Source organism: Mytilus edulis, chromosome 10 (genome assembly GCF_963676685.1).
Source record: "Mytilus edulis chromosome 10, xbMytEdul2.2, whole genome shotgun sequence".
NCBI classification, from domain to species: domain Eukaryota; kingdom Metazoa; phylum Mollusca; class Bivalvia; order Mytilida; family Mytilidae; genus Mytilus; species Mytilus edulis.
In genome coordinates, this window is record NC_092353.1 from 31382581 (window position 1) to 31454669 (window position 72089).

The 72089-nt window shown below is 31.4% G+C and overlaps 3 protein-coding genes across 5 annotated transcripts in view; 2 read left to right on the forward strand and 1 right to left on the reverse strand.

Moving 5' to 3' along the window:
* The first annotated feature begins 6226 nt into the window (after positions 1 to 6226).
* LOC139492399 (high-affinity lysophosphatidic acid receptor-like) lies at positions 6227 to 9328 on the forward strand. The gene is made up of 2 exons (XM_071280603.1): positions 6227 to 6311; positions 7983 to 9328. The coding sequence occupies exons 1-2, from the start codon at positions 6303 to 6305 to the stop codon at positions 9174 to 9176; spliced, it is 1203 nt and encodes a 400-aa protein (XP_071136704.1). The 5' UTR covers positions 6227 to 6302; the 3' UTR covers positions 9177 to 9328.
* Positions 9329 to 14680: 5352 nt separating this feature from the next.
* LOC139490892 (exportin-4-like) lies at positions 14681 to 42343 on the reverse strand. 2 transcript variants are annotated; one of them, XM_071278023.1, is made up of 26 exons: positions 42257 to 42343; positions 38612 to 38717; positions 38119 to 38260; positions 37455 to 37596; positions 36661 to 36777; positions 36163 to 36319; positions 35768 to 35877; positions 34426 to 34583; positions 33412 to 33586; positions 32706 to 32882; positions 31920 to 32059; positions 31553 to 31695; positions 30900 to 31080; positions 29295 to 29454; positions 28382 to 28432; positions 24168 to 24337; positions 23501 to 23675; positions 22526 to 22730; positions 21307 to 21395; positions 20733 to 20799; positions 19712 to 19834; positions 18816 to 18916; positions 17409 to 17539; positions 16700 to 16817; positions 16071 to 16163; positions 14681 to 15683 (listed from the first exon to the last, which is right to left on the reverse strand). In XM_071278023.1, exons 1-26 carry the CDS (start codon positions 42305 to 42307, stop codon positions 15486 to 15488), a joined length of 3480 nt encoding a protein of 1159 aa, XP_071134124.1. In that variant the 5' UTR covers positions 42308 to 42343; the 3' UTR covers positions 14681 to 15485. The 2 variants fall into 2 exon arrangements, with proteins under 2 accessions (XP_071134124.1, XP_071134126.1); XM_071278025.1 differs by lacking the exon at positions 28382 to 28432.
* A 13411-nt stretch (positions 42344 to 55754) lies between these two features.
* The window catches only part of LOC139490893 (T-box transcription factor T homolog 1-like), a 16949-nt gene continuing 614 nt past the window's right edge, over positions 55755 to 72089 (forward strand). The window contains exons 1-7 of one of the 2 annotated variants that reach the window (XM_071278026.1): positions 55755 to 56118; positions 57917 to 58181; positions 61009 to 61146; positions 62897 to 62958; positions 63523 to 63581; positions 67755 to 67916; positions 70528 to 72089. The exon at positions 70528 to 72089 is cut by the window's right edge and continues 614 nt beyond it. In XM_071278026.1, coding sequence (XP_071134127.1) covers positions 55868 to 56118; positions 57917 to 58181; positions 61009 to 61146; positions 62897 to 62958; positions 63523 to 63581; positions 67755 to 67916; positions 70528 to 70910 — 1320 coding nt within the window. In that variant the 5' untranslated portion in view covers positions 55755 to 55867 and the 3' untranslated portion in view covers positions 70911 to 72089. The remainder of the gene's footprint in view (positions 56119 to 57916; positions 58182 to 61008; positions 61147 to 62896; positions 62959 to 63522; positions 63582 to 67754; positions 67917 to 70527) is intronic. The other variant, XM_071278027.1, reaches the window with a different exon arrangement.

Genomic DNA, 72089 nt, shown 5'->3' on the forward strand with positions numbered 1-72089 from the left:
GTTCAGTAGTTTCTGATGCAAGTGTGACGAACATGTTTGTTTAAATTCAACATTCAATTTGAAGTATCGGCAAACAGGAATTAGGTGTACTAAAGATCCTTAAAGTGTTTACACATTAGTTATCCTCACTGATAAGCTGCTGACCAAATGTGAAGTCTTTGTATTGTTGTATATGGTCGGGGTTGATGTCTCTTTGACGCATTCCCCATTTCAATTCTCAGTTTTATGTACCTAAGAAGATATTTTGTTTCAAAAACTTATGAACAATTGAAGAGGAGAGACACTCCTAGGGCATGATAATTGCTTTTGTCCAGTTGGCATGTGTCTTGTGAAAATTACTAGTAGTATTGCCATTGCTTTACCAAGAATGAGAATTTTTGGCTGATTGAAACAAAATTATCCAATAGTTTCCCCTTTTGAATAGGTTTTATCTTTTTTAATGGAACACATGGTTTTCAAAAAAAAATTTCAGACTCATCTTCCCCCCTTTTAAATCCCTTTTTGGTCTCACCTTGGCAAAAAGGAAAGTTTCCAGCTGCAGTGATGTCAACAATGTATAAGTCTGTGATTAGGTCAGTTAATAGGGAACCACTAGTGGTAGATCATTGATATTTGGTATCCAGTTGTATTAGCATTGACAGATTTCATTTCCATGTTTTGGCCCCTCAGCCATGGTCTTATTGACTTTGAAACTGGGTTTCATCAAAATTGAATTCTTGGGGTTCTTTGTTATGCTGATTCTAACCATGTGTTGATATTTTGGATACTGGACCAATAAAAAGATCATATCTAATCATAAACTTTTAAGTATTAGACCACATTTATTCTGTGTCAGAAAGCTGTATGGTCGTATCAAGTTGTGTCCATCAGAACATTTTATAATGCAGTAAACTGAGTGAACATTTTTGTTTGGTATACATCTTTTAGCTTTATGATAACAATCATGTAAGGACATATTTGAGAAAACAAATGCATAAAAAACTAATTATTACACAAGTGACACAAGCAAGGTATTCAATGTGTCTAATTTGATTAAAATAGCATTTGTGACACACATGATTGAAGTACAATGTATTGTGTTTTGCAATAAAATTTCACACTTACAATGATAAGATATATATTTCACTTTTTCTCAAAGAAATGATGGGAAGTAATTACTGGTTGGATTTTTATCAATTTCCAACAGTTGCATTGTCACAGCTTTATATTTTTCTTGCAAAGAGGTTTCATTTTCTGTCGAAAACATGAAAACTTAAACTTGTTCACTAATCATGTAATGAGGTCGAGGTCAGGTGAAAACTGTCAGACAAGCATGACGACCTTGCAAGGTAGGCACATACTAAATAAAGTTTCTTTATAAGAGAAAAATAAACATTACAAAAAATCTGAACATAAGAAGACATTGCACATTGAAAATGAGGTCTGTTACAACAGTTTTCATCCAAGATCTTCTTCGCTGAAAGTCTTACACATATTGGAAGTATGCACCTCTGGTTACAGAAGTGATATAGGATTGTAGACATTGATGGGAAGTATACACCTCTGGTCACAGAAATGGTAAAGGATTGTAGACATTGATGGGAAGTATGCACCCCTGGTTACAGAAATGGTATAGGATTGTAGACATTGATGGGAAGTATACACCTCTGGTTACAGAAATGGTATAGGATTGTAGACATTGATGGGAAGTATGCACCTCTGGTTACAGAAGTGGTATAGGATTGTAGATATTGATGGGAAGTATGCACCTCTGGTTACAGAAGTGGTATAGGATTGTAGACATTGATGGGAAGTATGCACCTCTGGTTACAGAAGTGATATAGGATTGTAGACATTGATGGGAAGTATGCACCTCTGGTTACAGAAGTGGTATAGGATTGTAGACATTGATGGGAAGTATGCACCTCTGGTTACAGAAGTGGTATAGGATTGTAGACATTGATGGGAAGTATGCACCCCTGGTTACAGAAATGGTATAGGATTGTAGACATTGATGGGAAGTATACACCTCTGGTTACAGAAATGGTATAGGATTGTAGACATTGATGGGAAGTATGCACCTCTGGTTACAGAAGTGATATAGGATTGTAGACATTGATGGGAAGTATGCACCCCTGGTTACAGAAGTGGTATAGGATTGTAGACATTGATGGAAAGTATGCACCTCTGGTTACAGAAGTGATATAGGATTGTAGACATTGATGGGAAGTATGCACCCCTGGTTACAGAAATGGTATAGGATTGTAGACATTGATGGGAAGTATGCACCCCTGGTTACAGAAGTGGTATAGGATTGTAGACATTGATGGAAAGTATGCACCTCTGGTTACAGAAGTGGTATAGGATTGTAGACATTGATGGGAAGTATGCACCCCTGGTTACAGAAGAGGTATAGGATTGTAGACATTGATGGGAAGTATGCACCTCTGGTTACAGAAGTGGTATAGGATTGTAGACATTGATGGGAAGTATGCACCCCTGGTTACAGAAGTGGTATAGGATTGTAGACATTGATGGGAAGTATGCAACCCTGGTTACAGAAGTGATATAGGATTGTAGACATTGATGGGAAGTATGCACCTCTGGTTACAGAAGTGGTATGGGATTGTAGACATTGATGGAAAGTATTTACCCCTGGTTACAGAAGTGGTATAGGATTGTAGACATTGCTGGGAAGTATGCACCTCTGGTTACAAAAATGGTATAGGATTGCAGACATTGTTGGGACGTTTACACCTCTGGTTACAGAAATGGTATAGGATTGTAGACATTGATGAGAATCCTTCTACCTTCAGATTTCATTCTGACCATTAAATGACCCTCTTATATAGGTCTTTGTTTCATTGTCGAGCCTTCGACTTTAGTCGAAAAAGCGAGACATAGCGATTCTACATTCCGTCGTCGTCGGCGTCGTCGTCGGCGGCGTCCACAAATATTCACTCTGTGGTTAAAGTTTTTGAAATTTTAATAACTTTCTTAAACTATCCTAGAATTGTACGAAACTTTGACAGAAGCTTGTTTATGATCAGGAGATAGTATCCAGAAGTAAAATTTTGTAAAAATAAAATTCCATTTTTTCCGTATTTTACTTATAAATGGACTTAGTTTTTTTCTGCCAGGAAACATTACATTCACTCTGTGGTTAAAGTTTTTAAAATTTTAATAACTTTCTTAAACTGTCCTGGAATTGTAAGACACTTGGCCAGAAGCTTGTTTATGATCAGAAGATAGTATCCAGATGTAAATTTTGTAAAAATAAAATTCCATTTTTCCCGTATTTTACTTATAAATGGACTTAGTTTTTCTTCCAGTTAACATTACATACAGTCTGCAGTTAAAGTATTTAAAACATTTTTAAGATTCTTACATTAAACTAGCCTGGATTTTACCAAACTTGGACAGAAGCTTCTGACAATCAAAAGATAGTATCGAGAGGAATAATTTTATTGATTTTTTTCATCATTTTTGATGAGTGTGTGATTAACAGCAAAAGTAGGCGAGACACTGGGTTCCGCGGAACCCTTCTAATTTTTTTTGTCTTTTTCGCGTTTAATGACATTGTATATTTATAATACCATAGTAAATCATAGTACTGTTTCTACTTAAAGTGGTCATGTAGTACAATTTGAACACCAGTACTGTTTACCAAACAATAATGCAGTTCAAACTAACAAAGAGTTGCGTGCTTGTATAATAAATTGTAATAAATTGTACTCTTCGGTAAAGATTTTACTAGCTTGCAAGCTTTACGGCATCGAGTTAACAATTAACTCTTTCAATGAAAGGGTTTCATCTAAATGAATATAGATCTAAGAGTTAAATGATAATACATTATGACAATCGGATTTTACATTGACCAACAAATATGGGTAAACTTTTCTGTAAACTTTTCAACATTCAATATGATGGATGGGAATAGATCAACTACTTATTTCGTTGTCAAACCCTTACACATTTTAACTTTATGGGAAATAACTTCATAATTTCAATTGATATGTTGTTTATCGAGCCTGTAAAATTAGACATGATCCGTGCTAAATTTTTCTTAAATATAACCAATTCAACACTGTAATTAGATTTTTAAAGTAAATAATGGGTTTTAGTATCAGTTAACAAAACCTAACAAGATGGCACTGATAGATTGCTGCACATCATTCACGGTCTTGAATACTAGTGATACCGTTTGTTTTGGCATTTGCGGAATATCTTGTTCTTCTCTGACTGCAAATTGGTTCGACCTTAAGTCCATTGGATGTTGGATATATAGATTGCTATGTTTGTCTTAGAGACGTGATTTTTGTTAGATTTTATTGACTTTGAACTAGTTCCCAGTAACTGAAGTATTTTCTTAAGTGTTTTTGCTAGGTGTTTTTGTGGTTTGTATTGAACTGACGAGTTTAAACCCTTGTGAACACATTTTATAGCATGTTCGTATGTTGTGCTGTTACACCACTGTCCCGTGTGTGTGTGTGTGTGTGTGTGTGTGTGTGTGTGTGTGTGTGTGTGTGTTGGTGTGTGTGTGTGTGTGTGTGTGTAGGTAGGTGTGTAGGTGTGTGTTTGTGTGTGTGAGTCTTTAGTCAATAGCATGTAATTCAGAGATTGATGTGTGTCGCTGCATATTAATACATAATCAAGAAGATAAGAAGAAATTAGTTTATGAAGTAATTAAACCATTTTTGAAACGTTTCTGATCTGCATAGTAGACAAGTCAGTTTTTACAATGTATTGATATAATCATTTCAACAGGCTTAAAATATAGTTGACCTATTGCTTAAGTATCAAGACACAAACTTAACCAGGAAAACTCAAGATTGTCCAATGAACAAGAAAAATGAGGTCATGGTCAGATGATAATTCTAGATAAACATATATATACCTTAAAACCATTCCATACACCAAATATAGTTGCCTATATTATTAGAATACCAGACCATGCTACCTGCCAGTCGGACATGAACACCTTGGAATTATTCTGAACACCAAATGTAGTAGGCATCTTGCTTACAGCATCTGAGGTAAGGACTTGACGACGAACATTTAACCTTGTTCACTGATTCATGAATGAGGACGAGTTCAAGTGAAATCTGTCTGACGGGCACTGAAGGTTTGAACATACCAAACACAGTTATCCTATTACTCAAAATAAGAGAGACATTGAGAATACTAAAAATCTTTACCGTTTTTTTTCAAGTAGTCACTGAACCATGAAAATGAGGACAAGGACAATGGTCATATGACAGACGGAAGATTGATACCATTAGGCATCTGTAAATAAAGTATGAAGGATCCAGGTCGTCTACCTTCTGAAATTTTTTAAAGCTTTCGAGAGGTATGTAAAAACGCCGCTGCCGCCGAATCATTATCCTTATGTCGAGCTTTCTGATACAAATGTCGCATGCTCGACACAAACTATTCGTTGCGTTTTTCTTTTTTTTTATTATTGTGCAAAACAACAGCTATCAAAAGAGAACCAGTATAGTATTACCCTTCCGGTGCGTCCGATTCACTCCGTTACGATTGGAGTTCTTATTAGTCCAGTCATTCTAGCCAAAATATGACAAAACCTCTAACTAACATCATAATGTTCTTCTAGTTTTCCTCGCTGGTTCTGGTGATCTGTTGAACATAAAAAAAAATCGAGAATGTTTGGACGAATGGAATTTTTTATTTTGGGTAAAAACCTTGGATTTTTTGTTGAAAAATCGCTGAAAACTGGAAATTTGCTGTGACTAAAAAATAAAAATAGCAACCCACATAATTTTTAATCAAGTCAACAGATCTTATTACAACAATGATTTTTTTTTAAAACTTTGATGAACTTCAAAGTACAGGAAGTTGAAAACTTTGGGTGAAAACCTTGGATTTTGATTAAAAATTGCTGAAAACTGGAAATATGGTAAACATCGTGACGTTTGATTGTTCGCTGTTGCCTTTTCTTGTTTGCCCACGAACCTCTACTTCGTTTCGTGTTTTTATCTTGGTACCTTCCATCTATTATTATATACCTTTTAGAACAGGAATAGCAGAATCGTGACCAATGTACTAACGTCACAATCTTTATTAACACACGACTGCTTAATGAGAATTGTACAAAGGAAGCGCATCATATCACTGTCATAATCATTACGATTTATTTAATCTGGAAAATCTGTGGAGATTGTCAATCAATATCTTGTAAAGGTTATCATACAGGTGTAATCATAGTTCTAATTGCCTGAATTATAAACCATCTGTACGTTTATGGTATTTATTATTCCAGGTCGAGTTTGTATTTCTCTTATCTCGTTCGAGAACACGATGGGATGGTTAAGGTAAATACTAACATTTCTGACAAATTTTATTTCATTTCATAGAGCTTTTTTCTTTGTCTTTCATTTTACATCACAAACATAATGTTTTATTAACTTTATGGTAAATTATGAAGGTACATGAGACCAAGATGCTGACCATTGCATGAAAGAGTTTTACATTTTGATACGGTGGAGAAAAAATAAACGCTTAAAAATTAAATTAAATCTCGCGTGTTTCAAACGGTTCGACGTTGATTTTTTTTGGCGTTATTGTAATGATTATGTGGTATGTAAGATGACTTATTTCGCGTACCAAGGCTTGTGCTAGCATTTACAGAAAAGTGAAGATGTTGAGCTCTAGTAGAATTTGTCGTAGTGTGTGTTGTATACTGTAGAATAGTTAAAATTTAAATGAGGAGATACCAAGGGGCGAGCAGAAACCACAAGTCGAAGTAAATCTGACAAACCCATACACGACCAAAAGGTACAAAGACAAACCATAAATCATACAACATTAGTGACCAGGGACAGTCTATACTAACTATAAGTATCGAAAGTCCCTGATTATACCAAGCATACACGAAAGATAGAGCACGGCCACCACGAACCAATCTCATTAAAATCCGATGTTCTGATACGCTACCCTCCACTAACAGACCACGAACCAACAAAAACACGGGAGTGAACTCATGTGCTCCGGAGGGGTAATTAATTCCTACTTAAGGTGGTATGGGTGTCTTCCTCCATCTCTGATTGTAAAAAACAGAGAATCAAAGGTCCAGATTTTCCACCAAGTTAGCAAAATTTGATGCAGGAATGCAGATGTTTAATGTACATTTTCATTTAAAAGTACCAATTTATAAGAATATAACTTCTAAATATTGATATTTTTGCAAATGTTAATTATTTTTGGTTGTTTTTATCTTTTTTAAAAATTGGCATTTTAAGGGGAGGTAACTCTAAAAAAGTGCATTTTCTGAAGGATTCTGTATGGAATTTCCCTATTTTGTATTTTAGCCGGAAAAAAACGTACGGTGACCCTATCTTTTCTTTTGATATTCTCAAAGCAGTGTCTGAAAGCTATCTTTTCCTGAAGTATTTAACAATTCTATCATTTTGTTTAGTTTCTAATCACAAAATAGTGTTTTTTCCTGTATAATCCATACAAAATGTGTCATTTTGTCCCGTCCTGTAGCTTGAGAAAATGCGCAGTGACCTATCATTTTTATTATATTTTTCAACATGTATCAATAGATACAACGTTTTGGCAAAGTATGAACAAATTCTATCATTTTTATTTTAGACTCCCATACCACCTTAACTTCTTTATTTTCATGATTAACATCTGAAATTATCCCTATAAGGACACTGTCATACTTGAAACGGAGAATCTCAGATAACCGACGGGAATGTAATTAATTTGCCTACTTATCGTAGCTATAGCAATTACTGAACAGGTATCATGTTGACTTCGTTTATCAATTCTATTCTCCGGCTTAGAGATAATAATTTCTGCGTCTTATGTCAGATCATGTTTTTATTATTCCAATTTGCTGCTTCTGTAATATCAAACAAAATATTTTTTTGTTACAGGATTTAGAAATGATTTCATATTTTTACAATAGAATTCAATGCAAGTATTAAATTTTTTTTTCAAACAATAACTATTTTATTTTGTGTTTTTTTCTTCAGTTGATTACTTTTGCACATTTCTTGGATTACCAAAAATATACTACTCAAATGCAAGAATGTATTAACACTACATATGGAAACCAGACGACTGCTTCGTTATCACTCTGCTTATCACCCGACAGTCATCACACATCTGGAATACCAATACTGTCGACATTCAGCAAAATATCAATTGGAACAATATCCTCCTTTTTAGTATTAACAGGATTTTTGGGGAATGCTGTTGTGTGCTTCATTGTTTACAGAAAACCCCAGATGCGTTCTGCTATTAATCTGTTGCTTGCGAGCATGGCTCTTAGTGATATTGTTATGTCGGTAGTATGCGTTCCATTGCCTCTAATCACAATAATCCATGGAAGGTGGATTTTTGGTGATGTCGTTTGTAAAATACAAGCTTTCCTAGTGGAGTATTTGACTTCAGTTGCCATCTTGATTTTATTTATTATGAGCGGAGACAGATATATGATAATTGTTAAACGACGAGACAAGCTGACAGCAAAATTTGCCAAAATATTAATACTATTGGTTTGGACTATACCGTTGGTTACGTCACTACCACCTGCTGTTGGTTTAAGTGACTACAAGCTATTCAGTGACCACACTCAATGTTCACTTGCAGTAACGAACAAAACATATGATATCAGCTTTCTAGCTATTAAATTTACACTAAGCTTTGTTTTTCCCATCTTGTTAACCGGATATGCTTTTAGTGCTATAACAAATACTGTTAGAACAAATTCATTTCGTATTGACAATCATCCCGATACGGAGGTATCTCTAAACATAGCTCAAATGAGTGCTACCTTGGGATTTATACTTATTCCGATGAAAACAAAACTTGATGTTGACGTCAAATTCAAAACTCGGACTTTTAAAACAATCATGTTGTTATATGTTTTAGTGATTCTATGTATTTCGCCTTATTCTATCAATCAAATTGTGTCCAACACTACCGGTCTGTTCCAGATGAATCGAGACACAATATTTCTGTGGATAGCTTTTAGTAAAAGTTCCATAAACCCCGTGATATACTTCTTCCGGGTTAAGAAGTTTAAAGAAACATGTGAAGAATTCGTGCCAATATGTTGTCGGAGTGTAAACATCAATGTTTTATCCAGAAGACGTGTCAATCCAAGCTCCCTTTACCAGGTTAATGGTGATCAATCCATTGCATCTATCAGTTCTACGATATAGTTTATCAAGCATAGATGCGGGAGATATGCGGAAAACCAATGTCGGCTTTATACAATATAATAGAACGTTGTGGTATTACATTGTAATTTTGTGCCTTAAGTAAATTGTCTATTTATAAGAAGAAGCAAATGGCCACTAATGACTATCTATGACATAATAACTAATAAAGTGTAAAAAAAAACATCCAGTCATACTATCCACACTGATCTGTGTCCACACTTGTATAGTGTCAAAGTAAATTTGGGTAAAAAGTTTGATGACAATAATAATCATTTAAACAAAACTTGTCACCAATGTCACTAACAATAACAATAACAAACCAAATAGCGCAACGAGAAACTGCAGATCAGATTCTTTTTTAAGTAAATGTGCGTTATAAATGGTCAAAACATTACTTTGTATAAATGCAAATTTGTGAAAACCTCAAGAGATAAAAAGAAAACCGTGTAACACTTATAACCTTGTCTCACGTCTATGAATATCTAGGAATAAGATAAGCACTTCTCGCGTAAAGCAACCAACAATCAATCAATCAATCTCGTGTTACTGTCAGACATTTTTTTGAAAATCATTGCAACTAGATACAATAAATTGGAGCTGATATAATGAGTGAATTTGTATGATGTTTTAGACTTGCTTAGTTTAATGAAATCAGCGTTGCTTTGACATCGTCAACATGTTCATCTTCAAATGGATTTACTGTACCAACGACAGTTTGTTTAACATACAGAAACACTATTTTCTTTCGGAAAATTGAAAATCAAACGCCTCTCAAACTGAAAATTAAGAAGAAAAAAAATCATTCCAAGATATTTTTTCCATCAATATTCTGTAAACTCAATATTCATTAATACATCACACATAATACATAACATCCCTAATACAAAAAAAAAACTTTACTCTGTATATCTGCTTAGGTAATTTTTTTTTATCAATGCTCTTTAACAGCTGTCTTAATTATTAATTAAAGTCTAGTCCGTAGGTTCTTGCATACATCGATTACATCTTTTAGTGATATCAATATTTGTCATATATGTAAATTATTACAGATTAAACTAGAGGCTCATTGGAGACTAAAACGCTCACCTTCAAAAAGTAACGTTAAGATCGTTAATTGATCAAAAAATTATGGAAACTTAGAAGTCAACATACAAGATGAAGTACCTGTCATAACAATATTAAGTAAATGATATTCAGGAAATTTGAAAACTTTTACATTCCATGAATCTATACAGCACTGGCTTTCGTTGTCAATGTAATGGAATTTGATGTGGCTGTCATACAAGTCATAGGTTTAGTTAGTTATAAAACAAGGTTTCATCCACCATTTTCTATATAAAAAAATGCCTGTACCAATTCAGGAATATGAGTTGTTATCCATTCGTTTGACGTGTTTGAGTTTTTGATTTTGGCATCTGATTAGGGAATTTCCGTTTTGAATTTTTCTTAGAGTTCACTATTTTTGTGATTTTACTTTTTTTTTTTTTTAGATATTTAGGTTTGAACGTTTTTGTAAACGTGAATGCGGAATAATCCCACTTCGGACACAAGCAATTGATAAGGACACAAGCAATTGATAGTTATTTTCATTTACCATGGACACAAAGAATGGTGAAAATTGCATATTTTAAAATATCGTACAAGTTGTTGATCAATATCTTAGACTAGCTTTTGAAACAAGAATGCACACGCTGAAATGTCTCGCCTTCTTTACTAATGATTGATATTATGTTGATAGTCCTAATTATAAAGCTTTCTTACAACTGTAAACTTAATTAACCAAGAAAACAAACATTGACCAATGAACCATGAACATGAGGTCAAGGTCAGATGAACCATGCCAGGCAGGCATGTACAGCTAACAATCCTTCCATACAACATATGAAGTTGACCTATTGCATATAGTTTAAGAAAAGCAGACCTAAAACACAAAAACTTAACACTGAGCAATGAACCATGAAAATGAGGTCAAGGTAAAATAAAACCTGTGCGACTGACAAATAGATTATAAAATATTTCCATACACCAAATATAGTTGACCTATTGCTATTAGTATTAGAAAAAAGACCAAAACTCAAAAACTTTACTTTGACTGCTGAACCATGAAAATGAGGTCAAGGTCAGATAACACCTGCCAGCTAGACATGTACACCTTTCAATCATTCCATACACCAAATATAGAAGACCTATTGCATACAGTATAAGAAAAACAGACCAAACACTAAAACTTATCTATAACCACTGAACCATGAAAATGAGGTCAAGGTCAGATGACACCTGCCAGTTGGACATGTACACCTTACAGTCCTTATATACACCGAATTACTAGACCTATTGCTTAAAGTATCTGAGATATGGACTTGACCACCAAAACTTAACCATGTTCACTGATCCATGAAGTGAGGTCGAGGTCAAGAGAAAACTGTCTGACGGGCATGAGGACCTTGCAAGGTACACACATACCAAATATAGTAATTTAACATTACAAAAAAATCTTAACTTTTTTTTCAAGTAGTCACTGAACCATGAAAATGTGGTCAAGGACATTGGGCATGTGACTGACTCCAAGAACATTTAGTTGCTGTTGTCGACATTTCTGCATAACAAATAGGCAAGGAAACTGTTTCAAAATTGCCTTTCACTATATTTCCTATACGATATATACGATTGCAATAAAAAATTATGTCTTTTTATTATCATTCTTAATCCCATTTAACTCCTCTAAGTCCTTTAAATTTTGAAGATATGAACTTCAAAACCTTCATATATATTTGGACCGAAATTTGACCGTAAGGCAGCAACCATTTGATTTTCTGGGAGGGGGGGGGGGCAATCTATTTTTTTGGCGACAAGTCGAAAACAATTTATTTCTTTCAATTTTAGCATTACATATAGTGGCAGCTGAGGGTGAAACAAACAAATTTTTTTTTCTCAGTGTCAAAAACAAATTATTTTTTTCTTCAAAAACTGGAAACAAACTTTTTTTTCCAAAAAAAACCATAGCCTCCCCCTTATCCAAATCGATACCAAACAAGTAACATTTCTAAGAGGACATAACATGCTTTGTTTGTATACTTTCCCAAATCTAGATAAAGCTTATCTATTATTATTTATTATAATTAAACAGTTTTAGAAATGTGATTTGTCCAATCAGTGTCAATGGGAACTATATGCATATAATGCCACATGCGATGTTTGCCGCTATTCAACACAAAAGAAAACACATGATAGATGCAAAATGATGACGATAACTCACTATGACCTAGGAACCAGGTTAGCTCAAAATGTGTACATACCAAACAACTGTAAAATAGGGGAAAGGATACCACACAATTATACAGAGAGCAACATTTAATATGCATCAATTTGGTTTAACTTCATCCCAAGCTGCTATATATGTGAATTTACAAAGATAACATCAAAGCTAGATTCATCCTTTCAGAGAGTTTTCATTCTGAAAAACATGGTGGTCGTTGTCTTTTGAAATTGAATTTCATTTACTAGTATTTTGATGACAAGAAAGATGTCTAGTAAAGAAAGCAACTATTTGACCGATCTAGATCGTTTGAGGAGAGTTAACTGCATTCAATATTTCTGATAACAGAAAGTAAAGATATCTTTTCATTTAAAAAAAAACTTCCTAAGAAACAAATTTGGAATTAAAAATGCAGCCACTTATGGTTTTTGATAAAATATTGCAAAAACATATAATCTCAAATAATTCAAATTCATTAGTAAGTTGCAGCAATTATTCCCTTGGCTTGATATGTTTCATTAAGAAAATCAATTCTAGACTTACAAACTCTGTTTGAAGCCCAACATTCTAATGTTACTAAATAGAGAAACCATTATCAACGGGTCGGAGTTTGACACATGAAGACATATTGGACTTTAGTAATAACACTTGATACGGTAAGTGCATTCATTAGTTCTTAGGAATGATTTCTTTGAAAATCAGACCAATTAGACACCCTTTTTGGCACATCAACATATTGAAATTTAGCAATAACACTTGGTAAGTGCCTTCTAAGGAACATTTATATATGTTTTTTCCCCATTACACTTCCTCTGTTCTTCAAAAAAGGCACTAGCTGTCAAATTCATGTTCACCGAATTGACTCAAATTCTCATATTTGATTTATAACATACTCAAATATGTATTTGATTTATGTCTAAAATAATCAATTTACAATGCAAAGGTTTGATAATATTTATCAACATTCCATGTGTATTTAGTCTAGACGCCATCTAATTAACCATTGTGGTGACCTCCAAAACTGACCATCATATAACCCCATATAAACATAAACATAGATATAAATAAATAGAAAACGCATGCTATTGGCTTTTTCTAGGTCTGTTTGATTTCATATTATCGGTTACAAATTTTATGTTAATCCTTGTTTTTACTTGTATAAGAATGTGTTTTTATGAATGGAATCAGTATATAAAATGGTTTATCCTTGTTTCACTTTCAATGTTGATATTCTTTTCCTTTTAAAAACTGAACACGCCAAACTCATGCATAAGTTATGCATGAGATTGGCGTGTTCAGTTTTTAAAAGGAAAAGAATATCAACATTGAAAGTGAAAAAAAACTGAACACGCCAAACTCATGCATAAGTTATGCATGAGATTGGCGTGTTCAGTTTTTAAAAGGAAAAGAATATCAACATTGAAAGTGAAACAAGGATAAAACATCTCTAAAGGGTTAAATTGAAGTTCACATGAAAACAGATGCCATGAGGTCTAATTATTTTACTTCTAAGGGAATAATTCATCAGGGTTGTCTCTTAGCTTATTTTGACAAAATTGAACCAAACTGTCTTCTAAAAACAATTATTTTTTTACTATTTCACTTTCATCAGACATGGTAGACATTGAACAAAAAGAATCATATCTTAATTTTTTTATTTTTTGGATTCATCATAATTCATTGGATACCAACTTTTGTGGATTTTGTGGGTATAGGTGAACCAGGAATTTAAATGTTCAATGATTTACAAATTTTCTTTAGGCTTGTATACAGACTTCTGCAAAACCACAAAACTATATATCCACAAAAATGTAAGTATTCTTTAATCCAAGAAAATCGGTACCCACGAAAATAAATGAATCCATAGTATTTTGTCGCTAATGCCCCTTTAAAGTAAATGAAAGGTTATTCCAAGTGTCTCATGATAACTTTGTCCTTTCCAATTACCAATTGGCACTAACATAAAACTACACTGGAATATATCTGTCAAGTTTTGGTTCAATTGTTTCAGCTTTTCTTGAGAATGTAATTTTCACAAGATCAGCCAATCTAAAATTACAAAAGGCTTTGGAAGCCATATTTGTTGAAGAATCAAAGGGAGCATACATGCAAGATTTGGTTGCATTCTGTTCAGTAGTTCTTAAAGAGAAGATTAAATTCTGATAAGTTAACAGACAGGCAATAAATGATAAAAGAATATCAAAGCACAAATGGCCTTTGGCGAGGAGAGCTAATAGGCAAGCCAAACTGATTTTTGTAGTATCTTTTATTTCATAGTGCATAAATCAAAATATTACTACTAATTTGATAAAATTAATAGCATACAACAAATAACAATAATGTATAAAGTCAACAATTCTTTGCACATGTTATATATAAATAAAAAAGAAATGAAGACTCAAATTGCTGTACAAAATGGTTTTAAAACAAAATATAATTCCAGCATAAAAGCTTAAACTGCTTGAAAAGAATCAATACATGCCTGTTTTTCAAGCACTTCAAAAATTTAATGGCAATGAATAACTTGCAATTTAAAACGGCAATACTAGACAGCTAAGGACATATCATTCTTTTTTATTGCTAGCAATGAGTTTTATTGTATTTAATCATGAAAACAGCAGTATTTAATCTATAGTGAAAAAAACTAACATCTTCAGTGTTGGGAAGAATTATTACTTTGTGTGCATAAATGTCATATATATCTTCATTGTGACATATGAAATATGTGTGAAATTACTTTTGTATTTCTTTCTGGCAAGCAGGATCAATGATGAACCTGGTGACTTTATTTTACAGATACAAAGTCTAGAAATGCAATTATGACTTCATCAAACATTCTCCAAGACACTGACAATTGTGTTTAAGGACACATATCAGTAGAACTATTCTATCAAAGAATACAGTAAACAATCATTAAAAGCTTCTGATTTTTTATTCTGCTGTTACCATCCTCTTACATATAGTATAAGATATGTATAGTCTAATTCACCCACAGATACAGTTGTGCATTGATCATTAACTCCTAATGACTTTTGAGAAAGGGTTTGAAACCTTTACTTGACACATAAAAATCCTCGAACGTTGATCATGAATTCATTAAAACTTTCCATGAATTTGATTCTACTTTCTCTGTTAACTGTCATATTCAAAGTGGGAGGAGTCAGTTTGTTAAAGGCCTCTAACATGCGTTGTTTGTATGCTGGTTCCGTCTGACCTTCTAACAACTGATTTACATACTGTCTGTATTCATTCTGAAAAATAAAAATAAAACAATGTATACATTTAATATTACTCCTGTCTGTCTCTACGGTCGTGCGTTCAGTACATCCCAAAATTGGTTTGCCTTCTCTAATTTTAGTTTACCTCAACATAATGTTATGAAACTTATACACAATGTGTATTACCACAAAACACAGGTCAAAATTTAAATTTGGTGGCGTCACTTTAACCCTTTTAGAGTTATGCCCCTTTACAAATCGAAAAAAAAAAATGCTGAATTTTTCTTTTTCGTTCTCTAACTCAGATGAAGTACAAATTTGGGTAGCGTCAATCTTACTGTTCTTGAGTTATGACTCTTTATAATGTTAAATGCAAGCAGGGGCATCATTCTAAATGTATTTCAATTATAATATACCCACCTGATAACAACAAATTAAACAAAACAAACAAGAACTGGCAGAATCTAACAACTCCATGTTAAATGTTTCTATCAGTAACATGCTGAACACAAACTGAAAAATAATATATTAGAAATACAATAAAGATGAATGTATAAAATGTATAAAATGTATTCATAAATAAACAGGTTAATTTATAGAAGTTAGAAAACAAATCATCTCAATATACAGCCTTCACAAATCATTAATGACAGAATTAGACAATATCTTTTTTTATACATTTTTGCAATTTTTGATCGTTTCTTTTTATTTCATTGAAATCCTTTTTCAAACTCGGGACAATTAAGAGCTTGACAAATTGTTCAGGATACCTGTTTATTTTTGAAGACTATACATTAACCTCTAAATGTCTTTCGGTTGTGTTGCTGTGTTACTTTCTTAATGATGTATACCCCACATGTCCATTTATTTATATTTATAAAACTTTTTTCTTTTATAGTAAAATGTATTTTTACAAGTAAATTCTACTATTTAAAAAAAAATCAAATGATATTTCTACCAGATAGACCACATCTTGAGCAAATCTAAACATAACATTTGTTAATGAATTATATTGAAGCATTCATGTAGAACAATGATATTTTTCTTACCTTCATAAAAGGACAAATAGAATGGTACATCTTTGATCCCTGCAGATTATTTTGACATATATGCATGGTTAAAGATGACAGGATCTCCAGACATAAAGATGTGGTATCACTACCATATCTGTATAGGTTAAGGACTTATCCAAATAAAAAACAAAACAGTTTGTTAAACGATGATTTAGAGATTGCTATGTTTAGAAGGTCAGAACTCCCTTATGTAAGATGCTACCTGACGAAAGTCTGTCTGAGCAGTAAATGTTTCTTCCTACATGTATCTTGTTTACAAAATAACAGGAACTAAAGGTAGCATGGGTGTTAAAAGTTGTTATATTCTATTTGGTTATAATCTTAACATAGTATGGGTTAACAGGACTTGAAACACATACAAAGTAGTATTTTTAATACTTTGCAAAAATGAAGTTAAAACATGTCATTTCAAAGTTTCAACGAAATGTATGTTATATTGAACGTGCATTCCACCTAAATGTTATAGGGGTTAAAACAGGGTATACACATTGAGGTTGTCAGAAAAAAAGAAAAATGGATGAAGGATTTTCAAGGTAAAAAATCAAAAGATAGCTGTTATTAAAATTTCTCATAAAATAAAGAATTGAAATTATTGACATCTCAAGATGGCTTCCACAGAGTTCCATCTAAAAAGACAGAAATAATACAAGACAATATAACAAACTAATGTTTAACAAGAGGATACGATGACAATCCTAATTCTACTGATGATGTCAATGACTTGAGTAAATCGTCTGGTAAATGTACAAACTTTTCTGCATCACTCTCTGCTAGCAATGATACTAATTTAAAATACTGTGTACACAGGTTTGGAAACTGTAATGTAAGAAATACTATAGTATTAATGAATAATGAATGGGTGTTTTTATAATGGCCCTGTTATATGTCCAAGGTCTGTAATAATGGTCGAGGAAGTCTGTAATGGCCCGAGGCAACGCCGAGGGCCATTGCAGACACCCGAAGCCATTATTACTGACCAAGGCCATATAACAGGGCCATTATAAAAACACCCATTTCTTAATACATTTATTAACCAACTGAACAAAAGTGTATGTGTTGCTGCCAACTTGATGTACCCTCTTACTCTTTTAATGACAGTTTAGTTTGAAAAAAAAATATTTGTACTTCACCATGATAAAGCTTTTAAATATACCAAATATCCAAGATATTAAGTTGAAAGAAGTTATGTGTTGAAAAACAGGATGACCAGTGATCCCTTTAAAAATATATGTTTTTTTAATGTTGGTTGCTGGTTAATAGATAAAATAAAATACAAAAAGGTATTATACTCTTTACAACTTAATTTTATTAACTTTATTAAAAACCCTAACTGGGCATTAATACAGGGCCATTACAGAAAAAAACAGGGCCATTACAGAAATAAAACAGGGCCATTACAGAAAATATGTAATTTTTAATAAACAGTAATTTTTGGCTATAATGTACTTAGTTGGTTAATAAAATGTAATAAGTTTTGTTATTCTAAGTATCATACAAGAATATTCAATACAATAACATAAACATCCAAATTAAGTTTACTAGATGCAGATTTGTCTTTACTGTCTCTTCAGTGATACTTGAGGCCAAACCCAAAACATGAAAGACCTAATGAAACCAAAAGGGACCTAAAGTAAAAATCAGGACAAGGAATCAGAAATTTTACATCTTTTGAAAAACATATATTAATTCATCTGGTTGAAATTTTTATTATCTTGTTTCCAAGTCTATGTACCTGCTTTATCTAGAATGAAACAAGAATGTGTCCATAGTACATGGAATCCCCAATCACACTACAATATTTTCTATGTTCAGTGGACCGTGAAATTGGGGTCAAAACTCTAATTTAACATTAAAATTAGAAAGATCATTTCATAGGGAGCATGTTCAAGTTTCAAGTTGATAGGACTTCACCTTCATAAAAAACTACCATAACTAAAACTTTAACCTGAAGAGGGACAGATGGACATACGAATAAATGAATGGACACACAGTCCAGAAAATATAATGCCCATAAATAGGGCATAAAATAAACATTGACAACTTGTTTTATGCATTCAATATAAAATAGACTTAAACTCAATTCCTTTCTAACCTTTAAGAGATCAGCATTCATCAATGGAATGATAGTATGTAGACCATATAATGCTACATCAGCAGCTTTCACATGGCCTCCTTCTGGGTTTATGTTCTCATCTGTAAATGGAAACATACAGTGACACTTTTATAAAACAACTGTTGTAAATCATTTTTAAAATAATTTACTGTGGATTCATTTTTTTAGTGGGTACCAACTTAGATGGAATGAGGAAAACTTGCATTTTCGTGGATATCAAATTTCATGGTTTTGGCACAGTCTGTATACATTCCTATAGTAGATTTGTAATTTCGTTGAACATTTTAAATTGTGGTTCCCTTGTTCCCATGAAAATTGGTATCCAATGAATATTCATGAATCCACAGTATTCACTTTGTAAAATTGAAAAGTCCTATATCTTATTGACAATACATTTGTGTAGTCACCAATAAATTTCTTGGTGTTTTCTATATTTACAGTATTGGTATATAAAACAAGATTGTACAGTATTACTATAAATATATCACTGTTTGATTGATGATGTTTAACATCACTTTCAGCACTTTTGTGCTATACCAAAGTGATCAGTTTTTCATGTTCTTATTGGTGGGTGAAGCCAAGATGCCCCAACAGAACAACTACTTTGGTTGAAAAACTGACAATCATAGTCAATTATGATTGAGAGTTGAGAGCACCTACATCAGCATTGACAGACTAGTGATACAGTAGTTAGACTACTCAGCCACAGAGGCCCTACCATATATATATATATATTTAATAATCTGTGAATAATACAACAGATCATCCTTTTAAATGTCCTTTCTAGTAATGACTACAAATCATGAGTTATGAATGACAATTAAATAATCATGTCTACTATTCTAAATTTTTATATTGCTATAAACTATACATACTATCTTCTCCAAAATCAATAAAATCCTTGGACAAGAGATTAGTGAGTAATTCCATAACAATGAGTATATCATTATATTTATCTTCCTGGTCTTCGTCATATCTATTGCTCAGCACATGTTTACCTGGAAATAAAAACAACCATTCATTCAAATCCTTAATATATATCTTTGTTAACCCTTTAAAATTTTCCAAATTGATATTAAATTCATAAGCTTGGTTATTTTTCATAGAAAAATAACAAATTTACTTATTTAGAAATAAAAGCTACCAGACAGACATGTACATCTTACAATCATTCCACATACCGAATAGGGTAGACCTATTGCTTATAGTATTTGAAAAACAGACAAAACACAACAACATAAAATTGACCAAAGAAACACACAAATGAGGTCAAGGACAGATGAAACCTGCCAGAATGACATGAACCCATTACAATTATTCCATACACAAAAGTGATATTAGTTTTAGGTGTTATAGGTGACTTACTGCTTATAATATTTGAGAAATGAACCTAATCATGTAAGTTGAACCTTGATCTGACACTGATCCATGAAATGAGGTTTAGGTCAGATGAACTCTGTCCAACAGACTTGTAAAGGTTGCAGGCAACCAATGTAACAAATAAATTTATTCTATTACTCATTCACATGACAAAAAAATCTTCTTTTTTTTTCAAGCAGTCGCTGAACCATGGAAATGAGGTTAAGGACAATGAACATACGATTGATGAAAACTTTATATTATAAGGTATTTGCATACAAGATATGAAGCATCCAAGTCTTCTACCTTCTGAAAAATAAAGTTTTACACACATAGTTTACGCTACCACCCCAGATAGTAATTTTGTCTCGCATACTGCGACTGGTCACAGGATAGACAAAAAAATCTTAAAGTAAAATATGTTCAATCAACCATTACAAATGCTGTATAATGTATGTATATAAATAAGTAATGTTCAAGTTATAGGTGTAGGCACTTTTCACAAAATAAAATGCTTGAAGGAAGTAAGATAAATACCTTTAATATTATTGGAATAGGTTTCTATCACAGATAAACTTAGCTCATATAACTTCCTTGACTTGGCCTGAAAAAAGTTAATAGTTAAAAATCTTAAAATGACCAGAGATTTTAAGAAAGACATATTTGCTATAGGATACAAAAAAGTTAAAGGATTGTTTGGATGATTAATATTGCACTTTCAAAAAAAATTAAAAAAAAAATTTCAATAAGTTTCTATTTAAGAAATAATTCATGGAAGCCATAGATTTGTTGAACATTTACACATGGCCTGGGCTTGACATTCAAATTTTATCCTGAGTGTTTGCTGTCTCTGTGTTTTCAATTCATAGGTTTCGTTCTGAACAGGGTAAATGGAAGTTGACACATAAATTCAACCAGGGATATCGGTTACTTACAAATTTCTGGTTGAACTATAACTATAAACTATATATCAGTAAATATAAATATAAAATTTTGTGAATATCACCTAATTTCTAAAATTCTACATGCATTACAGACCATTATCACTCATGGTTTTCCGGCTGATTACAATTTAGGAGAAGGTGGTAGGTTATTGTGATATAATACTAACCTCTCCCAAGAAACATAACTGTTTCTGTATAACTTCAGAATACAGTTCTAACACTAATGGCACTACATCTTCATAATTATGATATATATCTGTAAAATAAATGTAACATAGACACCATTATTTACTCATACATATACCTTTTTAAATTTAAACATAAGTGTCATCTCTGAAAGGGAATGATAAAGAAGTTGGGATATTTTCTAATTTTTTAAATCTATTCTTACCAATGCTGAAACTGTGGAACCAATTTTCCTAGATTAAGGATAAAAAAATAATCATGGCTATTTGCTTTCATAGTCTTGCTAAAGTCTGCAAACAAGCATATAGAAATTTTGTACTTCAGTGAATTTTAAATACTCAAAAATTGATATCACGAATAATAATGAATCCACAGTTACAGATATGTCTGACAGAATGTCATGTAGCAATGAATGTCACAAATTAAAGTCATAAGAAACCTCAAATTAAAAAAAAAATGCATATGGTTTTTTTTTCTGAAGAAATTTTTAAAATTTATTCATATTTAGAAGATGTTTACTTTATTCTAATTGCTTCCTTCCAGGAAGCAATTCCCCCGTCCTATTTTCCATATGCAAAGTGACCTCAGTGTGACCCATCTTGTAAAATCCGGTGATCACAATACGCATGGATGTCCTTAAAATAAACTATTATCTGAATTTACATGTTGAACACTTGCTCAATTTCCATGCTTGTTTGTTGATTTTTTGTTGATTGTTGACAAACAGGTGACAATCGTTAAACTTTGGCTTTAAAACACGAACTTTAATTACCTGCCATATTTTAACAAGAACACTGACCGATTGAAAAAAAAATTGACGATTATACGAAATTTATGCGAAAAAAATAATAAATTCATGCACAGAAGACTAAGTTTATGATGTTTGTATGCATTGGTTCAAGAATTGGAAGAACATTATTTTTCACCAGTCACTCGTTTCTTATGACTTTAATGCAAGCCAAATAAAAAAAAATCTTCAAGACAATTGTTACAGAAACCACATTTGTCTGTTATAGGTATATATTTGAGATGAAAAACTAACCAGTTTAAAATGAATCTGAGATGTCTTTGGTTTTTTTTTAGGTGATTAGGCTTACAGCTCCCTGAAGTTGTTATGTTAAGCAAAATATTCTTAAGTAAAAAAATATTCTACATTAAATCACCATTTGCAAAATTTTTTCAGAAAAACTATAATCTTACCTAAAATTTTAACACATTCTTGTAATAATGGATGTAGGAAATCAAATATTCTATTGAGGTTATCTACCCTTGTTCCCAATGCTACACCACGTACAGATTCTAATAAGTCTATCACTTGTGTTTTGACTCCTCCTGTACAGTACAGTTTTGAAAAGTTTTCTTGACATACTATTTTATAAAATCTGTCATGTAATGATCCCAATATCTGAAATATATATATAACATAACACAAAGCATATGTTTCAAATATCAAGCAACATACTATAATTTTACTGTCAGAGTATAAGTATGCATCAGAAATTCTAACAGCATAACATCAAATACCTTTCCTGTTTTGTACTGGACTAACAAGCTGAGCCAGATTTTTTATGTGCTAGCTTAAAAAATAGTCGACAGAAGAGAGTTTACCTATCTGGATACATTTTTTTCTGACTCTGAGCCAATCAATTTTTGTTGTGCTCATGGTTGACGAAGTACTGTGACTTATAGTTGTTAACCCATGCGTCATTTGGTCTCTTGTGAAGAGTTATCCCATTGGCAATCACACCACATCTTTTTTTTTTAAATTAACAACACATCTTAGCAGAGAAGCCGCAAATAAAAGTCTTTTCAAAGACTCAAGTTGAACTCACAACCTCTGGCACACAAGGAGAGGTTGATATAACGAGAACATTGAGTTGGTTCCCTAATATATAAAATTTTATCTTGTTTTGATTAACTGTTTGATTGATTGATAGTTGGTGGGTGCACTTGGTTAACCACACTTTAAGTAGTGGGAGAAGCTAGAGCGCCCATAGAGAACCACCAAGATTCTGGAGGAAAACTGAGTTTGAACACACCTGCCACATTTAGTGTTCAAACTCACAACCTCAGTGTTGAGATGCTAGTGTAGTTGAACTACTTATACCACTTGTTCGTCATATCTTGTTTTTTACATTACTTTTAACCTTTTTTGTCATCAATTTTATAACTTACACAATTCCAATATTGTTCTTTCCATGTTTCATCTTTGACCCCAGATCCAGCCAATACTAAAGCTCTTAACAAACATCTACGGCTATGAGATGGAAGACAGTTGTAAGGAGGCTGATGATTGGCTTCTTCTTTAGCTAATGTCCATAGATGCTCACACTTTGTTACATATTCAGCTCTGTAAAATAAACAGGAGTATATAATAACAAGCATCTCTTTTCAATTCAGAACCTTTAACAAATATATCAATTATTTAACTCAACTTGACACAAATTTCACACAAACAAAAATTGAAATTAAAATACTGGTAACTGAAAATTCAATTAACATAGTTCAATTTTTATTTTTCATAACTTGATGGTTACTTTTCTTTACAGTTATTTATCTTGTTCTTAATGTGAAGTTTAAAATATTTTTTTTTGCAAATTGGAACTTTGGAGTATTAAACCAATTTTTTTGTCTTAATGTAAGAAAGTGTTTTGATATCAATACACCTTATCACTATTCCTAGTTGACGCAAGAATCTGTCCCACTTAAACTCTTGACGTCATACAACAATCACTTTTCCATTATGCATCAAAATTTTATGTGAACCTGTGTGATGTCCAGTAATGGCCGACAAATAGCGATAAGGTGTATTACCCTTCTCTGCTTTACACAATAGACTTACTTTGATTTGTTTTCCACTAGAGAAACAAGCAGGTCAAGGGAATCCTTTAAAACATTGTCTTCTGATGTCCAGGCATTTAAATTACACATAATGCAATTAAATAGAAATGATATCACCCACTGGGCACCATCAGCATCACGACCAAAGGAAGACAGCAGGGCATGACTGACCTAAAAATAGATATTTAATTTACTTATAGCAATCTTACTTTTTTGGAAAGGTTATAAAACACTCTTCTGGACACATAGCACATTAAATATGATAATGTTCTTCAATTGAACAAGCACAGATTAAACCTGGAATTAGGAATACAGATTATATCATGTGCAACAATAGTTGAACATATTTTTTATGAAAGAGAAATTCACAGGTATTGCAATAAGATCAATATTATTATTATGAATATAAGACAGCGTTTCATTATGGCAAAAGTTATTGACCATCAATATATTACAAAATTACAAAACAGCTATTATTCTAACATTGTACTAAGATGAGTACACTTGTGGTTTGATTTGATTTGTGTTGCTTTATTAGTTGCTGATGTATAAAAAGACATGAAACAGAATGTGTCTACATGCTTGTAACTTTTATTATTTTCACAGTATTAGTTTCCTTGTCTGTAATGCTATTATCTAAATTATCACCTCTTTTGTGGCTCTATTCTGTTGTTTCATTTCTTTATAATTGACATAAGTCACACATCTAATATTCATTATATATATTATCATTGTTTCATTCAAAGCAACATTAATATTTTAAGCTATAAACAACAGTCACAGAACTGGTACATTTTTACAGACATGCATGTATTCATATATCAAAACACTATCAACAGTAACAATGTTTCATATTTAAAATACATGTACTTTGAACAGTACCAATACTTGAAACTTCGCCAAAAAATCAAAAATTGATATTGTGTTCATTCTGTATAAAAATGCTCAAATTCATAGATATTAAAGTTTTATCCGCTAGATAAGAGATCACCATCAATTTTAAATTTAGAGTATCAGTTCTCTGCGTTCGGCCATTTTGTCTTCTTTCCCGATTAATAACAACGATATGTCTATAAACCACAAAGGAACAAAACTACAGTAACCGATGTAGTCGTAATTGCGTGTCAATATCTTGTCAATCGTACGGTTGTTTTATCCTGGGAACAGTAAACTAATATATATGTTCCTGTTTTATCCAACTAACTAACTTGATACGGAAAATATTCTTATTTTTTTCAAATTACCATGGTCTGTTATTTTTAAACTGTTAATATTGGAATTAGTGAAAAAGTCAAAGTTGAAATCATAAATAAGTGTTCCGTGAAAATTGTTTTTGAAAATCTAATTTGTTCATAATTCTTTAAAGTAATAAACTTTATTCAAATAAATTCTGATCTTCCCTCATCTGATCACCAGCATGGCTAAAGGTATTACTCCCAAAGGTATTGTGAGGGGTGTGAGGTGACACGTCCAGGTATTCAAGCTATTTCCTGTCGGGCTAGCAAGTTCATGCATCGTTTCACTTCTGTAGGTATTGATCAGTGCACACGGCCGATAACTTATAACTTTCCATTTTGAACTATCAGGTGTATAATATACATCTCTGTCTTGCGTGTCCGAAAGTGATATAATATACTAGTCATTACTTAACTCATACGCTTGTTTATAAATAACATTTCTGGTGTAAAGAATATTATTTATTAAAATATCAATAATACAAAAAAAAAGATTTGAAGAAATAAAAATCAACAAATTCGATAGACTATTGTATACCAAAAGAAGAAGAAAAAGAAGAAGAAGAAGAGAATCAATTTGATTTAAATACAGGTCGATATATAACTTGCTTTGGTTCATCGAAGTTATGAACATAGTAAAACCACAAATTTATATATCAATTAGATTGTTCTCGAATAAAGGAAGAAATTCGTCATCATCACAATTGTTCCGACATTCATGTAATATATATGCAACTGGACGTACACTAATAATCCCCAAGGGATGTGAATATTTTCTAGGAAAACTATTGAGTATTAAAGTTTCAAATCAATTTTGGGATTTATTTTCTTTCTTGATATTCAATGACAGCAATTTAAAGAATAAACTGCTTGTCCGCTTTAGGGGTATTCTTGCCAGTTGAACAGACTTATAATTACATTCAAAAGTAAGGAAAGATGACATTTAATTCGTTGTCTTTTGTTTTTAAACATCGTTGGTCAAATAGCTAAAGTATTATACGTTGTGAGACGAAGACTATTTTAATAAGGACGTTCCCGATTATTGGAATAAAGTTGGTTGACGTTTTTCACACTTGAAAAGAATATCTATTCGTAATTTTTCGATTCCATTCCAAGGAAGATCTTTAAATTTCCTGTCTTTTTTTGGTGAGAACATTAATTCCTAAATAGGTAAATAAAGATCGCTTTGGATGGACAGTAATTTATATAATTGCAATTGTTAATGATCTGTTTGAAATATTAAAGGTTGCGGATTCTAATTTTAAAAAGTACAATTTTTAGTTCATACACTCGTATTTAGAAGGATATTTTTATTTATAAATTTATTGAATTAAAATAATTTAGTATTTTATCGTTACAAAAGTAATCAGAAGTCATAATTCATTTAAAAGTGAGCTTATGCAAAATAAACAATAGCTATCAAGTTATTGTGCGACCTTATTACTCCTGTAAATTAATTTTAATTCTTTTTCTTACATTTCTGTGTCTAAAACTATAACTGACTCCCGTATATTATTCATACGAAATGTTGTTCACACCTGAAATGGTGAACAGTGACGCCTAGATGTCACTGAATGAAGATCAAAAGATTAGAATTACCTAATGCGAATCTTTTAATTACCTTGAGTTTAACTACGCATTCAACATTCACTAAGTGTCACAAATTAATACACATTTTATTTCCACAGTACACGCAAGTGAAAATGTTTGCTGGAATGAAGCAAAAAGTTAAGAATACAAACATGTATTTTTTAATAAACTATCGATCATGTCAGTTTCATATGTTTGTTTAAAGTATTTGTAGAAAAAAATAATAAAAATGTTCTATTGTATTATTTACTTTAATTACTAAAATTTGTATCAAAAAATCCACACATAAATCCTACACTCTAATTTTAAAAGTTGCATGGCTATCACTTACTTTTCGTTGGTTAATAGCTACACCAAAAGTCGTCGATGCGCTTTAAATAGCGTTATTAGATGGTTAACGAACAAGACTTAAATGATATTAATTTCACTCCCGGCATGCAAAAAGACTTAAACTACGTCACATAAGTCAGTAAGTTTGAAGAAATAAAATTAATAATTCCCAATTTTCTTCTTTATTACTTTTCATATCAAAATAAAACTTGGTGAATATGTTTTTTATGGTATTATGAACATAATTAGATGAAAAGTGAAAAATCGCGAATTATCCCTTTAATAAGAAGTTTGTATATATATATATATATATAATTACACATGATTACTGGATGTAGTTTGATTGTCACATGTTCACTGTGACAAATATGCATGATTCATTCATGGTGATTGCATGCTTATCATGTCTGGCACATTTACTAATGTATTTATGAAATTATACAATGTGCTAATGATACAAAAATTCCAATAGTCCATACCCTAAAATGTTCACACGTGAACACAAATTCTAAGAAATATTTAAATATTGGGTATTGAGAGTATAAGAAATGATCTTGCAAAATCATTTTTTTAATTTAATCAGGATGTAGTTGTATTCAGGAAAGTTTGGCTTCAATTTTCATATATTTATCTACTTTTATCTTTGGTTTTGATTGTTATAAAGACAGAGCAGTAATCATTCATCAAAAAAATTGTCAAAAGATAACTAGTCTTGCTATTTTTCATCCTGTCTGAGCATTTGCAGTTATTACTTGATATGTCAGGTATCATAAAGATAGTATTTATTTTGATATTATTCACTTGTCACACTATACCATACATTTTAATAGTATTCATCTCTATGTTGCATAAAATATCATCAATTTTCAGTAAAACCAACAAGAATACACTGTAGGAGAGGTACTTACAAGGCAGATAGTTAGACAACAGCTTGCTCTTCAAAATTTGCCAGCTAAGGGTATGATTCAGAACTTTTTGTGCAAGTTATAATGTGATTCACTTCAACCAACCATGTTAAGATTTGCATGCAAGGAATCCAACAAATTACATGCCGTCTTACCCACTGCTCATGACTATCTGACATTGATTTACTTGTTAAATTAGAGGGTACCTGGTATTTAATTAAAGATAAACTGTATATAATATGCTATCAAATCATTCAGATTGCTTTCCGTTCAGTTTTAAGTAGAAAAACTTCCTGTCAAACACAAAAATTACACTCTAAAAGTAAAGAGAAAATGAAAGACAAAAGTAAAGAGAAAATGAAAGACAAAGGCCCAAGTATTGACAGTAGTAGATAGATTAAAGGAAAATATAATAATACCCCCGGTAATACTTTTGAACAGCTGACTTGATAAGATTGAATAATTCTTCAACCTTAATCTTCCTATAGTAATTTAATAATTCAAATGTTGGCGTGTATTTCTTTGAGATCTTAGATGAAATAGAAAAGAAAAAAACTCTCCTTAAATAAATTCAGGGAATATTTCTGCAAGAGGCTTAACATTTTATTCTTATGTCATTTCCTCTTTTTACTTTTTTTTACCATCCATCTGAGTGATGATCTGACTAAGAACATTTAGATGCTGTGCAGGATGTTAAAACCCTTTCCTCCATTGAATTTTTTTTTTACATACTTGATTCGCATAAGGATTTTTCAATAAAATGCTAAAAATATGCTTTAAAGTATTAATGCATTGCGAAAAACAAATATTTCATCAAATAAATTAAAGTCAGATATTCCTGCGATTGTCCTTTTCATATTGGATACAAATTTTATTAAGTCTACTGCAGACATTTTGTAGTCAAAGCGTTTCAACTGAGGTACTACAAAGGCGTCAAAAGGCGTCATTTTGGAGTAAAGGGGATGGCGTCAAAAGGCGTCACTATTGAGGAAAGGGTTACAAAGCTTTTATAGTAATCTGTATGAATACTTATTACTTTTGTAGAATCTAAGTTCATATCATCCTTACATGTGCATAGTAATTTTCATCCGGCAGTAGATATGACCTTGACCATCGATGTAAGAACCACATGGTTGTACTGATTAGCTGTGGACTAATATATCCTGTCAGTTTGGCATCCACAGCTCGTCTTTCTACTTCACATAAACGGAATACACCCGACACTAACCTGGAAAGATTACGGTCAATATTTTCAAAACAATAAACATTGTTAACACAAAGAATGGCCATCTTTGATGAAATATATAAATCTGAATAAAACACCTAAATACCACTCACATACTGATCAAATGTTAGTTAAATTTACTGAAAAAACTTTATCAAACTTCAAATAAACAAATAAAAATAAAACTGTAACTAGTTTATTCAATCTTTAAAGACTATACACAACAACAAAAAATTACAACTGCTTTTGTATATATGTCAAAATCTCTAATCAACGTCTATTCCACAAATCCATGTCCAATCGGATGTAACAATTTCAAATCAAAGTCTTATTTTTTTACCATCTGATCGATGTTCAATATGATTAAATCATTGTTTCCACTTTAATAGATATAAGATACATGTGGTATGAGTGACAATGAGAAAACTCTTCATCCAAGTTACAATTTGTAAAAGTAAACCATTATAGTATGGGTCTTCAACACAGAGCTTTGTCTGACACCGGACAGCAAGCTATGTTGATTTATTTTTTATGAAGTGATTGTTAAATTTTGTATAATGCTGCCTAAATGACAAGTAGTATTTTATTCATATTTCTATACATTACAAATTCTAATGATTTCATTGACCAATGAAAAGTAGCGACAAAGAAACAAAATGTTGTCCCAAAGATTCAACTAAAACAAAATAACAAGCATGAGTAAATGACAACACAGACAAAAAATTTCATAGACATTAACATTTTGTGTGGACAACTTGGATCCACTCAATATACTTAGTCTAAATTTCTTTGATTTTTATATGAATAAGAACTACAAATAAGTCATATTGACTTATTTGTAGTTCTTACTTTGCTGTACATTATTGCAGTTTACAGTTTATCTTTATCTATAATAATATTGAAGATATTCGACAAAAAACTGCAAAATTTTCTTAAAATTACGAATTCAGGGGTTGCAACCCAACAACTGGTTGCCTGATTGGTTTGAAAATTTCAGTGCAGATAGACCTTGACCTATCATACAATTTTACATCATTAGATTTGCTCTAAATGCTTTAGTTTTAGATATATGAGGCAAAAACTGCATTTTACCCCTATGTTCTAGTCTTAGCCATGTCGGCCATCTTGGTTTGTGGGCAGGGTCATCATACACATTTTTCAAACTCGTACCCTAAAAATAATTGTGTCCATGTTTGGTGAAATTTTTCTTAGCAGTTTCAGAAGATTTTTGAATATTACAAAAATTTACAAAAAAATGTTAAAAATTGACTATAAAGAGCAATAACTCCTTCTTTTAATAAAAGTATAAAAAATTTTTTTTTTATAAATTTTGATAAATATTTTTTTTTCATTTGTTAGACATTTTTTAAAAGGCCCTTAAAATCATTTGTCAATTCAATTGTTTTTCTATTATGAAGTAAAATTGGACAATGAGTTGATAAACTTACCTAACTACACCATCTGTATGTTGTTCTGCTCCAGGTATGGAATCTATCCTTTCATTAGGAGATGACAGAACTTTGAGCGTTGTATCTATGTTCACATCTTTTGAAGTTGAGATAGTATACTCCATAATATCTGGAGGAATCATGGGAGTTTCTCCTTCAGATTCTATTGTTAGTACATTAGCTGTAAAAGAAATAATGAAACCTTGATACTATTTGAAGATGATCATCCTTGTAATGAAGATCAGACATTTTCTATGTATCTAAAGCAGAAGGTTCTATTTAGTTTTCTAGCCATAATATGTTCTAGGCTTAGTATGTGTCAGTGTATAAGATTTAACAATGATATAAACATGATGAAAAACTGGCATTCTATGCAGAAATCATTTTTTTTATGGTTTTGTTGGTATATCAATAAAATAAATTCCATAAAATGATATTAAACACAAATAGATGAAATAATTTGTAAGTGCTATAATCCAACTATATGGATGTATGACTATTTGATATATGTGAAACTTCAAAAGTGTGTTGGTTCTGGCGAGATACACGGCCCTAAGGAGGTCAAAGACTATTTTCTTAACTATTTGATATGTTGGAAAGACTATTGAATTTTCAAGAATAAACTTTCATGTAGATTGGTAAAAGAGACATACTAGCAACAAGAATAATCCAATGAAGATCTTCATATAAAACTGTAAGATAAGATGTATCCATAGATACATCATGGCCTTCAGCAGCAAATTGTTGTAATCTTTGTAATTGGCCATGTAATCGTGAAATTCTATCTTCTAAAATCCTGTAATAAAATAAGGTTTGTCATTATATATGTTAACAGGTAAACAGGAAATTTTATTTTACACAACTTATATATTCTGTTATAATGACATGTTTGTTTATTGCTGTTGCTATACAATAAAAAAATATATATTTCTGACAATATGTTAAAGTGGCTTATAAATACCATCTATTATCTTGTTAAATCGTAAGTTTTGGTATGGTACCAATTAATAAGTGACTTACTTCGATAGTAATGGTATACTGTGGTATGGTACCATTCTAGCCAAGGTACCAATACAACACAACACATCACCAAATCTTTCTCTGTCGTCCTCTTCAATCTCATCCACATCACTATCCTCCAGGGCAGCATCCATTCCATCCTGTAATCACAGATATTAAAAAGATAATTGATGATTCTTCAAACGAGCTATTATCTCATTCAAGGGGTGTTGGTGTTTGGTGTTTTAATGCCACTTTTAAGCCCCATCTTTGGGCTATTTCGTGGCGACTAGTTTTATTTGGTGGAGGAAGCCAGAGTGCCAGGAGAAAACCACTGATATTTGATAGGAAAACTGACAATCCTAGTCAATTAAGATTGGAGTCAAATACACACACACGAGAGGGGTTCAACTTCACAACCTCAGAGTTGACTGGCTAGTGATTTCAGATGAGTTGTTGCAAACAAACATCACTGAGTTTGAATGACCAATAGTAATATGTTTATTGCTATTTTCCTAGGAAATGTCAATGACATAAGTTTAGGGTATTGTACATTCTCCTTTCACTCAAATAACATGATATAAAAATCTATCACAACAAAAGTTCAAAGAAAACTTTTAGAAAACAGCAATACATAATGTTGGGTCCTCTTATACCTATCTCACAATAATTCACAAACATGGATTTTTTTATCAAAATTTGCCTTTTCTTTGTCTTGATTTTTATAATGGCATTACCCTATTAATTTTAGGTATCTTTCGCCTTTTTTAACTCTAGATTTGTCTTAAATCATGTACTGGTACGTACCTGAGTCCTAGTGCCCTCTGGACCACTGATATGACACTGTATATATGTGTTAAACACTTCTATAGCCTTGGGTTTCAGAGAATCAACACTTATATCCTTCATTTTGTTGACTAACTCCATCCAAGATTCCAGCATGTATTCATAAGCTTCCATATAAACAGTGTCATCCTTGTGTAACTAAAAAATAAAATATAATTTTGTTCCAATGATTATTTTAAATATACTGTTGTAAGTATTTCTTCGTGTAGATGGAAGAAAATTTCAAACACAATAAAATAGAAAACTTGCTGTATTTTATGTGGAATCAAAATGCTAATCAATGTTGGAGACTAAGCAAAAACTTTAAATAGAATACCATCATTAATGCCTGATTCTTTGAGTTGTGGTAAGTTTTTCAGTATTTTGTGTGTTTTGTTACATGTAATATAAACTTGTGTATCATTTCAATTTCATATACTGTGAATTTTTTTTTTTGTTGGCCACCAATTTTCATGAAGTTTATAGATATGGTGAACAAGGAATTCAACTGTTCAACTAAGTGCAAATATCTATGAAAATATATGTTTTCCACATTATACAGAACACTTTTAACCAACATATCATCTTCCTGTATTTGAAGATTAAAACAAATCTGAATTGAAAACTTCTACTTTAAATAGACATATAAAATCTATAAATGGTATCAAAAAGTGCTATTTAAACTTACTGCCTCCTCCATTGTAGCCGATCTTCCCATTGTACAGGTCTGGTGTGTAAGATTGTGTAGAAAACTTTCCATCATTTCAGATGGTATACTCATAAAGGTTGCAGCAGAGAAAGTATTGACCACATTCTTAAATGTGTTGGCTATACCTAGGTTCTCAAAATCCTGTAGTTCAATACTGAAATACAACAATACACATGAATAACAATTATTCTGTTCAATTTATTCACAACTTGAATAGACTCATGACCATTAAATCTTAACACAGTATTGTTGACAATTGTATGTTGAATTTCTAAGATGTCTTATGTTCATTGGTGTTTTTGGACTATTTTCTCATTGCTCTTTACCAAATACATGTATCTACCTCTATAACGAATATTCATTCATTTCTGTTTCATTTTGATTTAGGTAGTTATTTTTTTAAAACCTTTTATGAAAGGTAAGGACCAATTTTGGCCTCAATTTTGGCCTCAAATTTCAGGTTTATCTAAAGAAAGATTTGGAACATTTTTTAAACACTTACGTGTCTATTACAATTGATTCAATTAGTTTATGGGAAAGATTTTAACTGATTAAGTCATTAAAAACGCTATGATTCAAGCTTAAATATGAAAAATCTATCAAATATGCAAAAAATCGTCACTTTTCAGATTGTTTTTGTCAAAAATGCGTGTTCATCCTCAACCTTTATTTTTGTTTTGTATCATCATCAAATACAACTAACATTTCAATATTTTGAATGAACACAAATGCGGCCACATTCATTTAAGATGGAAACCGTCTAAAATTTAACTAAAATGCTAAAACTGTGAAGATTTCAGTTATTTAGCATGACTTAATGATGTTAGTACCTGATATATGTGCATTGTATTGTCAAACACAGCCCATATTTATGAAGCAGAAGAATTCTTCTTTCCAATAAATAGCTAAAAGATTACATTTTCACATTTTGGTAATACTGCTATTTTTTTGGGCCAAAAAGGGGTCTTACCAAAGCTACTCCTTTAATCTTACCTGGCTAACATTGGGAGAAATGCTCCAAGAAGAAAAGCCAAATACTGGCACTTAGATTTGTCATCAGGAAATACTGGTCCATTCAGTGAAGCTAACTGAGATATACATTGTAAACAATGATTGGCCATATCTGAATTGTAACGGACTCTCTTATATATCTGAAACAAAAGTTTAAATTTCATTGATAATTTGGTGAACATCAAGTCTTGAAATCAGAGTGCCTTTTAAAAATTTATCACTTAGTAGTAAACATCACTGAATTTATAATTCCAGTTCCAAACATCTGAATATACAAATTATCTTTTCATTAGACCACAATGTACTTTTGTCAAAAGTAAGAGAATTACTTTAAAATTCAGAAATATCTAAATCATTAATAGACTTAAAGTCATAAGAAACGAGTGACTGGTGAAAAATAATGTTTATCCAATTCTTGAACCAATGCATGTATATATCAAAAACTTAGTACTCTGTGCACGATTTTATCATTTTACGCAAATATATCGTATAATCGTCAATTTTTTTTTCTATCTGTCTGTTATGATTTAACAAATATGGCTACTCATTAAATGCCGTGTTTTGAAGCCGAAGTTTACCGATTGTCACCTTATAGTAAATAATCAACAAAAAGCATGGGCATTTAGCACGTGTTTAACATATACAATCAGGTGATTGTTAATTTTAATGACAGATTCATGCGTATTGCTATCACCGGATTTTCACGAGGAGGGTCACGCTTAGGTCACTATGCATACGGAAAATATGTCGGCGAATTGCTTCCTGGCAGCAAGCAATTAAAATTAAGTAAACTTCTTCTAAATGTGGACAAATTAAAGAATTTTCCTCAGAAAAAAGTATATGTACATAAGTTGTATAATGAAAACTATCCATTTAGTTTTAAAAAACATGCATATTTTTTTTCTTATTTGAGGTTTCATATGACTTTAATTAATTTTACTCCTCAGGATTTATGCAATGTAAAATCCATAGAAATTTCATAGGCATGCTAGTATTTCATTTTTTTACTAACAGAACAATGTTATCCAATTATAGAATATAATACTAAAACAAGACTATTTACCAATGTACCCAGTAAAATTTTTGGTGGTTTAATAACAAACTGTTTCATTTTTTACTAACAGAACAATGTTATCCAATTATAGAATACTAAAACAAGACTATTTACCAATGTACCCAGTAAAATTTTTGGTTGTTTAATAACAAACTGTCTTAAAAGATATTTAACCTAGACACACAATCGTTATATTTATCTAGAAAGAAATAGTTGAGAAATGTTATTATTAGCGAATCAGATTACATTTGGATATAAAAATGTACTAACCTTAAAGAACAATTCTACAACAGATTTATCCAACAGAGTATCCCTCCAATTCTCATTGGGTTTCAGAGGTACATTCTGGTTCATTTCAAAAGAACCAATATGCCTTCGGACTATTGAAATTCAGTTAAAGAAATTAAAGTTCAGACATGTCTACATCATTACATATGTAAAAATTAATTAGAAAATTCCTTCATCTATGAAAATATAGAACGCCATGGCTCTGCTAACAAAAATAATGTCACAACAATTTTGAACAGATTGAAAAATGGACATTTTCCTATTACCAGTACCCTTTAGACTTAACCATTGTAGTGTTTGGCATATTTTTGCGAAAGAATGTAAGCAATATCACAAATACACATATCTACTGTTCCTTTCATCAAATCAAAGGATACAGACTTTGGGAGTGAATTCCCAACACAATACATGTTCTGATATCGACAATAGTCTGTTTAGTACTGCAGTTGCCTCCCTTGTTATTGGTTCTGGTTGTCTCTCAAGTTCATTCATGACTTGTAAAGCAAACTGGAATACTCTTTTTAAGTCCTTCTCCTGAAATTAAGTAGAATTATTTATTTTTCACAACTAATATTCTTAAATGAAATTTTATTAACGTTACTTTGAGTAAATATGTAGATATTTCTTTAAATTGAAGTAAAAAATATACTGATGATATCCGACACAAAAAACATAATTTGGAGGCATAATGAATTAAGATCACAGGTCTGTTGTACTGTGTTGTATTTTGGTCATTTCCTGTTATCCCTTACTATGTCTTTTTTTTTTGTCATTTTAAATATTGCAAAACATAAAAATGTTGCTCATTAAAAAAATATAAACTGAAACGGAAGCATATTATTGGTAGGATTTCATATACCGGTAATTATTATTACCTCAAAGGCTCTTTTGCACTTGGCATGAAATTCCCATGTGAAACCCACACTACTGGTCCTACTGGAACTAGAGTACTCATTTAGTAGAGCTGTCAGCATAGAACAGGCAACTAGTTGCTGAAAACAAATCATATTTATTTAGAAATTGATATGTTGAAATCAAATAACTTTACAATAAAATCACAGTTATAAAAAAAAATCATACTTCAAGACAGCTTATTTACTTCAGTAGAATCATGTGCAAAATACATGTACAAATAAATGACTGATCCTGGAATTATATCAGTTTTGCTTTCCATCAGGTTTTAGTTTTTTCAAAAGAAACAACAATTTGATAAAGTTAATATTTGTTATTTTGGTTTAATTAAATGAATCATATCCACTATGTTAAAGCTTTGAACAACAAGTCACTGAATAAATTTACACATTGTCACCTGAACAATATTGGTAAATGACTCTTATAAAAGTATCATTACCATTAACCACCAGGTTAGTGACCTTAAATCATCTGGTTCATTATAGTAACATTACCCCTAGTCACCAAAGTGGTGGCCTCTAACCACAGGACTCACCATGGTAACATTACCATAGTAAAAAAAAGTGACCTCTAGTCACATGACTCACAATAGTAACATTACCACAAACTAACTGATTGGTGACCTTCAGTCACATGACTCACCATATGCATGGTTATATGACCTCTAGTGACCAGATCGGTAACCTTTAGACACATAACTCACTATGGTAACATTACCCATAACACCAGAGTGGTGACCTCAAGTCACATTACTCACCATAGTAACATTACCACTAGCCACTAGATTAGTGACATCTTGGAAGAGACTGTCGCAGCTAGCTCCTTTAATATCTATAGTTCCTCTCTTTAGTATAACAGCCACTGTCTGTAAAATCTGTTCTCTAGCATAACTTTGTAATCTGTAATCAAATGCTATTCATTAATACTTGGTTTCTACATTCTTTTGACATTCGATATAAACTTGGACACTTTATAATCAAATGAGACTGTTCTTCAATGATATATTAATTTAAAAACATTATATTATGCTCATAATGACATTGTAATGCAAAAATGCAGTTACAACAAAATATTTTAGACTTTTTGCTTTAATTTCTTACTTTGTAACGTTGTTCATAAAGATTAATTGCCTTGAGCTGCTGCTGTAATGATGCTCCTTGATTTTATACATATCATTTTTAAAGTTTATGTGTCATGATTTAGTTATAAATGTGTTAGATAAGGTTTTACAAAAAATTCTGAAATAAATATGTAGTGTAAACTTGGATGATGCTTATAATTTTCTGTTATATTGCAATTAAAACCAGTTAACATATTATTCATTTAAATGTTAGTGTCATTTTGACTATGTAACCCAGGAGTTAAATTTTGTGTATGAAAAAAACAGAACTTTCTGCAAAAAGATCTTTCATAAGACTTACAAAATATGCTGTGTAATAAAATGTAACAGAAATGAACGAAGAGCCTCAATATCAGTAGCTTCCAGTAAAGCCCATTCTCTTATCACACTCTCCTTTATTGTTGTTGCTGCTTGGAACAGGACATAGTCACATTTACTGTTTTCTATAAAACAAATTACAGAATATTAACAAAACACAACTTGAGATTCAGATATTGATTCTCCATAGCACTCTGTCTATGCAAAATAGTTGGAAGAGGACATAATCCGATTAACAAAACATTAGTGCATTCAGATATCTAAACTTTGTATTACTCTTGTTCAAAAAAATCAGAGAGAGTTTTAATAAATGCCATTGTAAAAAATGTCAGATTGAAATATGTTTGTTTGTATGTATAGACAGTCAAGTCAATAACACTTTAAGACACATGCTTTATCAGTTGTATATGCAGACAGACAGCAATTGAAACTAGAAATTTGGATTGCATCTGTACATATCTTATAACATGACTTACCTAAAATATACTTGCATATATTGTATGGCAACTTAGTTTTCCTGAATTCCAGTATTACATGCTCTGCTGCAATTCTCTGTTCTGGTGTTACAATATTTGGTGCTGCCTTAAAAATAAATCATGTCTGTAATTAATATAGATTCCATATCAAAATATCAAATTACAAATATACCAAGAAATTTGTTTTGCACGCACACATATAAATATTACAGTTTTTATCGAAAGGAATTATAGGTTTGAACGTTGTTTTCAATTTAGACTTGTTTATATTTTTTGTTAGAACTTGTATTATATTTGCCTTCAGGTTTATATGATTTGTTCATCACATTTCGACTCTTTCAAAATTCAAAAATCTATCCTAAATTGAGGTAAATTTTATGGCCTTTCAAATATTGTTTCAATTCCTAACATCACTGAAGACATTAATTATCAAAATCAGGATATGCTGTACAAATGTTGGCACCTCATGTTTGCTGTATACCATCTTTCCTGTCTTTTCTTAAAGTTTATAGTTTTCTGTTTGCCAGTAGATCAAACTTACAGGAATAAAGAGATAAATGAAAAATGATCAAATCAAGGCCAGATTTATATAGATCTAGCCCATATTCAGGGAGCAGCTCACTTCAGTTGTTCTCTGTTCTACTAACTAAAAGCATTAATTTAAATTGTACAAATTTTAATAACAAATTTGATATTTTCATTGCACTTTAATTACATTTTGTTTAAATTGGGGTAAGCATTTTGTAAATAGTCCAGGTATGTGAATAGTACATGTATGTAATCATTGGATGTCAATGGAATATTGTATACCAAAAGAAGAAGAAAAAAAGGAAGAAGAGAAGCAACAAAGCAGTGCATCCATTTTTGGATGGACAATAATCCACTTGTTCATTTGGAATGAGCTCAGACATCCCAAGGTCCCAGCTTGTCTGGCAAAAAAACCAGTTGGAAATCAGAATAGTCTAGGACTACATGTAGGTATGGGCAAATCTGCAATGCATATGTAGCGGGGTTGCTTCTCCTTCTTAGTACAGGTCAGTGTTCCAGCTAGGATTTGAAAATAGAGGGGCGCGTTTTCAAAAAGGGCACTTTAGCGCGTTCTCACTGAAAAAAAAATCAAAAACTTAATATTACCACATAAAGACATATTTCTTGATGCATGGTGGGTCTAAGATGAATTTGCAACGCGATGCGCTGCGTTGTTTTGTAGAATTATTTTTATTACACTTGTGAAATGAATTGTGCATGTCAGTTTAAAAACTTCACATAAATCTGCAATACAGTCAGGAACAATACTTAACATTTTCTCTGAAGGCCAGCCTGGATTCAAAAGTTTTTACAAGGGCCCTGTAGAATTTTTTTAGGCCTTACCAGGTTTGTTTTTACTGCAGGCACATACATATAGTCTTGAATGTTCTTATATAAAAGCCAAAAATATATGTTTGAAATACCTTATACATGTAGCTTGTTTCTTATTATGATGGAAATAATAAAGGAATTAAATAAACATGAGTTTTTCAGAATTAAAATCCATTTAACCATGTATTTTCAGACTGGTGAACTTTATATATATTTGTAATATTTATATTGAAAAAAAAACAACAAAAAAACAGCCCCCCTTTCCATACCCCTAGATGTAAATTAATTTAAAAAAAAAAGTATTATCAGTTTCACCCCAAGAAATTATTATAATTTTTCATGAATAAATCTTAGAAGTTGTAATCAAAATGATTTCCAAAATGAAATTCCTACTGTCTATAAATAACAATGAAATGTAACTGTTTCCTGTTAATAAGGGGTTTCCCGAATTTTCCCGCCAAAAAGCACATGGCTTTGAACAATTGTAAACAAAGCATTCAATTTGTGATCATGGATTACAGTTTTAATTAATTTAATTTGGATATAGATATTCAACTTAAGGTACAGTCAAGCAATGTTTTTACTTTCTTCTGGATTAAAACTAGTTTGAAAGATCAGTTTCAAAAATAAAAACATCAAAACAAAAACGATCTGAATTGTGAATATTCAGTGACCCATAAATTTTTTGAACTCTGCTACGGAGGTCAAAGTTACATCATGTTTCATGCAGTTTGCGTGTTGACCTATTGGAATGATTCTTTTTAAATGACATAATAAATAACAAATACAATAGAAATTAACACCGTTCACATTTATTTTATAAATTATATTTTGCATCGTCAGGTGTTAAAATAATCAATTTATTTAACTTCGATGTTTGGTGCTTCAGGGTAAAGGGATTAGACAGGGTCGTAAATCTCACCTGATTAAGTAATTGACTCTAATCAAATAGGTGATTATAATCAGGTAACAAGTGTCAACAATTTTAATCTGTTGTCTTAATGAAGTGTGTGTATAAAGAACTCAACAAAATGGCGACGATATGAGGAAAAAAGATCGTTTTTTAAACTTTTTTTCAAAAGGGCACAGAGGGGCGCAGGGGCGCTTAAAAAAGGCAGAGGGGCGCAAAATTTCGGGGGCGGGGCGCGGCGCCCCTCCATTTCATGCTAGCTGGAACACTGCAGGTAAAACATATAAAGCCAGTCTTAATCAACTGAGCTAGGGAATTGATCCTTTGGCTCAGTGGGTTAACGCAATGACTGTCACGCAGGTGACCGGGGTTCGAATCCCATTGGTGACGATATAAATTTGTAGAGAAGATACATGCTCTCCGGTTACATTTGGCGCCCGACTAAAAAATCCACAATGGTTATCTGGAGTATAGCCAGGGTTTGTGTTGTTAAGAGTCATATAAAGATATGATGACTCTTGTGGTTAGGGGAATAGTGTAGCAAGGTTGCTTCCCCTCCTTAGTACAGGTAGAACATATATTCATATAAAGCCAGTCTTAATCAACTGAGCTAGGGAATCGATCCTTTGGCTCAGTGGGTTAATGCACTGACTGTCACACAGGCGACTGGGGTGCGAATCCCGTTGGTGACGATATAAATTTGTTGAGAAGATACATGCTCTCCAGTTACATTTGGAGCCCTACTAAAAAATCCACGAAGGTTATCTGGAGTATAGCCAGGGTTTGTGTTGTTAAGAGTCATATATAAAGATATGATGACTCTTGTGGTTAGCGGAATAGTGTAGCAAGGTTGCTTCCCCTCCTTAGTACAGGTAGAACATATAAAGCCAGTCTTAATCAACTGAGCTAGGGTATCGATCCTTTGGCTCAGTTGGTTAACGCACTGACTGTCACGCAGGCGAGTGGGGGTCAAATCCCGGTGGTGACGATATAAATTTGTAGAGAAGATACATGCTCTCCGGTTACAAATATAATATACATGTAGCTTTTTTTTGCGGAATTAATATGATAATCATTCAAATTTAGGGGCTTTTTTTTCAATCTTCAATAAAAATAATTCAATCTTCGCAAAACCTTTAGACACTACAATCTAGAAAATAAGCCTTCCATAAAAAAAATATTTGGTTCCATATATTTGACACAATTTCATGAATTTGTCAGTTTTCTATGTTCGTGAAAGTTTACGGCCCTAAACTGGAGGCATTTTTACTGGCTTGGACCGTAGGGCTTTGCAGTAAAACGAGAAGATTGATATATGATACCATTTTGAATATATTGTTAAAATTTTAAGAGGAAATATTCCTCAGTAAGAGTACCAAAACAATTTGACTAGCATGTTCCAATTCTTGAGTGATTTTTTCCGCCATGCTGAAACGGAAACGGAATTAACAACATAATATTTTCCCCAAACGGTTTAAGATGGGATAAATTCCGGAAAATATGACATTTTTTAAGTAGGTCAAATTTACCTATTTACATAAATTGAAACTGACTATTTACTGTGTAAAGTTCGAAAAATTAAGACTGGGTAAGAAAAGGAGAAGCCTCAATTTGATTGAAAGGTAGACAGATTAAAATATTCGAATGTAAAATAAAAGAAGAAGAAGAAGAAGAAGAAGAAGAAGAAGAAGAAGAAGAAGAAGAAGAAGAAGAAGAAGAAGAAGAAGAAGAAGAAGAAGAAGAAGAAGAAGAAGAAGAAGAAGAAGAAGAAGAAGAAGAAGAAGAAGAAGAAGAAGAAGAAGAAGAAGAAGAAGAAGAAGAAGAAGAAGAAGAAGAAGAAGAAGAAGAAGAAGAAGAAGAAGAAGAAGAAGAAGAAGAAGAAGAAGAAGAAGAAGAAGAAGAAGAAGAAGAAGAAGAAGAAGAAGAAGAAGAAGAAGAAGAAGAAGAAGAAGAAGAAGAAGTGGAAGTGATATGAAAGTTTTGACCCCAATTTCACAGCTCCACTGAGCATAGATAATTATAGTGCTAGTGGGTTTTTTTTAGGGGGAGGTCAAAAGCTACGCGCAAACGTACTGATTTTTGTTCAATTGTAATGGTTAGGCAACGAACAATAGCTGAAGGCCGGTTGAATCTCAGGCCAAGGATTTTTACAGTACGACTAAGATGTTTATAGTCCTTAAATCCTTGATTCACCAAAGGAATTGCATACATGTAAATCAAGAATCTTTGATTCATTATGTGAATTTGTAGAAGAAGAACAAACAGATTATGAGATAAAATTTCAAGTTTTGGCGCTCGGTGATTCTGACATTTTTAAATTGTTTTTTCTTTTCGATTTTACAAAAAAACAACTGTTCGAATTAACTTTGGCTTTTTATTCATAATTAAATGGTTTCTTTCGCGTGATTTTCTTCTTTCATTATTGTATATGTATGGTAGTGCTAATCATGTATAGCCGGCGTCATGTTTTACTGAGAACTCTCGGTAAGTTTGGCGCTTCATGCATGCAGAAGACGCAGTTGCTCATTGAAAAAATATGCAGGACATTGTAGTCTCTCTGATTGATCAAAATATAATCTTGCAAAGTTTAATGTGAATCCTGTAGATACTTGATTTAATTGCCTATGCCATCACAGCCGGCAGAAAGTGGAAACACTCGAGTCAACAACAATTTTGCGTATGCAGAAGAATTCGCATCGAAGAAACAGAATTCAGTAAAAAGCAACCAAATTCGATATCTCAAGAGTTCGATATAAACTAAAATATTCAGCTAAAAGAATGCTTAGCACCTTTGTATTTATGGTAGAGGCGTCAGATGAATGTACTGTGGCGGAGAAAAGAAAGAGGAGGATACTACAATATCACCAAGTGAAACTTTAAATTGATATCCAAGTGTAACTTGGAACAGATAGCAGATTGGTCTTAACTGTTGATTAGTGCCGCCGATATGTCATCTGCAAGAGGCGAAACATAAGACAAAGACTATATCAAGGAAAAGACGGGTTAAATTCTAACAAAGCTGCAATTCGGACTGGAATATAAGAATGAAGATAAGCTGGTGGTTATACAACTCAAAAACGATTTCTTAATGCTTAGTCAAGACGTTTTGGAATTCCAGTAAAAAAAAATAGAAAGTTGACGAAGGGTTTTTTTCGTACTAAAGTACATGTGTCTTTTTAAGTTTTAGTTTTGAGTTAGTCAGCGTTATTCATGTGTACACAAATATATTAACACAATTGAACTATAACTCCAAAATACACCCAGTCTAGCTACCCCTTGATGACCAACGCTGAAAACGCCCAAACTTTTACGTAAACACATATGACCAATATATATGCACTTTAGTCCCTAATAAATCTGATAAAAATAGGACCTATATGAAATTGACACCCACATCACATCAGGTATTCAGTCAATCATAAAGTTTAAGCTAATCATTAATAATATATAGATAATGCTGCATCTATATTAAATATTAGTAAATTCACTATAACTACACCCGATTATACTATAGATGCATGGGGGTCGGGATGGGCTAAACAGTTTAGGGAAAAGTGGGTACAAAAGTAAGGAATAGTGAAAAATGAGGATGGGCAATGAAATGTGGAGAATATTGGGGTGCTCAAATATAAAGAATATAAAAAACAGTCTAAAAAGATAAAGAACACCCGTCCCCCACCAAAAAATATCAGATCCTCGGATATATTAATATAGATTAACATGGGCCTTCATTGCTTTAGACATCTTATCAAGAGGTGATTCCTCATAATTTGCAAGATTTTCATTTTTAAATGCAAATCTCGTCTTTTAATGTTTTGTAAAACATATAAAAAAAAATGAAAGGAAATTAAGTTCTTTTGTCCTGGCTGATAGGCCTGCAATCTTTTTCTGATCTTCATTGGCGTGCTTAATATACTTTCATACTTCAACTTTAGTTAAAGATACTTTAAAACATAGTCTCAGTGAGTTATTCAATCAAATCAAATTAAAATTTGATTCTCGACTATTATTTGAAGGGCAATAAAACAGTCGTTGAGTCGTTATCGCATATTTGACAACTTTTATGTATATAAAAACATATTCTTTCAGTTCATTTATACGTAATTGTCCATAAACTTCAACAAGATGTGCGACCACCCATATGCCGATATTCATTTCATTCCAGATTTACAATTGTGTATGGGTTGTTTTTTTACATTGCGCACTGAACTATATAAAATATATTCTTTGAAAGTCCCAAACAAAACGGTAAATAAATAGGAAAGCAAGAAATTGAAAAGAGCTCCACTGCTTTCTATCCCTCTTAGTAAATGGATTTACAGACACGTATATCTTGTTACTTTCAAAAACTAACCTATTGCAAAATGTTGTCTGTCTATATTTTTTTCTTTAATGGTATTTGTCATTATTACAGTAAACTCTTGGAACTTTCGTTTTATTGAGTGGTGTGTTGTAATTTTGGGACTGGTGTCTTTCTATTCGTCGTTCATCTTTTGGTATAATGATCGTCCTGACCATACATGAAATATTTGTCACTGGACGTTAAGCAACCAACAATCAATCAATCTTTTGGAATGGTGTTGTCTGACAGTCTCCGACTTGTTATTATTGCCTCCCTTAATATCTTCTTGATTGTTTTAAAACTGATGAATAGCTTTTTATATCAACTAGACAAATTCAAAATATTCAAGGATTTGCCAGGCATTTACTTTGTATGATTTATATTAGCCAGTTTAAACTATGTAACATCTGTCACTGCACGCTCACTATCAAGGGTATATGGAACAAACGCATGCAATTGCAATGAAGGAAAAACATAAAAAAACATAACATAACAAAACAAAACATAACAAAACATAACAAAACATAACAAAGCAAAACTAAAACAAAAAATAAAAAAAAACATATCGACATATCAAAATTCTATATTTAACTTACATATAGGGGTCCAAACACTTCTATAACACCATATACTTTATCATAAAACAGTAGATTGTATATATGTATTACTTTTCTTTGATAAAATGGCCAAATTTTTCTAAAATTCAGTCCAACGTTGTTATGTCTCGTTCATGATTCTCGTCCTGACCATGCATGAACTATTTGCCACTGGACGTTAAGCAACCAACAATCAATCAGAAAATATGTAAAACCCTACTGTGACAAAATCAATGGACTTTCTTATTTCTTCTTGTATAGTAACGGTCGTAATAAAGTAATGATGCGACTGACAGTAATTTACCATGATGGTATTTTAATAATACATTTTTTATTTGCTATTCTTTCTTTTTTTGCCATTTTTCTATAACATCATTGTATTGTTTTCATAGACTTTTGACAACCATATATACGTATTCAAAAAAAATCAAGCTTGTTGTAATGTGTGATGCCATATTTTACAGGGTGTCACACATGTAGATAGTTTTCAAAAAGAAAGTCTTCGAGTACAAATATATCACCCCTGCACGATAAGTCAATACTCACATGACTTTTGATGAAGTCGTTGACCTCTAAATTGGCTTAAATAATTTCATTAAATTTCTTGGTTCAGGAGCTGCAACGTCCGATCTTATCATTTAATATAATTGACAAGAATAAACCTATTTTAACTAAAACCACGAATGACTCGTACTGATAATCTAAAAATCATAAATATGCAAATGAAATGTTACAGAATATTCTAATTAGATATGACATTTGTAAACTGTTTTTTAAACAAATATCGAAATAAGAAACATTTTAAATTAATGCATATATATTATTTCTGACTTTAATACTTCGTTGGCGACTAACAGGGTAGTTGTTTTACCTGTCATCTGGGTATTTCAATTAAAACACGAAGACAGTGTACTATTTTTAGTATGTAAAGATATGAAATATAACTCGAAAGTACCCGTTTTACTAAATATATACTGTCATGGATCTGTCAGTGGTTGTCTGTATAATTTGTTTTCCACGGTTTTTTGTCCTTTAAGGAATTTTGAGTTGATGGCAGATCTCTGATGCTTCTGTTTTATATTCATATCTTTTTAGACATGTATCGATTTTGGATAGACAGTTGACAAATGTCTTTCTATTTTTGTTTGTGTCGTTGTATCTCATTGCGTATAACCGATCTATCCATGTTTGATATAAAAAGGTAATGTTGAAAATGGAAATAAAGAATCAAATACGTAAGAAATTAAATAAACAAGTACATATAATCATATAAAAAAAAGAGAAAAGATACAAATAATACGTAACCATATTTAATGGCACCACCTTTGACGATAACTCATTTATTACAGTTTGAGGGCAAAAAGGAGATAAAATGTTAGAAACTCTTTCTACAAAGTAGATATATAGGATAATATTTATCAAAACAAACGAAGAAAAAAGAATAATAGAATGTCGAATATCATCATCTAGATTGCAAATTTGACGCGGTCTTCTTTTTCAAAACTGAGTTTTTTATGCTTAAAAAGTAAAAGTATCGGAAGAAATTATTACAAATAAACAATGGAAAACAAACTATGCCGAACAAAGTATACATTTTTAATATTTCAATCGATACAAAATTGAAAATAACGTCAGATAAACGAAGACATATAGGTGCGATAACAAAGTAACTGTAATATCCGTTCACGAAAAGCCACTGCATAAACGGACATAGCGAACGAGTTGGGAATTACGAAAACGGAAAATCAACAATAATAACAAAAATATGTCTCTTTTGTCGTTAACTTCAATATAAGAGTTTCGCATATGAAGACTTAAATAATTATAGCCGTTCATTTTGGATTAATCATTTTAAAGTAAGTTTCTATGGAGTAAATTTTAGCCGAAAAATAATTGTTAAGCAGGAAAGATTTGTGATTATTTCAAGCGAAAACATCTTCAAGGTCTTTTTTTTTTATCCAATTGAATTTAGATTGGTATTTACTAGGTTCGCTAGTTTTAGGGGTGCAATTTGTGCCCATCTGATTACCTACAACATTTCGTACATATTGTCCATATGAAGTCTGACGTAACTGGGGTAAATTTAAAAATCTAGCTTCTGTTTTTTGTTTGTTTGTTTGTTTGTTTTAGGTTTTATATTCATATATTTAAATCCTATTAGCTTGAAAAAAATTGTTGGTCAGTCTATATTTTCAACAATAGGCAAACAGTATTTGACCGCATGGAAACATTAGACATACAAGATACGTTGACAAAATCAAGACTTATTTTGACATTCTTAAAGAGGTAAAATCAAACACGTTCATATCAAAGCAAATGACAACTGATTATCACACAAAAGGAGTGGACTACGGAAAAAAGGGATGGACTACGGAAAAATACAATTGAGAAAAGAAACATTAACAACAGGAAAGAAAAAGTCGTGCAATTAAAAAAGAAGATGTGACATGATTGCCAATGAGACAACCCTCCACAAGAGACCAAAATGACACAGAAATGAACAACAATATGTCACCGAGCAAAGTAAATACCGCATAGCCAGCTATAAAAGGCCCCGGGTTAAGTAAGAATTATTTTTGGTGAATCATATTACATGTGTTTATATGTATGGTACAGAAGACATCAACAGGACAGATAAGAATCACGTCGGAGAAAAATCAGCAATATCATGACAAAAATAGAATGCAAAAGAAAAGACCAACAACAGTTCACAAAATGCTTCATTAAAAACACGGACAGAGCAACACGCAACCCACCAAAATTAGGATGATCTTAAGTGCTCCGGAAGGGTGAGAAAATCCTATTTACTCGTGGCACCCGTCGCATTGCACATAGCATATACAAATTCGGTTGAAATATCTGTGTATTTTTACAGATACTAGTTTATCGTCAATATTTTCCCGGTCAATATTAATATATATCAAGAGTTGTATTTCGTTTGGTCTTCATGAAGTTTCGTCCTATATTGTAATCCACTACATGGCCACATATAAATTAAATTGGTCCTCATATGTCCAAATTTATATGTACACCTTTTCTTTCAGAGAAGCGTCCAAAAACTATCTTGATATCGAAGCTGTTGTGTTGATAGTCTTCGAGCCCGGAAAGCATCAGCTCATTGGTTAGTGATTCGACATTGAATTAGAGAAAACATTTATTTTTTTATTTTTTTTTATGAAGAAAACTAAGCTTCTAGCTGCCACAGGCTATATGTTTTTGTGTTTGTTAGATCTTATATCTTTATGTATCTTGCCCGACAAGGGCCCATGATTGGCAAAATGAAATAATGTCCAATGTCTGTACATAACGGGAACCTAGTGCTGTTAGTAGAAGCATGTTCTTCTTTCTACGATCTTTTCTTCGGTAGCTGTTGTACATGCTCAGCTATGTTATCTGAGTTAAGGGAATTCCAGTCAAACAACGACCAAATTTAAAAATTATATAGTATAATACAACATAATGCCTTGTAGCTTATTTTCATTAAGAGGGTTTTCAGTATATCAATGTATTAACTCTTTTTTTATCATGATGTGTCATTTTGTTTTTATATCCCACAGAAGTAAGTATTGTGGAAAGAAGTTTAAAAAATAACTTAATACTATCAAAATAATGCACTCAGTAAAACAAAAGGACAATTAAAAATCGCGTATTAGAAAATTAAAATATCATGAAAAAAATAGAATTTTGGACGAAAATACCAATTGTTTCATTTAAAATATGAACTAAACAATTTAAAATATGAACTAAACAACACCATTTTACTTCCATGACAACACGAACCCCAACAAATACCAGGGTGAATAGTTGTGACACCCGTTGTATTTGCACATATAGCATATACAATTCGGTTAAAAGATTCATTCGGCGAATATAAGAAGTTTAGAAGTATATACATTTTGGTTTAATTCGTGAGTGTTTAAATTTGACTTTGAGATCATTTTTATAAGCATAAGCATAAGGGGACGACCATTTGATATTCTTGGGGAAGGGGGGGGGGGGGGGGTGTATGTTCTGTGGTAGTTGGAAAATAAATTTCCTGACTTGCAATGTATTGTAAATAAATCTCAGCAGGTCTAATCGAAAGTATGAGATGGCACCAGATTCTTCATAAATTCATTTTTTTTCCAAAAAAAAAAATTGGGAAACACTTTCCAAATCTTTTACAAAAGTATATTAAACTATTATTTAAATATACTTGAAATGACTGAAAATTGGTTTCATTTAACATGAGGTGTATTTTCTCAGTAACACTTATCTCACTTTTATTACAGGGCCATACTGACTTCATTGAGGCAAATGCCTCATGTAGGAAATTTCAAAAGCTAACGCTTGTCTCCATGCATATCAAATTGTGTTCACGTCGAGTGCCTTGCAAGAAGCAAGTTCTGTTGTCCCTCAGACCTAGCCCCTGGTGTTTCGGGATCAATGTTTCTTATGTATTTGTCTTTTGTTCATTGATTGCCCTTCTGTATATTCTGTTAGTGTGGCATTCCTTTTGTAGTTTAGTAATTTTGTTATTAACTTGATCATGAGTTCAAAAAAGGAAAACAGAAGCCACAGACTAAACTATGTGAATTACATTTTTGCTTTATCATGCATATTGATCTTTTGATGTTGTCCCTAGAAACTTAAGTCTTACACTGAATCTATACATTTTGCTTTGAGACCAAAAGATTGTCAAAAAATTATTAAAGCAGAACTTGCATTTTCAGATTAAAAAAGGGTTTGGGGAACACCCAAAAAGCATGATTTTGCATCATTTGTTCTATAGCTTCTTGGGGTTCAGTAGCCCCAAAACACATTCAACAAAAAATTTGCCTCGGTCCGCTCGGCGAAACATGTTTGCCAATACTTTTAAAAAAGGTTAGATACAACAAAACTTTAATACTGTGTGTGTGTGTGTGTGTGTATGCATTTACATGTATATGCAGTTCGGAATAAAGAAGATTCATTTATGCAGAGGAGGAGGATTAATTCTGAATAAATGGTACATAATGACTTGACTATACATGTATTATTTATAATAAACAAATTATTTAAAAATTGTACGTCTTCGAATATTATAAATATACTAGTAGTTGTGAAAATAAATAATCAGTCCCTTGCTTTAATGAAAATGAAAAATCTTGCTTCAATAGTGCAGAAAATAGATAACCTGTCCTCTTAGTTTACAAAAATAAATAACTTATCCAAAACAAATCCTCCCTCCCCCCCCCCCCCCCAGAATATCAAATGGTCGTCCCCTAAGTAGTTATTTACAATACATGCACAATGCACAGCGTACCGAGATAATTTTTTTTAAAACTAACGTTCTTATATATAGCAATATAATCAAAATATAACTGAGTCATTTTATTTCTAGTTGTTTTTTGCCCTATCAGATTACTCCTTCGAATGGTTCAAAGAATTAAATAATTCTGTAACATTGGAAAAGGAATCGAATTTATTTTCTTGAATTTTGTGAATGGTTTCGTGTGTCTTTTTTTCGAACACATCAACGACCATTTCAGGCTTCTGCATTTATTTTTGTTTACTCTTTAAGTTGAAAATAAACAACAATGATAAAAAAGATATTAAAATGAAATAAATTGTCTTCTCATGTATATTCATCCATGCATTCCCTTTTTTCTTTTTATTATTTATCACATTTTAAAAGAAAAAGTAAAAGTAAATAAAAAATCAAAGTAACAAGTCAAAGTAACGGAACTTCTGGACCAGAGGGTAAAATCACATACATACATTGTTAAATGATGTACGGGAAGATTTTAGGCAGGGGATAAATAGTTGAGTGTATCTATATGTATTTCGAAAACATGGAAAATGTATTTTGAAAGAGACATGGATGTATATGAAAACTAAAGGTGTCTTTTCTTTTACTTAATATTTCTTTTGATATTTCTAATATGGGATTTTTTTTCACCTTTTTCATTTTAGTACACAGCATTTATTTACTAAATAAGGGCACATGCGTCAAAGTATTTATGTAAGCGCGGAATTCCCATCAGTCAGATTTGTGTTGGTGTTTATAGGCAAACTCGTAGTGCGTGATGCATGTAGTATCGAGAAACTTAAAATGGTACTTTCTTTATTAGAGATCTCCCCTTGTTAATAGTGGGGTTCGTTTCGCTCTATTTTTATTTGTTCAATGTAATGAGAACGTGTTTGTCTTTTCGTTGTCTTTCTATTGCATGTCGCTGTAAGTCTAACTCGACTAATGCAATTTGAATGCTTTCTATCTTTATTTCTCCCCCCCCCCCTGATATTTGTTGATCTTGTTTTACTATTTTATCAAAAAAAAAGCTGTCATCTTTTTCTTTTTCTTTACTCTTATATTTACACGTGATCGTGAAAACATACAATACTATTACAGGCTATTCAATGTCTCTAAAAATATACCAATATATAGTAAGTACATGTGTACCTATTGCACCATCTTCGCTAGCCAAGGGTTACGATCCACTCCCGTGAAGAGAACGGGGGTGGATCGTAACCCTTGGCTAGCGAAGATGCTATTGCACAAATATGTAGTTTAGAAATTAAATGCTTGATTTTTTTTCTGTTCAAATTTACATCCTTTTATATATAATCAAGGAATTGTATATTTAAATATACAATTCCTTGATATAATATATCTGAAGTAAAATATTATATTAGTCACACGAATAGTAAAGCTTTTATGACCACAAACCAAAATAATTTTTTTTAAGAAACTGTTCATTGAAACATTCATCGTCTGACTATAAACAAAAATAAAGACATTTTCGGCTTCGATTTCATTTAACAAGAAACTTAAGTTGTATATTATTATTTACGGATAAAACAAATTTAGAAAAATTGTCACATTCTTCGAAGTAAAATCTTTTCAAGTTGTGTTTGAATAACTAAAACACACAAAATAAAAGTTTTATGAGTGACCACACGGGATTTTAAGGATTTTGGTTTCAATTTTCAGGTGTAACGCCTAATCTTGGCACATACTCTTTAATCATTTCCAATCATGACGGCATCAAAGGCTTCAACCTGCATCTTTTAGACTTTTTATTACATGTATTTATTAATCTTCAAAAGGACAAAGTGAGCAATGATATTCTTATGGGAGGTCATGCTTGTTATCAACTTCCGTTTCGGTCTCTAGATGTCAAGGTGTGCCGTCGTAAACTAATAGCACCAGACCCTACGTGATGCTGTGTTGAAGAAGAATCGCACCATTTCCTGTGATGTAATTAATCAATTTCACACTTCTTTACTAGTATTATTAGCGACTATATAAAAGTTGTAAACGTCCAATTTCGTGGACATTATTAAATATATTCTTAACAAGCCGTCGTAATTGAGTCAATAAATTATTGGAGTTTTTGAAATCCAATAAAGTTCCTATAGAGTGGATGAGATAGCAAAGTTTTGAGATAATAAATAAATCTCTTTTATTAGGTACCGTGGCTAATCAGTTACTCATGACAAAGTGGACACTTTCACGGTACTGTTTGTCTGAAATTAATGTACAAAACATTATAAACCTCAATAAAATAAAACCATTAGACTGCAATTTAAACAATTTGTACAGATGATTAAAATTGAATCTATTCTAGCTTTTATCTTATTATGTATACTTTAATCTTTATTGATACTCGTTTCAGTAGAAATTCAAACTAAACTTACCAAAAAAGCAACATATTTCAAACTTGCATTGCCATTAAAAAATTGTATATTCAAACGAATACGGATGACACTGCCAAAAAATTAACATAGTAGTATTACGTACATGGGGGGCATATAACAATTCATTAAAAAAAACAACAGCAGAGCTATAGTAGTCTCAGAGTAGATGTACCATTGAAAAAAAAATGTAATTCAAAACAACATTCGAATTACTACTTTATTTTGACAGATATGATGACACATACATTTAAAATTTAGAATCAAACTCTGGTAGTTAGAAAGGGATCTTTGGCTTTGTTGTACATGATTCTATAGAAAACATCTAATTCCATTAATTTCCAATTTTTACGTATATTTGATAATACAGACAAAGTATTTGTCACCAAACTGTTGAAATGAGAATCAAAAGATTAGCTAAATGAGTAAATAGAATTCCGTCCCCTTCTATTTGTATTAGACAGCGACACACTTAGGCTATTCTACATTTTCCCACAGAAATGCCAAAGTTTTATAGCCAATCATTTAAATTTCAACACTGTCAATGCATTAAGTAAAATGTCTGATTTCACTCTTTTTCGACAATAATTGTAGTAAAAACATTTTATTTAAATTTCTACGGGTGAAGTTCAAAGTTGTCTAGTCCAGATGGAATGAGTGATTTGTCAGCTTGGTCTGACCATAGAAAATCTATTATGATTAATCTAATTATTGAAGAATGGACAAAATCATTAAATAAACACAATATTTGATAACCATATGTCATAATTCTTACAATAATGATGAGATTACCGACTTATATGTGATTAACTAATAAACATCGACATTACACACACAAAAAATGGAAAAATATACCAAATAATATGAGCTTTCAATTTCTTTTAGTTTCAAATAATTTTTTTGGTACTTATATATATATCTTTTAAAATTATTGCATCAATAACATTTGTCTAAAAAATAGAAAAAAAATCTTAGCTTAGATGTACATATTGAATTGTAAGTGATCTGAGAATATATATATAGAAATGCCATATGGAATCTAAAAATAAAAATCTAAAATACTGTTAGACAATAAATATAGTAGAAAAAGGATATAACATGACCTTGTATGCACTTTTTATATTTTACGATTTTTTAAAAAGTTATTTTGCTTACCTAGGCAAAAATATATTTTTGTTATCACGTAAAACTGATAACAATAGCAGCTTTTCGTTTCTTTTGTGTTCCATTCGCATATTTCAGTTAAGCTTTTGTAATTAATAAATAAAAAAAGTTATATTTTTGCAGTGTAACAATAAATATTGCTGATAAAAAGGATTTTTGCTTTGCAACTCCTTACTAATAAATACAAAGCTTTCCATTGCCGTACATGAAAATAAGTTGTAGACAACACTATTCCCATTTTAGCTTACCGGTCAAGTATTTTACAGTTTTCTAAAGAAAACATCGTTATAAGGAAACAAAATATAACTGTTAAGTTTGAAGCAACGTGAATATTTTCAGTTGAGCAAATTTCCCAAATGTGCATGCAAACAAAAATAAAAAAGTATCATTCCTTTTACTTTTGTGGACCATAACATAATCTTTTCAGCTACATGAACTATTTTGATATTTAGATAATCATAAAATAAAACGAATCTTTATTATCTGTTTTTATATATTGATATTATATTTGAATCAATATATCTTCTCGATGAAGAAGCTACTTTAGGATAAACGAAGCCCTTTTATGAAAACTTTTTTTTAAAATAAAGAATGAATGGAACATTTTATGGCGGATAAATAAAACCGTTCATATAAATGAATTTTCCTACCATTAAAATAAATAAATATAAAGTTGTAGGTATGTCCTTGCATGAAAATATATGCGGGGCTACTTATGTTTAATATCCATATGACAACAAACGCAGGTATATATCAAAACCGCTGTCACCAATATCATTTGAATTAAAATATAAAATAAAATTGAAAAATAAACAATGAAAGAAGATACGTACATTTGTTTATGATTTTTTAAGATCTATTATTTATTTTATCAGCAATATAATAATTGTTGTTTCTTAGTTAAAATAGATAATTAAATATCAATTAACTAATGATATTTCTTTGAAAATTTAATTATGAGAAATAAAAAAGCATTTGACAACAACCAATCGTTTAACTTCAGCCACGCCCCTTGTAGGAAACCGTTGATTGTGATTGGTTTAAACCCGTGGTGGAAATCGGCAAGATCAAAAGACCAAATGATAAATATATACCTTAAGTGTTAGTTCGTAAACATGTGTAATTCATTCTTCGAAACACTTTACATTTCCGAGTGAAACATTTACTAACACGTTGAATAGAAACGGACTTCGATAAAATTGACAAATATCTATCCAACGCTAGATTCGATGCCTATGTGTGAATTTAAAGTTGAGCCGAAACTCGAAAATAAGATTTTGGATTTAGACAATTCCGCTGAAATGAAATCCAACCAGGTTAACTTGACCCATCTTTTAAATGCCGTGGATAGTGAAATGACCATCGGGAGTGAGAAAGGAGACCCAACTGAAAGACAGTTAAATGTTAAACTTGAAGAGAAGGAACTATGGAGCAAATTCAAAGAATATACAAACGAAATGATAGTGACAAAAAATGGAAGGTAAATATTTGAAGTTTATTTACACTTTTATGATACTGAATATACCGTCATTGTTAATTTGTTATGCTACTATGTTTCATGCTTATAGGAAACTTAGTTTTCTTACAAGTATATGCTTAATAAATAAAAACATAACACAGTCATAGAATGGAGATTTTGTTAACTTTTGATTATCTGTAAATTTTGACTGGGACTATTAAACAAACTAGTATAATATTCCCAGATTTAGAAAATAAGATTATTTTTCAAATACTAAGCAGAAAAATCCAACTGTTTGACAAACATCTTCGTATCTTTATCATAAATATATATCGTCATTAAATTTTGTTGATTCAAATCAAAATTTACAGAATATTATTTAAATTGAAATAATAAATTTTATTTCGCACGTGTTCGACAGTTAGGAATATAAATATAATAATTCAGGTAGGGAACAGCGTGCACTTTACTCGTCCTATTCATTTCCCCCAATGTTTTTATATTTATGGTGTCCTAAACAATCCAAAACTTTTCTAAAAGTTAAATTTGACGTTGCATAACGTATTTCTTCTATTCACAAATGAATATTTATTGGTCGATTTATTTTATTTATACTGCCATTAATTTCTGTAAATGAATGAAGAAAATAAAAATTTAATTTCATATGAGTGTATAAATCATTTACGTCTAAATGTGCTTTGTTTCGCTTCTAATATTTTTGTGTAAATAAAATTATTTATGATTATTTTTAAAAATTATTCCATGCAATATTTAATGATCGTTTTAGTAAATATTTTGGAAAAGTAAATAACCTCTTATGGTGTTAAAGGATCGTCGAGAACGTGTTAGGCTTCCTACACGTATGTGTCAAGTTTCTTTAGTAAGACTTGTCAAAATTTCATCTGATACACAACAATTTTCTTGTCAACACTTATACTAACTTATTCAGACAGATTACGCTGACTTGATTTTTTTGCAAGGTTTTCAGGCCAGTTCCCCTGAATAAATTATATATACTCAATTAAATTTACTGTCATTTGGTGTATAATTAATATTTATTTTAAAAGTATCTAAACAGAGAATAGCCCATTGGTAAAGAACCAATACTCTCATTTAAGAAAATTTGAAAGGCATATATAATTGGAATAAATTTAGATAAAGATAGTTGCATGCATTCAAAGTATCCATGAACCTGCATGCTTGCGGTTTGAGTTAAACCCTAAGTTCCCAAGTTGAAGACCATCGTGCAAGATAAATAAATTGCCATTATATGTATTAATGTAAAAAAACAACGACATTAATTTAAAAAATCAACAGGTCGCGATTTACTCTATGAAAGACTTAAGTAATTTTAATTTTCAGTTCTATATCTGATACAATAATGTAAATATTTTCTCCCAACCTGAACCCACTGGTCTGAACTATTGTAGTTTATTTAGTTACAAAGCTTATCATTATCCTACTAAGAATATTTTAGAAATACAACATTATCTGAAAAATGCAGTTTAATAGAAATGAGCTCCTGATAGAGTACACAAATAAAACAACAATTTAGTGAAAGATTAACAGATATTTTGTACAAGTATCAAAATACAATTCACATGATGACCTACTATAAGGCGATACAGTAAGATAATAAGGTGTACATTTATTACTAATAAGAAGTTTCTAAAAATTTGATAGATACAATATGTCGAATTCCTTATTTTTCTTGGCATAAATACATAAATTTTCATATATATATATGCTTAAGATTTTATATAAGTGCTGTATAATTATCCAAAGCTTCTTTTTGACACATGCATACATTTATTTGCAGGCGAATGTTCCCCGTGTTCAAAGTTAATATTTCTGGACTAGACCCTAATGCCATGTACACAGTCTTACTGGACTTTGCACAAGTAGATACTCACAGATGGAAGTACATCAATGGAGACTGGGTAGCCGGGGGTAAGGCAGAACCTGCTGCCCCTAACTGTGTCTATATACACCCTGATTCCCCTAACTTTGGAGCCCACTGGATGAAGGAACCAGTTTCTTTCAGCAAAGTGAAACTGACAAACAAATTAAATGGAGGCGGACAGGTAAGAAGATACTTTTTTTTGTGTTAAACTAATATTTAAATGAAAGTCTTGAAATGACTTCTGCATATTTTTGCGACTATTTTCAAATATATAAGTGCAATTATTGAGGATATAAAATATTAATAATCTTCCATTAGCATATTAACCTATATTGGTTTAATATCACAATCATTATGTCGGACAGTTGAAAATATAATGTAAAAAGATTACATTTTAATAAGCTATAACATATATATATATAATGGTTTTCCGCATAGGGTAACATCATTGGCAAATAGTATAAAGCCAAGAATATGTGGTTAAGCTAGTCGGATCACCGGGTATACTGAAGACTTCTCTTTCTCGAATTTATCATATCATAAATCGCAAATTCTTTAGAGTACCCATTATTTATAGGAATTCACGCTTTTTGTCCATTTTTTTATGTTTGTTCTTTATGTAGCTACATCTCATTGGGGATATCTATAATGTATCTAAATTAAACTGTAAAAAGAACAAAAAAAGAAACGAACTATTTATGGTTTCAAAAGTATAGATAAAAGGAAATGGTGATATAACGTCAATGAGATCGCAGCAATTCTACGATAAAATTCCAGAAGGATAACTAGTGGGACCTTACTTTTTCCTTTACAAGATATTATTCTAAGCTCATGTTTAACTTTTTACGAAGTTCTAGCTCCAACTAAAAACTTGTGATATCGCAAATACTCTCCATTGTAAAAATGTGATTTAAATTCTTTTTAGGGTAACAGATTAATAATACAATTGCGTTTCAAAAACAATTTATTGGACAAATGCAATATATATATATATATTATTTTCTTATCAACATCCCCATAACAAGGAATCGTTATGTGGTTTTGGCACATTAATTTTTTTTTTAGTTCGATTCTTTTTTATAAGTTTGTTTTCTACTTTTAAAATTGAATATAGTTCTACCTCCAGTGAGTAAATGATATAAAATTCAAATTTGATTCAAAGTTAAATATCCCCCATTAAATTTTTATTGTTTCTGAAGAGGATATTTAACATCTCCAAAACCAGATAATAATATAAACACTTTATAGCTGTGTGTAAGATTCCCTTTTGATGTCTTTAATTGTTTTTGATGTTTATATTTAATTTCTTGACAATTTTTTTCTCGATTTCACAATAAAAATTCTACGTTAAATAGGGGAATGAAAACTTCAGAGAATAAAAACAAGATAGATTTCTCCACCATTGTAAACTTTGGATAATGAAACAAGTAGATCTGAACATGTCCGATTTTATTGCGTAAACGACTATCCGCTGCTTCTTTCTTTTTCCTTTTTTGCTGTTATTTGTTTTTTTGTTTCTTCAGTCTGACCAGCGTATTTACATGTTCTGTCACATCTCCAATTATTTGTTTCAATCTTAAATTGCAATACAAATCTGTTAATCATCCAATACATATACATCTACAAATATACACATACGTTGTTGGACTTGTTTGCAAGAATATGTCGTTTGTTTTGTTTTTTTTTTGTTGCTGGTTAACTGTCTCAGACACTGGCGTATGTCCCATAGCTCCTTTTGTAATAAAAAAACATTTACAAAATCAATAGAGGGACCTGAAAACAAAATTTGTTTTACACTAAAATTTCTGTAAGATGACTGAACGTGGATGTCGGTATTTAAGCATCGGTCGCACAACCAAACGGACACATGACTTTTTAAATGTCGGAAAGAAAAAGTTTAGTGCTGACCATATTTCTGTACCTCAGTAAAATCTGGGAATTAGACCATTTTGAGTTATTGACCATTTTGAAAATTCAAAATTTATCAAAATGGATCTGCCGAGGAAGATTCAGACACAGTTTAAACGTGACATTAAAAATTAAATCAAGCGTTGCCACGAATCTCTTTTCACGGTTGTTTATATTTAACTTTTTTACGCCCAGGAAATTATTAAGTTTTGTGGTCCATTGAATCTTTATATTAAGAAGATTTATCATAATAATGTATCTCAGAAGGTTATTATGAACTATATACAAATCACTGATATCATCATTTAATCCCATATTAGTATTAAAATTGCAATCTTTACAGTGCATGCTTCTTAAAGTAATTTCGCCGGTTATCAAAATAAAATCTGAAGGAAGAAAAATGTAATTTTCGTTGAAGATCAGTTACTTTATCAAATTGAACTTGAGATTAAAATTCAAAGCTTCAAGTTAGCATTACAAAAAATAATTCCAAATGGGCAAAACATATTCTAGTATATGGGAGAAATATTTCAGTATGGAATAAGGGACGCTGTCGCAGAGTTCTCGATAAGTGGTGGTCCTAGGGATTTGACCGTGTTGGTCCTAGGGATTTGACCACCACCTTTTTGGAAGGACCAACACAGTTTTGGTGATTTGCAATAGAAATGATAGTTAGGAACTGCATAGTTTCTTCAACCACCAGGCAAAAGAAGATTTCGAGAACTCTGGGCTGTCGTATGAGCCGTCGTGAATGATATTTTTTTTCCTAGTCACTTTTAGACCCTATCCCACACTTTTCAGTCCAAATCTACACCACTCCATAAAGGTTAAATGATATTTTTACCAAAAGAAACAGATATTATAGCATTGTTTATAACATTTTCCAGAGTTCTGTAAGGGGAACACATATACATTGACATTATAACACTTTCGCCTTGATAAGCTTTCTGTTTTCATCAGATCATCTTCAAATTTGTATGAAATTTTCCACCCACTATAATAGAATATTTTCATTGAGATACAGCTATTTTGAGCTGAAGCGACATAATGCAATAATCAAATTAATATAAAATATGCAAATCATTTATTTACATTAACAGATAATGTTGAATTCCTTACACAAGTACGAACCAAGACTTCACATAGTTAAAGTTACAAACAATCAGAAAAAGAAGATCAGTAGTTTTAACTTCCCGGAGACACAGTTTATCGCCGTCACTGCCTACCAAAATGAAGAGGTGAGTTTTATTATATCTCTATTTTGCTAAAATATTTGTATATACTGCAACTGCTTTTAAAATTTATTGCATTTTTACTGAGTCAGAAATATAATATTAAAAAAATTGACTGCTGTTTGCTGATACGGTCCAAAGTCGTTACTACCGATCTAAATAAAAAATTATATGTTTTTCCTTGGACAGTTAATGGCCTGTTATTCGTCTATAATGGAAGAACAGTTTATTGTTATTCGGATAACCTTTTTAAAAAGATCGCCACTATTCCATCTTCGAACATGTATTCTTATTTTCGTTTTCTTCATTCATAATTATAAAGAAAAATACAATACCATGACAAAGAGATTTTTTTCAATTTTGAGATTGCAGTTTGTGATTATTTTATTTCGGGGTACCACTTTTGCCCGTTTGAGAGTTGGGGATATGGTGAATCCTGTTTCTCAATCAAACATCAGTTTTCTATGTATATAAAGTGACGCAGTGCTTTGACGTTGTTTTTGGGGATCCATATTCGTCTGTTTTTTCTTTTGGTCAAAGCGTTGTCTCATTTTCCAATAAATATTCTCTATTGCACCCTCAGTATGGGACTACTTTTTATCAAGTTTACAAATAACGCCATTGAATATTCCATACTTCTCTGAATGTGTTGAAAAGGATTTCAAGTAAAATTGTCCTTTCGGTATAGCTACTTTTTTAATTCACTTAATTTTTTAGTAAAACAAATCTGACATATCTTCTAAATCAGTATTTGAACTTATACATGCAATGTCTGTTTGTATTGCTGACTATCTGTGTGGACAAAAAGCTCTTAATTTCTGATTTTTTCCAATTATTTCTCAAACAAGTCAAAATTTATAAAATTGCGTTCCAATCTAATCATCAAATTGACACGAACTCTTCAAAGAAAAGATTTGTACCTACTTATGAAAGTTTGAAGAAATCAAATAGTCATTTAATATGCAATTTGATAGTAATTTAATTTTGTGAAGCATTATATTAGGTAATTGGTTATATCTTTCAACACAAACATTTAAGATAAAGAATTTAAGATTTGCACAGTTCTTTAGTTTTTGTCACATCTTTGTGAAAGTCGATATTGCCCCGACCATGTCTCACAAAAAACTTTAATGAATTCTGATTATATTTGTACAGTGTTAATAATCAAACGTCCGATTCAGATACAGTTAGTTTTCGTGGGAAAGTCCTTCGTAATGGTTCTTTTTGGTCTACGTAAGGATTTCTATAATTTGACCGCCTGTAAATCATGTTCCAAAATTAACGCCTGTCCTTTCCGTTTAAGGCCTACAGATATATTTCACAGACAATTTCAATTAATGAACCGCTTCGATTTAACACGTAATTTCTGTGGTTTGTCAAAAGTCATGGGAATAAAAACATGCTAAAAAGAAATACCGTGATATAATAATATTGATAATATAATTATGTTTCGGAAAAATACAAATAAATTCAAAGAAAAATTGGCATATTTGTAAAATACAATTAATTCAAAAGCTACAGTCATTTTTCTTGATTTTGATGGTTTTTCCTTGAAAACTCTGTATGCATTTATTTCCGTTGAAACACAGTTATATTGTTACGACTTATGAAAATGACACCGTATTAATTGATTGTATACCATTGAAATATGAATCAAATAGTTTAAAATCATGTGCAATAAATCCGTACGTGAAAAATAAATAGATTTTTAAATGTTTAAATATTTACAATTTGTAATATTTTTCTCTCTTTGCAGATCACAGCACTCAAAATTAAGCATAACCCGTTTGCCAAAGCTTTTCTGGACGCTAAAGAAAGGTAAGAAGGCGCCCAGATTATTCTTATTGTCTCTCAATGACAAACACTGTCCGTTGTTCCAGACAGGAGTAAGAGATGTTATATATTTGAGTTAAAGACTTCAAAGAAAGGAAATGAAAATAAATTAATGTTTTCCAACTTGAATTTGATATGGTTCTCTCGAAATTGGATAATTTTTATATTGTTTCAAACAACAGTGGTATATTTTAAAGTGGTAGGAGTGTTTCTAGTGTGGTTTATTTGAAAAGTTGTACAAACGGTGCACTGGATTGGTATAAAGTCTTTATGTAGTGTTTGAATTGATAACTTGTGTCAACGTATCAGTAAATATTGAAGTGATTTATTATTTCATACGAACATGCAAAAGTATTTTTTATACGGTTGAATTTCATTGCCAAATATATGAGCTCTATAACTTCTAACTTGGTTAGACAAAAAAGAATGACGATTCTTTGTTTTTAATTATTTATTGAATATATTTTTTTTTTTTAATATTCAATGTAGTACTGTCGGACCTGTTAACTTGTGCATTTTTCTTACGTTGCTTTTTTTTTTGTATTTCAGACCCGATCAGAAAGATTTTGTAGACGATGTTATAGATGGTCAAAGATCTCTGTCTCACTGTAAGTTTAATTGAAATTCAGAGGTTTTATCAATTTGAGGTTCACTTTTGTCACTTACTTTCACCATTTTCAGTTGCAGCAAGTATCAATATCATAACAGCATGATTATGCTTAGTTAGATCTCGGATTGATGTGAGCACATATGCGTGTATATAACCCATACCAAGGAACACAATATGACTACACATTGGACATTTTTTGTATTAATTTATCAAACATGTGTAGCATTGTATTTCAACGGAAATGATAGACGTTAAATGAGCCTATGTAAAATGACAAATTTGACAAATTAGTAATTCTGCTGCCCTTTCCATCTTTTTCTTAAATATATTATTTATGTTATTCCATATTTAAAAAAACAAGTAAAATGCCAACGTCAAGTTTAGGTCATCAAATAAAAATTCCACAAAGTTTTACACAGGTGTTCACTAGTATTCCTAGGAGAAATCTTAGTGATTGTTTTTATTTCCAGGCCTTTTACAATTTCCATTCATACACGTTGCTTGACATTTCAAAGGCATAATCAGTAAAAGTTGTCTTAAGAATAATTTTTCACAGACTTATCAATTGAGTTAAAAAGATTTAAAATGAAGTATTGGATATTAAAGTGATAGTTTTCGTTCAATCAATCTGAACTTGGTCGAATTTGTCACGTAATTGTGAAAGACATGTGATAAGTAACCAGATAATTATCAATAAATTATTAATGGTAAATAAAATGACAGAATTCAATGGATTATGAGACAAAACATCAATACCAAAACATTGCATTCTTGTCTTGCTACGAATTAAGATACGTTAACTTTTCATACAATAGCTACACGTATACAATGATACTCCGATATATTTTCATTCAGTTTTGCTTGTGCGATAAAAGCGGCAGATATGTTAAAGTATTGTGGAATGCTAAAAAATAATTGGGTATTGATGTTTTTTTTAAATTTCAAATCAAGAAAACAATTGACATGATTTTGAGAAAGGAAAGATGAAAATACACTTGATGCATCCCATAACTTTATATGTTACCAATCATGACCCTCTCTCGTCAAGTCTTAATGGCATAAATATGTCCTCAGACATATGGTGTATAGGTTGTTTTATGTTGTACCATGAAAGTAATATTTAAATATTACTTCCATGGTTGAACATACTTTACTGGTTAAAATCAGGAGCTGCAATACTTCTCCTTGACGATGTCCTCCGTAATGTCACCATGAAGTAGTTCGAGTACCCTTAATACCACTTAGGTACTATTCACCTTCAAAGGTACCGACTTCTAGATAAACATTCGATCAATGTTTGACACTACTATTTATAACAAACAGATAAACACTGATATGTGACAAAATAAACAATTAAGCAAATTTATATTAAATATTTAAAATCATCTTTTGCTTGTTTTTAATAAATACATATTCTATTTTGTGATCATTCGCCGTCGCTTCCCATTATGATGGAAACACTTCGTTTTGTTTGTTTCACGGTAGATATACCCAAAAGATAGTATCTACCTTTATTGAGTATTGTTAAAATTTACTACAAAATAACAAGACGGCGATAATGTAAATACAAACAAAATTATAGTTTCCGAAACTACACTCGCTTCTCCTCCTGGCAACATTTTAAAATTAATTTACAAATAAAGTTTTACGATTTACAAGATAATCTTGGTAATTAATAAAGTTGAGATTAAAAAAGATAAAGAAGTACTTGTATGCACATTTACATTTGATGGATAAAATGAAGATACAAAGATATATTAAATATACAAAAAAGAAAAAAGTTTTCTAACACAAGTATTGCATTCATGACAAAATCATATTCTTGAAACTAATGATTGTTAAAAAAAATATATAGAAGGTCTGGTAGATCCGAGTAATACTCGCTCTATGATTCCATTAACCAATATTAAAATGATAAATATAACAAGCCACATTCCAATAAAATTGAATATTAACTACAAATAAGTACATTATAAACAAGAAAGGCGTTTTATTGCATTACCTTATTCCCATACTTCTATTGATAACAATTTTTTGATGAAAAAAGTTTACCTTGAAAAAGCCAGGATAAATTACGTTTATAATTCATTATAAAAAATCGTATCTCATTAGATAGTTTGTAAAGAAATCATCCTCCGAAGCAAATAAACGTCAAACCAAAATGTCGATCTATTTTTGTACTAATTACAATAAAATAAACTTTGATTAAACAAGTTAAATTGACACCTGCAAAATTTATTAAGTAAATACGCAATTTTCTCTATTTCATATTTGTAGAGTCAACGCCCGTGTAATGTCCAATTACAATTCAGATTTTATCAGAAAAAGCAACATGATTATAAATATATCTGTATACTATATCTGAATGAGACCATCCTTCCACAGTTTTTTACGGGTGGTTGATATTCAATTACTTTATAACCGTTAAATTCTGTCATCACCTCATTTCTCCTACATTCACAATGGCGACCGCCTACGTCGATATCGACACATCTTAATTTTATTCTACTCTCCGACTCATGATCGTAACAAAATATGATTTTGTATGATATACAGTTTTGATATTGATATCCCTAATTTGCTGCAAAAATATTTAATTTGGCGTCTTCAATACAAAATGGGATGATTTTCATATCGCTTGATCTGATGATACACCCTCCTCAATTGCTTAATAAAAGAGTCATTTAACCTTTCATCAGGTCACTTACGTTGCTTTGATGAAAAAGTAATTATCACTTTAAAGTACAAAAGGGAAAGCTAAGCTATGCCATTCCTTTGTCATAACTTCACCTTTGAGACTTGGAATCGTCAGGTTAATTTAAATACAGACATACTTACTAGTATATAGATATAAGAAGATGTGGTATGAGTGCCAATATGTATATGTTCCGGACCATATGAGTATTTGGACCATACGCGTATGGTCATGACCATATGCGTATACTCATATGGTCCGACCATACGCGTATGGTCCGACCGTACGCGTATGGTCGGACCATATGAGTATAATACTCGTTTGGTTATTAACGGGCCGGACCATATGAGTATTTGGACCATATAGGTATATTTATTTTTCCAAATTACATTATAAACGTTTCAATAATACAAGAACTTTATCTAAAAAAAACAGTGATGGTTTAAAACATGACAATTTTTTAATTTTATAATAAAAAAAACTACGTAAAAATTTAATATTGATGCCATAGTTAGTTTTCATCGCTAGTTACATTAGTGCATGTAGGCTTGGATGACATTCACTTTTTCACATTTGCGAGTGAAAAACAAGCCTTTTTTGCAGCTGCGTACAGTGATACCGAGGTCTTTGGCAATTCTGATGTCTACAGTGTTTTTAAGAAGCTCTAGATCTCAAATATCGTAAAATGGTTGACTGCAATACACCATCTTCACAACACAACTTAAATAAACTAATAGTATGCTACTTTCCAGTGACTTCTTATGTAACAGTTCATTAAGAAATTTTTGGAATTTAATTTTTTAGTCGACATATTGCCATTTACTCGTAATAACAAATCGGTTATGACCATCGGTAATGACCATCGGTATAAAATGTGTTTACTTTAAATTTGACAATTAAGTAAAATTAACAATGTGAAACTTCTTATTTTTATTTAGCTTATCTTTTTATTATAATATAACGATACAATTACCTATATGATAGCGTCTTTTGAATGAACGGTCATACCATATGAAGAGTTTAGAAGTATTAAAAGTAAACTGTAACAGAGTGTTAATTACCCCGACCATACGCGTATGGACCGACCATACGCGTATGGTCGGACCATATGAGTATATACCCATATGGTCATGACCATACGCGTATGGTCCAAATACTCATATGGTCCGGAACATATATACACATTAGGCGACTATTTTCCCTTAATATTATGATTGAAAATACTCACAAGTTCAGAACATTCAGTTTTACTTGTGATCATTTTTAAACGTTAGAATTTTTGTGAATAGAGCTGCAGTTCTTTTAAACGCGGACGTCTACGAAGACACCCAGTTTTGATTTTGCTTTTGTTTCTTTATAGCAATAATTTCAAGATTTTATCATTTGAAATAGTGAAAAATTCTAAAATCTCAAAAATTTGAAGATGTATTTAAGACTTTAAAAAGTTCCATTTTTAACATTGTTTTTATTTTTCAGTAGCAGGAGCTTGGTATTTACCACCAGGAGGACATGGCTTGGTTCCACCGCCCGCTCATCAATTCACTAATGCCCTAAACTTGTCCAATACCCACTGTGACAGACTGAGTCTAAGGAATACACGAACATACCATCCTTACCAAAGACGATCTCCACCTCATGGTATGTATTTTATTTAATATTTGGATTATATAGGAAAGTTCTTTGTTTTAAATTAACCAAACACTTTTTTCGTCAAGTTGAAAAAAGACTTCGGAATCAGATTGAAGGTAATAATGATATCACAATTAAGAGAGAGCGAATATCAGAATAAATAGACAATGTTATGAGGAAAAATAATTTCGGGGTGTTTTTAATCTGACTTAGAGGTATGGGCTTTGCTCATTGTTAAAGGCTGTACCACGGTGACCTACAGTTGTTAATTTCTGTGTCTTTTGTCTCATTGGCAATCATACCACATCTTTTTTTTTTTTATAGTGATATAGTTATAAAAAGAATTAATATGATATAGCTATAAATAGAATTAATAGTAAGAAAAAAAGAAAGAATGGTATCAGTAAAGAGCGAGAATGATATCAGAATAAAAAGGCAATACTATCAGAATAAATACAGAATAATAAATATATGTAATAAAGTCAAAGTCAAAGCTTTTATTGATTTAAAATCCAAAATCTGGATTATGTATATATACAATAAAAAGGTTTCGATTTCTGTATTTTTAATAGCAAATAAACAACTTATGCCACTCGGTCACCGAGACCCCGAAATGAGGAGAGAATGGAATCAAAATCTATTTATTAATAACACTTCTTGATACAATTTTTTTAATCGCTGAAGTTTTGTTCCCATGAATTTATTTTTTTAATTTTAACATTAAATATATGTAGTCAGAAATGACAACCTTATTAGCACTCCTGTCAGACATTAAAGTCATGAACGTAATAAAGTCACATCTTATGTCGCCTACTTAATACTATTTTAACGCTAATTGCCTAATAAGGAGATGAATCCTTGTTTCGACTGGTCACTGTAGATCATATCGCTTGGAACCTCTTGTAATGAAGACATGTATCACTGTCTGATCTGGTCACTTTAGATCTTATCGCGTTGACCATTTTAGTACTTATAAAGTATTTAAACATGCAAAACAAACGACCAAACATGTAGTAAATAGAGATGTCCCCAACGGACTTAAGCGTGCGGTAAATTTAAAACAATTAACACGCCATAACAATAGATTTTATTGCTTTCTTGGCGTATATGAGATTCCAATAAATGAGACATGAAAAGATTCATATTAAATATGTCTATGGGATCTAAAGTCTTATTATTTTTATGTGTTTTGAAATACTTTTCTAGTTTTCACCTAAGTGTTATTTCGTCCCCTCTATTGTGGAAGTTTATTTGTATTAAGTCGTCCCTCAAGATTTTCAAAATACTACAAAACAGGTTTTGTGTGGGACGGTATCTTTGATAACAATTTTTAATTCGCCATTAATTTGTCAATTAGCCTAGACAAAAACTATTACAACTTTAGTTCTACCTTTGTTAAATATTTTAAGATATGTTTGGGGATTTTTATTACAATTTCTTATTAAGAAATAAATTGTTTAGTTTTAAATCATTTCACGGTCTATGGAAATTATTTCAATCCTTATTTGCTTGAGTTAAACGATTCTTTCGCCTCTAAAATCCGATTTTAAACACTCGGATAATAAAGGTATTTAGTTAGTATAAACACAGTTATGTGAGAAAATGTCTCGGAAAATTTTGGTTCGACGGTCTTCAGCAGAGAGGTATCATTATTCTCCAAAAAGGACCATTTTTGTTATATTAAAATCAAAAATTAATTGATTCCACGAAAAAAATAATAATTGCACTGTGAAGAATGAAAACAATTATCAATTTATGCAAATATTATAAAATTCATAAATAAAAACACATATTTTTTACTAAATAGGAAAACACATCAAGATTTGAAAGATAACAATTAATTATATCCAAATATTACAGTTGGGTATCATAAATATGTAAATTCCTATCAATATGAAAGAATACCCGGATATTTGCATATAAATTGTTCTGACAAACCAGGAAACATAATGCTTGTCTCTCAATTAATTAAAATGTTCAACATAAAACATTATAGTCCGTTAATTTATCATGTTTATCTAACCTTTTACTTTTCATTACAACAAAACTTTATTTTCCATTGTTATGTTTTCTAATCAAATTTGTAACTCTAAATGTAAATAATTCATTATTTTTATTACTTGATACACTGAGAGACCTCTGTAATACAACGCGTATGTTCATTTGCCAGAACTTCGAAGGATAAAGACGAGTCTTAGAGATTTTTTACAAACTCAATATGCCAATTTTCATTATGCTTACCACAAATTAAAAAAAGAAATCTTAAAATATACACATCGAGATCCCAGAAATGATACACACCATTTAATCCATTAATATTTTATGCAAGTTGAACCAATTTATCAAATGTTGACTCGAAAAGAAAGTGTGGTAACAGTACTGGATATGCAGCAGTGCGAAAGACAGACATTTTCTGACAAAACAACATTAGCAGACTTTTCTCATTTACCGCCCCTTTAAAAGCTTCACTGACCTGAAGATAGTTAAAAACTTCGAAATTGTAATCGAAAACAAGGAGGGGATGAATAATGCAAAAGGATTTATTACTTTTTGAGAACTATATACACATGGAAAGATGATCCCATACACAACTTTTAGTAACTTTTTTCTTCTTTTTCAGCCTTTTCTAGAGATGTCAGTCCAAATATACCTATGTTAAACATGGATAGCTGGCCACATATGGCAACATCTTCTCACAACGTCCTGTCCTCTAACACCTCACCCCAGTCACAATACGGGATGTGGATGAGTGGTCACATGGGTAACATTCCAACCAACCAGAGCTGTTCTGTACCATACATTCGATCAAACCCGTCGTATCCATCACTAGGAGTAGCACCAAGTGTTCCTAATGTAACTGTGTCATCTTGTAGTGTACCAAACTCTTTAACCTCGCAGTCACCTCTGTCACCATTCGATTCTTGTGAACTGTCTTTTTCCTCACCAATGAGAGACTCTTTACGGAACAATGCATGGAGTCCACTGACGCCGCCACCTATGTAAAATATTTGAACCAATTTAATATGTGATATTACAATATTAAGAGCTTCATGTTTTATATGTTTTATGAAATGCATGGTTTAATAAGGGCAATTAGATGCCAAGTTTGTTAGATTCACGTAGGGTGAGAGAATATTGCTGATATGTATGTATGTTTTAAGAAATGCATTATAACGGACAAGGAGACGTGGAGTTTGTTAGAGTTACGAATGAAAGATTTGTGATTGATATGAGTTGGGGTATTGAACATTTGAAAATGAATGAGAGATCTGCGAAAATGAGAAAGAATACGAGTTTCCGAATGATTTGAGTGTTTGGTTCACAAAAGTTGTACCTTAAAATAAACTGAAAAACTGCTCTTTTGTACGCAAGTTTCAAATACATATGGCAATTGAGAATTGCTGCAGTGGTTCTGTTATACTAAGATGTACACAGAAAGTGTACTTGTTTCGCGATTGTCTCGAAATTCCTATAATTCAGTATATACACTTATCAAAATCAATGGTACCATTAAGATATGTGTTTTATAACCCCAATGCCTGGTGAAACCTAAAATCTATTGATGCCCAACAGAACCAGAAGCGGTCTATCCTACTTTATTTTAAAACTTCCAAAATGCAACAAGAATTTACTAGTTGCTTAAGTTTAATGTAAGGATATCGAGATACAGTGCAGTGTAATAATCTATGGTTAGCAGTGATTAAAAGGAAACAAATTAAATGTATGAGTGAATTTGACAAGAATCGTTTGAACAGGTGTTGAAAGTAAATAGATCAGCGAAATCTACAGGTAGATGTTGGCAAAAACAGTATACACAAATCTTGGATCCTTTCACAAGTTTTCAATGAACACCTATTTATTAATTTCTTGTACTCGTCAGATACCCAGTAAATCACTTGATAACGGTCAATACAGTCTTTATTACTGCCCATTGCTGGCAATACCTTGTTAGAAAAGGTGAAACTTTTTAGATAACCTATAATTTATGTGATTTCTGAATTTAAATTATTTAACTAAATCTGTAATTCAAAATGAGAAGCAGATCAAAGATTACCAGGCTTATGCCAATTGACTTTTTTTTTCTATAAACCTCCCTACATTTTAGTGGGAGTCTGTTGGTGACAGTAGAATATTGAGGGGTGAAACATAAACTTTCTTTCTGTCAAATTCTTCATTTAAATT

Excerpts from the sequence above, each read along its gene's own strand:
- LOC139490892 (XM_071278023.1), bottom strand. The coding sequence starts at position 42,307 with ATGGCGGAAAAAATCACTCAAGAATTGGAACATGCTAGTCAAATTGTT. Across the intron at positions 34,584-35,767 it reads TTGTAGAATTGTTCTTTAAG|ATATATAAGAGAGTCCGTTA; the intron begins GTTAGTACATTT and ends CTTTTGTTTCAG. Across the intron at positions 31,081-31,552 it reads TTGGATTATTCTTGTTGCTA|CTAATGTACTAACAATAGAA; the intron begins GTATGTCTCTTT and ends TTTCTTTTACAG.